The sequence below is a fragment of the Gossypium raimondii genome, chromosome 12, assembly GCF_025698545.1.
Source record: "Gossypium raimondii isolate GPD5lz chromosome 12, ASM2569854v1, whole genome shotgun sequence".
NCBI classification, from domain to species: Eukaryota; Viridiplantae; Streptophyta; class Magnoliopsida; order Malvales; family Malvaceae; genus Gossypium; species Gossypium raimondii.
In genome coordinates, this window is record NC_068576.1 from 7,467,159 (window position 1) to 7,539,247 (window position 72,089).

Consider the following 72,089-nt stretch of genomic DNA (forward strand, 5'->3'; position numbering starts at 1 on the left):
CCAGTCCATACCCAAAATCACATCAAATTCATCAAATGGCAGTAACATCAAATCAGCCGAAAAATAGAAACCCTATATCATTAACGAAAATTCTTACAAATTTTATCCATCATCACATATTGGTCTTGGGGGTTCAATACCTTAACCACGAATTCAGTGGACTCGACAGAGAAATTTTTATTTAGCACGAAATTCGTACAAATTTATGAATGTGTTGAACCAGTATCAATTAAAGCAGTTATATTAGTATCAATGAGAGAAAAAGTACCAATAATAACATCAGGTGTAAAGGCATCCTCATGTGTATGAATAGCATATATTCTAGCCAGTGCTCGTGCTTCAGATCTAACAGTTGAATCTTTTGTCATACCTCGGCTACCACTCACATTGTCAGGGTTAAAAGGCGGTCTACCTCTTGTAGTTGTATTGCTCGACTTTGAAGTTTGAACAGTATCTCTTTCAACTTTCTCCGGACAATCTTTGAGATAGTGGTCATAGGAACCACATCTAAAATAGGCTCCGCTCCTCATGCCGCACTTACCAAAATGCAGTTTATTACAATACTTGCATCTAGGTTTGGTATTTCTAACACTGCCCTAACTTGCTATAGATGTAGTCTAGGATCTTGGACTGGAGTGTTAAATACCTCTATCTCTCCTGGAGTACCCTGCGGAGGTAGTAGAACGATCAAAATTTTTCTTTGATTTCTTTGGGGCCAATTGTTGTAACTTTCCCGTAAATCTTTTACTTGAACTTCGAGCTTCAATCTCAGCTTGTCTTTTCTCTTTGTTAAGCTCTTCGGCTTTATGAGCTCGATCAACCAGTACAACAAGTTCTTTCAACTTGAGAATCCCAACTAACAGCTTTACGTTTTCGTTTAAACCATCTTCAAACCATTTACACAAGGCAATTTCAGTCGGGATATATTCTCTGGCATACTTGTCGTTCATACTTAGATACAACACATTTCAAACATTCGACCGACGTGCAAGATAATTCATCTAAAACCCTGGTAGTGTTTTCTAGCCAAAATTCAGCCCTTTCAGGATCATCTTAGGCTGTTGCTCTAAATTTTTCTACCCCATATTTACGGATTTTATCAACAGGTGGCTTATCGATTCTAAAAAGTTTTGTACTTTGTGGCATTTCGAGAATCGATTGAGAAACAAGAGGGGGTGGAGGTTGTTGTATTACCGGATTTGTTCTTACAAATTTTATAAACCATTCATTCATCATTTGGAAGAATGTTTCTTTAGCCTCTCCTCATCGACCCTCAGATACGGGTCTTTTACTACTCGAGGCTGCTCTTTGTACTGAAGTTTGAGCACTGCTCTCAGCTTTTTTAGATTCAGCTCGGTTAGATAACATTACTATATAAAAAACATATTTAAAATGGTCAAGAAATATCACACTATCATAGGTTATATAATAGCATTTATAGCTAGACTCGTACATGCTACATTAGTCTGAAAATCAATTAAACTGTAGCTCTGATACCGATAAATGTAATATCCCTAACCCATATTCGTCACCAAAATAGGGTTACAGAGCATTACTGAAATAAACAAATCAAATACAAACATTTCATATTATTTAACATTCATGTCAGATATTATTCATAAAGTCCCACAAATGAGCCCTCGAGGCCCAAAACATACATTAGAAATAAGTTAGGACTACACTGGGTACTCAAGAGATTTTTTGCAAAATCTCAAATTTTTTCCAAGCTACAGGGGACACACGCCTGTGTGGTCAGGCTGTGTGAGCAAGACACGCCCGTGTCTCAGGCCATGTGGATATTCGAAATAGGGCACACGGCCATATCCCATCCCTTGTGCATACCCGTGTAACTCTCTGACTTGAGTCACATGGCCAAGCCACACGCCCGTGTGCTAGGCCATGTGAACATAAAAATTTGTATTAAATAGGTGCAGGGGTCACACGGCCAAGCCGCACGCCCATGTGCTAGGCCGTGTGGTCAATTTCAAGTATTCTGTTTTGAAATTTTTAAGATGCAGGGAACACACGGCCAAAACACACGCCCATGTGCTAGGCCATGTGTCACACACGGCTGAGACACACGTTCGTGTCTCTGCTCGTGTGGGCAAAATAAGGTTATTTCCTAGCCATATTTCTCACCTAAACTTGTTTTCTACCTACAATAACACTTAAATACATTCCCAAATCAATATAAAACATTTGAATTAAGCCAATATCAAGTATTAAACTTAACATTTTATCGCACAACCAAGTATATAAACTTACCTTGTTGACTGATTTATTATATGCATATTCAATTTTACATTTCATTTTTATTCATTCAGTTACATATATATATCGGTTGATGAGGCCACATACACATACATATATATAATTGTACTAACACAAGCCATTCTAATGGCTAATCACAACAAAACATTTACATGCCAACATTGACCAAGGTAACCTATACATGTCATTATAACCAAAGTTGATTTACTAAATATACCAAGATGAGTCGATGGATAGTGAGATGATATCTCAGCCAAGCTTCCAACCCAACAAGCTTCTGAATTATAATAGAACAGAGGAAAATAAAACAGAGTAAACATTTAATGCTTAGTAAGTTGTGTTTTATAATGATTTATTAGGTCAAGTGGTTTTAAAAAGTGAGGTATTGAGACCTCGTTTCTATAAACTGAGCCGTAAATATTTTTATAAATATTTACGGAGTGTCATTAAGGTAGTATTAAAGTTTCGTTGAAAAAATTTAACGTTTTAATAGTTAATTAATTAAAAAGGACTAAATTGAAAAAGGTGCAAAACTTGCTAATAATAGTATTTAAGCGATTAAATGGCTTGATAAATAAATGAGGGAGGACTTAGGTAGCAATTAAACCTACATTAAAAAGATGAGGCGGCATAAGAGAAAAAAAAAGCCTTTAATGGCAAAATTGTGATTTTTATGGAATTAAATAAATCAAATTGAAATTGAATAGCTTTCTATGCATTTCTTCTACAATATTCATCCAAAAATTGTCATAGGAGAATAGCTTAAGTTTGTTATTTTATATTTTTGCTTCATGTAAGTTCAATTCTTACCCGTTTCTTGTAATTTTATGTTTTTGAGATTGTTACAATTAGGTCCAACTAAATCTTACCTTATTTTTTATTTTATTAAAAGTTTTGGAAGTTACCATTGATGAATATTAGATGTTTTTGATGAATAACATGGATTTAGAGCTTTGATTGTGTTGTATGATGATTTTATAAAGTGATTTTGTTAAATATTGATTTTGGATTAAATTGTAAAAATCTTAAAATATGAGGGTTTGATAGTGAATTTTCTGGTTATTAGGGCTGTATAATGGCTTAGAATATTTGAATAAATTATTGTTTGAGGAATATGAGTTAATTTTATAGATTAACTAATTAAAGGATTAAATTGCAAAATTATAAAAGTTTGGGGTAATTGTATAAATTCAAAAAATAAAAGGGTATTAATTTTGAATTGAATTAGAAGTGAAATATATGCTAATGAATGAGTAATTTTATATTTTAGATCAAGATCCCGTAGAAACTCGTGAAAAAGGAAAAATTATATAGTAGTTCCTAAACTTCTGCAATTGCTACAATTCATTTAAGTAAGTTAAATACGATTAAAAATTTAATATTTTGTATAAATTTATGAATGGCATTATTTATTTTTTCTATTTTTGGAATTGAATTATTGTTGGAATTATAATATTGAATTGGATTTCGTTTTGAATGGAACGCGGGATTTGAATACATTCGTATTTTGGTGTATAATGGTATTGGAAGGAGGCAATGACATTTTTCCCAAGTAAATCGAGGTTCAACATTTGTTGCGAACTCTCGTGTTTTACTTTCTGTTAAGCTCTTACGAGCTTCTGTTCAGCTTTCAAGCTTCTGTTGCGTATTCGGGAGGACCAGCTCTTATGAGCTTCTGTTGACAATGAACTCTTATTCGTAAGTCGTTCTTCGAATGGAAAATTTTGGTATAGTGATTTATTTAATAAATTTGAAAGGCATCTTATGTATTTTTATATTGATTTGAATACAAAGGTATTTTTCAATTGAAGTTGTGAATGACAGGGAGTTGACATGAATGATATTATTTATTTGACTTGTTATAGTTAGTTCGGTAAGATTTTTATTTATCTCGTCGAATTACCAAGCTTCATTAAGCTTATTTGTGTTGTTTAGTGTCCTTGTAGATTTTCTGAAGGTTAAACGATTGGATCAACACTCACGACACACTATCTAACTTATTCCGGTAGTTTTTGAAATGTTCAATATGGTTTATATGGCATGTATAGGTTTTTGTACGGTTTAGTCAAGGCTTGGCTTGTGAAAATATTATGATAGATATTTTGTTTAAATAACCAACTTACATATTGGTATGAGAATGAGGTATATTGTGATATGAGTATGAGTGTTATATGTATGTATGTAATTGAATTATAGTGAACTTTGGTAACTTGGTTGGCTAAATAATTAGATAAGTTTGGTCATTTTTTTAAAGTTACCATTTAAGGTATTTAATGGTATATTAGTTGTATGTGGTGATGATACATGTTTAAGACATAATTTTAGCTTGTGTTGAATGCCTTGTTATGACTTGTTGATGTGTAATTTGTTGAGGTTAGGTTGGTGTCAATTTGGGTGAGAAATATGGCTTAGAAAATGAGTTATTTTTGTTTACACGGGGAGAGACACGGGCGTGTGTCTTAGTCGTGTGTGACACACAGCCAAGTGACACGGCCGTGTGTGACAAACGGCCAAGTGACACAGCCGTGTGTCCCCTGTATCTTTTAAGAATACAAGTCAGTATGCTCACATGACCTGGCACACAGGCGTGTGACTTAGCCATGTGACCCATGTCAGAAAGTTACACGGGTATGGACACGGGCTAGACACGGCCATGTGTCCCTATTTCGAATGCCCACACGGCTTGAGACACGGGCGTGTCTCCTGACCGTGTGAGTCACACGGCCGTGTGACCACTACAATGTTGAAATTTTAAATATTTCTAAAAAATTCTCTGAGTTTTCGATTTAGTTCTGATTTTTTTTCTAATATGTATTTTGGGTCTTGAGGACTCGTTTAAGGGACAATATATATAATTTTTGATTATTTTTATTATGAATATTGATATGTAATGAAACGTTTGAAATTTTTGTCTGATTGATCCGTAAACCCTGGTAATGCTTAATAACCCTGTTTCGGCGACGGATACGGGTTAGGGGTATTACAAATTACCCCCATAACCATCAAGGTGTGCTGATGGTAGGCTTGAAGCTTCAAATAAAGAAAATCCCTAGTTTGGAATACCTTATCACTTCTTTTACAACCAACCAATTGCTTCATTCGATCTTGTGCCCTCTTCAAGTGAAACTTAAGAAGTTGACTTGCTGCTTCCCTCTATTGAAGGCCATGGTCCACTGTATCCATAGGAGAGTTGCCAGCCAAATATGGTAGATGGTGGGGTAGTTTCTACCCATAGAAGGCCTCATAAGGTGTGCTCATAATAGTTGAATGGTAGGATGTGTTGTACCACCATTCAGCAAGGGGTAACTAGAGGGACCAATCATGTGGTCACTCTCCTATCATACACCTCAACTAGCTTTCCAAGCAACAGGTAAGAACTTTTGTTTAGCCACTTGTCTCAGGATGGTATGTTATGGACATGTGAAGGCTGGTCCCAAGTCTCTTAAAATTTTTTTTTCGAAATTTGCTAACAAGTACCTTGTCTCGACCAAACACCAAAATACTAGGTAGACCATGCAACTTGTAAACGTGGTCCAAGTACGCTTAAGCTACTGTCAATGCTGAAAATGGGTGAGTTTAAGAGACAAACTGACAATACTTGGTCAACCTGTCCACCACTACTAAGATGGTATCCCTCCCCTTAGAATTTGGTAAGCCCACAACGAAATCTAAATTGATTGTTGCCTAAGCTTGACCTGGTACTAGTAAGGTTTGTAAAAGCCCTAGATGAGTTGCACTATCAGACTTACAGCTCTAGCAAGTGCTACACTCCTTGACCCATTGCCTGATATCCTTAGAAAGACCCTTCCAATAAAGGAGCCCTACCATTCTATGCTTGGTGGCATAGATTCCAGAATGGCCACCAACTACTCCCCTATGAAAGTGTTGAAAAAGGTCATTTCTAATGCTGCCACAATTCCCAACCACAACCTTGCCCTTCCTCCTTAATGTTTTTCCATCCTAAGAACATTTAGGATGTAAGCGTAGTTGTTATTGGACCCCCAAACAAAGTTGTTGGAGCTTGGAGTTGGTTAGACAGGAGCCCATTACCTTGATCCACATATCTGACTAAACAATACATGTCAATATATTATAGCAATTGTGTCTGCACCTCTTGTGTTCTTTTGGATAATGCATCAACTACCATGTTTTGAGTACCCCTTTTGCAACACTCCTTACCCGACCCGATCACCGGGGTCCGAGCAATAAAGTGCCACATTCATTGCCAGAGCAACTATTGAGAAATACACAGTAAAAACATCATTTCACTTCATCAATTATGCAATCAGTCAATAATACAATAGACAATATCATGAAGATTTTTGTTTTGGGTCTTATATGAGCATACAAATGCTTTAAAGTCATCCTGAGATCAAATAAGGACCTTTTTGCAACACTCTTAAATTTTAGATCAAATATTTTATAAATAAATAATTCAAATATTCAATCATATAATAAACATCTAGATATTATGATACACAATTAAATACGAGTCTTAATCGAGCTTACGAAAACTCTTTTGTAGACCCGAGCATGAATTATGATCAAATTGCAAGGTTTTAAAATTTTGGGTTCCATGTCGTGACATGAGCTCCTCCATGTTGTGACGTTGCCGAAACAGTGATTCACGTCACAACGTTGGAACATTTGATGTCGAGACGTTACAAACTGTCTATCAACATTGGGTATTTCACGTCGAGATGAGGATCCAATTTTTATGAAAATTTTCCATTTGGTACCTATTTCATGTCAAGCTGAACCTTAATCTCATTTGGTGCATATATGCACATCTAAACCTGTACAAAACCAAACCAAATGCAGGCCAAAACAACCTATTTAACCACTTCAACCATTCAATGCAACAATTCCACAATTTGGCATCCAACATATCAATCCAACTTATACCAATTCAACCTACTCCACTTTGTCCATTATCTATTCAATAACATCATTTAACCAAACCATTTCATCCTCAATCATACCATTTAAGAGTCATTCAACATGTCACCACATGTTACCAAGCAAACATATATATGCACATAAGTATTACTTTTCCAAAATCAAGCACTTAGCAAAGTTTCAACCAAAACTATCATTCAAAGTAAACACATTAATTAACTCCTATGTACTTGCCACATAATTGAATCAAGCAAATAAAAGACTATTGAATTAATAGGTGGGATACTGTGAGCTTCGTACGATCCACTTAACGTTTTCTGCAAGTTAACAATCTACAAGAAAAGAGAAAACACACTGTAATAGCCCGATTTTTAAAAATGTCAAAAACAGTGGTTCGAGACCACCAAATTCGGCAAATAAGCTCGTCAATTTTATTATTTAATAATTACGAGCCAAATATGATTTTTTTAGAGATTTTTGAATTAGTAATTTGTGTTTTATAAAGATTTATTAAGTCAAGAAATTGAGGAAAAGAGGTACCGAGACCTCGATGTTATAAACCTAGCCATAAATATTTTTATAAATATTTACGAAGTGTCAATATTGTATTGTTAAAGTTTCGTCAGAAAATTTTAACATTTCGACGGTCAATTAATTAAAAAGGACTAAATTGAAAAGATGCAAATAGCTTAACAATTAAATAAGGAAGGACTAAAAGAGTAAATGGACCAATTTAAGTGGCTGAGGCGGCATACGGTTAAAAAAATCAAAGATTTTTATGTATTTAAGGACAAAATTGAAATTACAATAAAGTTTGTGGCCAAAATTTATTTTAAGGATTTCAAGACCATTTCTTCTTGAACTTTCAGTGAAAAACAGCCATGGAAGAGGGTTGAGAGCTGGTCTTTCATATTTTAGCTTCAAGTAAGTTCAATTCTTGCTTTTCCCTTGAAATTTTTATATTTTTGGACTTTTACAATTAAGTCCAACTTAGTATTCTATTAGTTTTTTATTTTGTTGAAAGTTTTGGAAGATACCATTGATGATTTCATATGATTTTTGTTATTTGATGATAAAGTTGAGATGTTAATGGATGTTTAACGGTGTTTTATTAAAGAATGTTGGATGAAGACATGTTTTAGGGATTTAATTGAAAAGCATTGAATTTATGGAAAAAAACTAAAATTTTATGGAATTCATGAGCTGTTATTGATATGTATGAGGATTATTAGAGCTGGAACAAGGATTAAATTGCAAGAATTTCATTTTCCGAGCTTAGGGACGAAATCATCATGTATTAAAAGTTTAGGGTCAAAATGGTAATCAACATTTTGCACTAACGGTTTTGGGCAGCAACAGTGGTCTAACTTTGAAAAATCACCAAAAATTGTGGGAATCGAATTGGAAGATGAATAAAATATGAAATTAAATCTTTTTGAGTCTAGTTTCTCATAGAAGAAACGGTGTAAGCAATGAAATTGTAAATCACAAGATATAATAAATTTTGTGAGACAAGGTTAGAATGATTTCGGGTTACCCTATTCTAAATTTGGAAAATCATAAAAAGTTAGAGAAAAATAATTATGGGCTTAAATTTATATGTTTAAATTCTTAGTGAGTCTATTTTTAATAGAAACAAACGGGAACATCATCCGAATCCCGTACGAGGAGATAATTAATTTTTAGTGAAAAATGGTTGAAACTGTTAGACAGCAGAATAGGGATGACTTTAAAGAATAAACTGTACTTATCGGCTAAACCATAAATTCTGAACATTTTATGGTAAGAAGATATGTGAGACTAGTTTTAGAGGAATTTGGCGGATCTTAATTTGGAGTTCTGTAGCTCAAGATAAAAATAATTTAGTGACTATGACACAGATGGACAACTTTGAATATACATATAAGTAAATAGTGAAATTATAGATAATGTTACTTATAAGCGTGTTATATACAATACGGATGTAGAATGAAAAGGAGGAGGAGGAAAATATATGAATGACTTGTGTATAAAATGGTCATATGCCCGATTATAATCGATAAACGTTGAATTAGAAATGATATAATGTTTTATTTCAAATAGTTATTATGAAATTATGATTATCGTTATGTTATAAAAATCGAATTGTAAGTTCACATGACTGAAATTTAATGATTAAATGTTAATTTCATGAATTATATAATGTATGATGAGATATATTTGTTGATGAATTGAGAATAAAATGACAATGCAAAAATCGAATAAATGATCAAATTGAGCGGAACGTCAGATTTGAGAATTTCTGATCAGTAACAAGTGATTAGTGGTAGCTTTAGCTACACTTATCTGATCAGTGACAAGTGACAAGTAATAAGTGGTACCTTTAGTTACACTTATCTGATCAGTGACAAGTGACAAGTGATAAGTGGTAGCTTTAGTTACACTTATCTGATCAGTGACAAGTGACAAGTGATGTGATATGTGATTTTTGTGTAAGACCATATCTGGGATATAACATTAGTGTGATATGTGTTCTCGTGTAAGACAATAGCTGGGATATGGCTTCAGTGTGTGATATGAGACGATGTGCAAGACCATAGTTATACTATGGCAATGTGAAAACGAAGTACTCAATTTCGTAATACGTTCTCTAATTTGTCAAATTGTGGTAAGTGTTAAGCAAATTTTATGTGATAAAACATATTGAACAGTGAAATTGAGCTCAATTATGTGATCATATCATTCAGAAATTGTGATTGACAGGAAGAAATAGTGAATTGACTATGAAAATGTGAATAGAAAGCATGAGCTAAATGTTCATGAGATAAATAATGGCTCAATGTGATAGTATATGATGTTATTTAATGAAAGCCAAATTGAATTGTAGATGACTCGGATTATCCAAAAATTTTCTGTAATCTCTGGTAATGCCTCGAAACCCTATTCCGGCGATGGATACAGGTTAGGGGTGTTAAACATACAGAGCATTACAAATGCTTAGTAAGTTCACATGTATTAAACCAAGTAACTTACCTTAGTTTATAATTAAACACTACATGTTACTTAGCTTGGTAAAGTTTGCCTAACATGGCAAATCAAATATAAAAAAAGGTGAGTTAACATTTAACCTCATCATATAACATTTCAAATATGAAATAAGCTAAATCACCTAGAATCACATTTCAATACAATTCTCAAAACCAATTCAATATTTAATCATATGAACATCATTCTCATAATATCATATGATTCCATCTATTTATCAATTATACATCCAATTTTAGTTTAATGTCAATTACTATTTCATTTCATTATTTGAATTTCAAATCAATTCATTAATTCATCACATTTCTACATAGGCCCTCTGGGATCGTATAATCAGTTCGTATGATTTTTCAAATACCATCGGTATCCGTAAATCGTAATATGTATACAAATAATCAAATCATAATGTCAACCCAATTCAAATATCATTTATCAAATTTTCATTTTATAACCCTATAAATCTGACTTGGAATCAATCCAAAATAATAGAGAATCAATTCATTCCAAAAAGAATAGAAACTTAATCAATTTCCAATGATTTGACATGACGAGGCTCGGATGCCACTTGTTAGAATCGTAAAATTCTTATATATAACTTAATAAATTAGGATTTGTCATGTTCAAACATCAAGAACAAAACTAAATGCGAAAGCATACTTGAATTCATCGACTTTTTAAAATCTCCAAATCTTATGGTTTTGATATTCCAAATTAGCACACAAGTAATCTAGAGAAGATGTCTCTCTTTTCTAAAAATGAGAGATTAGAAAAGTTATGTAGGTGTAATTTGGGGACCATAACCCTAATATATAACTTTTGTACAATAACACAAATTTCTAATAAGCCCATCATCAATTAAAAATTAGTTACTAGATTCATCTACGCATATTTGGCCCATACTTTATTTAATAACTAAAGTCCAATAAACCTTAACCAAATTAGATCACTTTTAATTTAGGTTAATCTTTTATGATAGAAAATAATACTATGTAATTATTATATATGTGATATCCATATTTTCCAACAATTTCTAGTTGTTAAGAGCATTGATTTGTTCTACATGTGTATGTTTCAAGACATATATGGGATGTCTCAAGACAACACTTGAAAATGTAATTGTCAAAACACGAGATGTCTCGAGATCTTGAAGGTATGTCTCTACACTTCAAAAATATGTCACAGGAGCAAAGTTTTACTTTCGATCTTTCATGTCTTAAGACATATTGTCTTGTGTCTCGAGACATTGCTGAAAAATTCACTATTTTAGCTTAGAAACATTTTTAAAGGAATTAGGGATACTAAAAAACTTTTGTAAATACTCTAAGGTATTTGAATACTTGTTTTTAAGTTTTTCAACACTTGAAAATAATTTGTGTCATTAATTTTATTTTGCAAATTTGATTAATGAGAGTTTAGAATCATTCATTATATTAAAATATTTGAAAATCAACACCAATGAAATTAAATAAAAATAATGTTTCTATTACTTGAATTCCTTACCAATTTTGAAAATTTTCATTATTATAATCAAAACAAATAAATTGAATGCTTTTACTTTTTCAATTAAAAATTGTTTTTCGCTTGAAAGAGAGAGAGAGAAAAGAAAGGAGAAGAACATAATAAATTACTTACAAAGAAAAGGATAGGACTGGCTATGCAATTTTACTTGTTTGAAATGTATAATTTGTCACATCAATTTATTATTACACCATTAATGGCTTAACACCAAAATATAACAAATCGATAATATTAATCATCACATTATAACTTTTAAAGTTTGGTGACCAAAACGTAATTTAACTCATACATAAGTGGTTAAATCTGTAATTTACCCTTAATTCAAAAACTAACTCAACTCAAACTAATTCACCGGTCAAACTCACACGTCATGAAATTTAAACCTAAAATCTCAAATTTTCCGATATCTCCTCCTTACCAAGACTTCATTGGTTTGTTATAAATTGAAATCTCATTGGCTGTTGTCATATTTTTCCATCTGATCCACGCCCAGACATAGTCTTTATGTTATTAACTTTGATTTTGTTATATTAAATTATTGATATCTTGATTTAACACTGATATGAAGGATATTAATTTATAATTAAATTTAATTAATTAAAAATAAATAATATTTATGTATATTACCTTTAAAATGATTCATCAACAATGGATCAGAAGTCGCAATAAGTGCTTATGAAATTCAAATCTTTAAATAATTACTTTTGAAAAGATTTTATCTAAATACTAGATAACATTTCATCAATCTGTAGAATTTTAAATAAGAATTTTGACTTGGACAAAATTCTTAGCAATATATTTGGGTAATTTAAATAGGAATTTATATAGTTTATTGGTTTTTAAAAAATAATAAAATTTAAAAAGAGTTTATTTTTGTTAAGAGCTATTTAAATTTAATTTTAAAAGTAGACAAACTTGGCATGCAAATAGACAAAAAAAATTTTATGCATTTAATTGGTGCCGCGGAGGATCGCATCACCTTTTTTCATCCAATCTAAAAAAAGTATTTGCTTCATCAGGGCTAATGACAATGGCGGCACGCAAATTTTCTTTTGAAAACCAAAGGTGATGACGCCAATGACAATGACGTCACTGATATTTACTGTTAAAAACGGATCATTTACATACATAATTTTTAAAGTAGATCTTTTATATAAATAATTAAAAATTTTGGATATTTTTATAAAAAAGCCAAAAGAAATTACACCCAAGAGGTAAAGATGGGCATGATCCAAAAGCCTAGCTATTTGATTGTGATGTGGGTGAGGGAAGGTAGAAGGTATGGACATGTCGGTTCCTCCTCTTTTTGGAGATGTGTCGCTTCTTAGAGTTGCAACAAGTCAACCTTTTTTCTTCCTATTATTCTTTTTTGGTGGGTTGAAGCGTCAAAGGTTTTACCTCCTACGTTCACCCTACTCATGAGAATTATGAAGTGGAGACAAGTGTTACGTTCACCCAGCTCATGACAATTATGAAGTGGAGACAAGTGTACGTACCAAAAGAATGAGGGTATATCGCGTCCAAAGTAATCCCTTTGACGAGACTGTATGCTTACTGCAAGGAGATTAAAGTGAAGTGATAGCCAGAGGCTTTCTTCTCCGACCAAGTAATATTTGGTTGGTTGAAACAAATGGAGCTGTGGAAGAAATACATATATCTGTACTTACCAGAAATGAATTGAATTGGTTAAATCTTGAACTGACTAGTACTTATGCAAGAACAGACGGCTATGATAATGGCACGTGGTGTAATTAGATTAGTGAGTCACTGAGTTTGCCCCAATTTTTAAATGAATTCGCCCAGTGTTCAAGAATTGGTACTAATAGTGGTAAGAGCGAGAGGGAGCAAAGGACGGTTGTGTAGTCGGAGACAAGAAAGTAGGTAGCCAACAGAAAAAGCTTACCACTCCCTTTGGCTTTTAAAATATTTCGTTTTATCCATTTATCTCATTTTTTTTATTTTTATTTAAAAAGAAAACTTTTTAACAGTATTTCTATAGTAATTTTCCATTATTTTTTAGTTTGTATTTGATATATTGTGAAATACAAAGATTCATACTGTTTAATATGTTGAAAAATTGAGTAGAATTTTAATTTAATAAAAAAAGGAATACAAATTTTAATGCCTAAAAAGAAGGAAGTGAGTCATTGAAATGTATATCCAGTTAATCATCGTGCTTTTCAGGATCTTTCTTTTTGTGCTGCATGCTTTAGGCGTATCGCAAATGAATTTTCATGAAAAGGGTAAAACGATAAATGAGAGCGCAGGGAACAACGTGGGGTACCAAACCTCACATGGCCTTGCCTAGAGAGGCATAAAATCTCCAACTGTAAGATAGGGTTAGGTACGGTAGTTGGGAAGTTGTGTTACACGCTCCAGCACAGCACAAAGCCTACTCCTACTCTCAGTCGTTGCAATTGCGTCTGTTTCACTCTCTCCCCAAGGCGGGTCCATTTCGCCGTGCGTGTAAGCTAAACGTTAGGTCGGTGAGGAAGGAAAAAGATAATTCCCACATTTGAATGGTCTTTTTTACAAAAGAAAAAAAATTCTTAGTCAAAGAAAACACAGATTCGAGGAATAACGTGCTAAGAAATTGTGTTACGACAATCAACATGTCAAGCACGGCTCTCCTTGTCTCCAAACCACGCCGCTTAGCTGCGTTGTTGCTGACAAGGCACAATCATCGTCAAGCATGTCATGTCATCTCAATCTCAATCTCTTATCTACATGCATTTCACTCCCCATGTTTGGTGATGGCTATGAATGAGGGTATCAATTTTGGACCATTTTTGAAGTAAGATTTATTTAGTAATCAATACAACTCACCTAATAACTTAATGATCCCATCCCTTTTATGCAACTCAAGAAAATCCTTTTTCTCAAATTTTAAAATTTCATCTTGTACGTATATGAGACAAAACTTGATAGTTAGTCAAACTTATTTTATTGACTAATGTTGAGAAGAATTTTTCGAAAAGGTATCTGAAACAGAAAAAAGCGTTGGAAATTTAGAGCAGGCATTGGATTCTAGTCTGCTGGTATTTTATAAAAAGATCCTCAAATTTAGGGGAGTGATGGTAGTCAAGAGTAGAGTGATGAGAGTGGTGCCCTGCCCAAAGCGGTGGGCCAGGCATCATGAGTCATTAATAGAGAGGCATGATACCACATATACGTGTAAATGGATATATGTTATATGAAAATATAAAATCAGCATCGCAGCTGCAGAGCAGGCTTGCTGCAGTAGGCAGTAGACACATTGACAAATTTAATATAAGAAAGGGAAAGGCGCGTCGAGAAATCAACAAAGTCGGTCATGTGATGAAGTTGACTAATCAGTAATCCCACATCAATTTTCTCAAACTAACCACATAATATATCCAATCTTTTTTATTAACCTTTAAAAATTTAATTTATAATTTAGCTCAAATTTTATGCAAAAAAAGATAAAAATATCTTGTTACTTTCTAAAAATTAGTCTTTTTCAGGGGGAGGCAGTTGCATAAATACTTTTTATTACTCAAATGCTTTTTGTTTTAAATAAATAAACTTCATTTAGTTTTTGAAAAAAATAATTTTATCTTTAAAAATTAAAAAAAACATATTTGGTAAAAGATTGAGAAATGAAATAAAATGATTTCTATATATAGATTCAAACCAAGTAAGAGATTTAATTTTGAAATTTTGTTAAAAAACATTTGTACAGGTTTGAATTAGAGGTGATATGACAGGGCAAAAGAAAAAAACTAGGGTGATATCAGTTTGATTCAGTTAAGTCTTTTAAATTTTTGAACTGCCCACCATAATTTAGTTTGGTTTTCAATTTTTATATTAATTTTTGTTTTAAATTTTAGAATTATTATGACAAAATATGCTTTATTTTATGAATTTTGAATATTATTTTGATTAAATTTTCAAGTCCTTTCATAAATATTATTAAATAATAATAATATTTAAATTGTTTTTATTGTTTTAGATATAAAATATTTATTTTAAATCATAAAAAATTAATTCATTTTTATTTAGTGTATTTTATTTTCTTTCCCCTAAAAGTGTTAAGCAAAATGTAAATAAAAAAGAAAAGCATCAAACAATAACATGGATACTATAAGGAAAAAGTAAAGTTGTCGGCAGGAAATGGGATAGGTGGGGTCAAATAGCCGTACAAAACGAAGGGTCAACCGTCAAGCATGAGATGGGACCCAACTCAACTAACACAAACTAACAACAGGATGAGAGTAGCACGTGTCTCTAACGTGGCAAAACTGACATAAACCGACAATAACCGTGACTCCCAATTTGTTAGAACAGGACAAGAAGCGAATGAGTAAATTAACCATGCAACTGGTTGCCTTGCCATTGCCGCGATCCATGGACACGGATTGATTATACAAGCAGATTGACGCAGTCAATCCATTGGATTTTACAAAACCGGTCCTTTTCCAATCTTTAAGATTATACTATTTCATAATTGCCACCCACTTCTTCATTTCATTTTCAACACATCCAACTTTAGCTTTCTCTCTTTCATTTATTTATTTATATTATAATGTTTTTCACTTAAACTAATGAAACACTAATCTCATAAACATGAGCAAAAATATTTATTTATTTAATTGTATTAAAAGACAAAAAAATAACTATAATATTTATTATTATTCTTTTTAAATTTCTCTCCAATGAGTTAGCGTCTAATTAACTCATAACACAACTCAATTAAAATTATTATAATAACTAGTTTCCATGTCACATGTGTTGTGTGTGATTTTATGTGTTTAAAATTTAAATTTATTAAATAATATATATTTTATAATTTTTAAAATTATATACTTGTTAATTATATGATAATAGATCTAAGTTTATTAATTTTGACAAAATATTTCACAATATGGTAAATAATATTTGTAATTATGTAAATATTATTAAAATTAAATAATAGTAAAATTACCGAATATCAAACGATAATAACTAAACATCTCAAATAATAATGAAAAGTTTTTTTTTTTGTGATGGAAATAAAACATAATAAATAATGCTAAAATATTGTTTTTTCGATAATTCTTTAGATATTATTTTGAACGAAAATGTATTGCTAATGCATATATTTATAAATTTATAATGCTAAATATAAATTTTAATTGGTATATAAATTAAGTGATAACTAATATGAAAGGAAAAATACTAAAACTATACATTAACTATGATTTAATGTGTAAATGTATACATGAATTTTGATTTTGTGCAATTTTATACATAAAATTTTGATTTGATCCAATTCTTATAAATTATTAACACAATTATTGATCTAACATTATTTTATGTTTATATATTGCATACATAAATAATTATATTTATCCAAAGATAAAAATAAATTGATGTATTTATTGCTTTAAATGTGTATGATTAAATCAAAATTAAAGTTTCAAGTATACATTTGAACCACAAATAGAGTTTCACGTGTATAATTATATCAAATTAAAGTTCATGTATACAATTGCACATTAAAACAAAGTTCATGTATAATTTTAAGATTTATCCCAATATAAAATAATAAGTATATTTTAATACGGACCCAAAGTCTAATTACATTGATAATGAAAATTATTAATAAAATAATTCTAATTCTAATTATATTATTGATTTTATAGGTTTAAAAATATATGAGAAACATAGATAATACAAAGTAATAATTCTTAATCGATCAATTTTATTTATCTTAATTTCTCAAATCGATATGAGTTATACTATTTTCCGAGTATGAATTTGTGTTCAATCAAACCAATTTGATTAGATGCAATTAATATTAATAAAAAATTATTCCATCGTGATTGTGCCATAATCTAGTATACATTGTCCTCTTGTTCACTAACCCTATAGATCTTTTGGTTAATCGAAAACGAATTTAATTAAAAATAAAAAATATTTTTACAAAATTTTAGTAATTTTAATTATAAAATTATAAATGCACGTTAAAAAAACAGTTGTTTCACATGATCAAGTTTCTTTTATCCTTTTTGAATGAGCAATTGTTTTTTCTTTTTTTTTTTTATTTGAAAGTATTTATGAAAGATGAAAAATAGTTTGAACGTAATCTACCTATGCCTGTTTTCCCGGAAAAGGAAACAAAAACACCACTCAGCTACCTCTTCCTTTTTTCAATTTCGCCAAGCAGCCGGGCCCACATTTTACTTTGCCCACAGTTTTTTTCAAAAAATTTGAGGTAAATTATAAAAATAATCCCTCAGTTTTTATTTTTCTATCGTGAAAAGTTAAATTTTAATTACTAACATTATTGAATTATAATATTTTAGTTATTTATTTATTAACCATCATTACAAATTTAATGGAAAAATAACATGGTATGTCAATTCAAAAGTTAATATCTAATTTAATCTTACAACTGTTAATTTTGTATTTTCTAACTTTTTAACGAAAATTAAAAAAATAGAAAAATAAAGAGATTTCATTATTTATTTTTGATATTATAAAATATATTTTTAAAATTATAATTATGTAAACACATTAAAATTTGCATAAAATTCTATATAAAATTTTAAAAATATTTAGACTTATAAAAAATACTACTTTTTATAACCAAAAATATTAGCATTTTTACACCAATTTTGATTCATCTAAATAAACTATTAGCATATTATAATAATTCCTCCATTGATCTCCTCTCTTTAAAGCAATTTTATGATAAAAAAATTGTTTCTGCCATCATAGTCATGGTTTTTTCCTAAAATTCACGATCTTGGCTTGTATGTTCTTCTTTACCGAAAAAGAGGACCATACTAGGTTCGGCTTAGGTTTAGTGCACGCACCCTAGGCATCAGCCCATGAATCCAAATGGTGAGGAGGTGGTTGTCGACAAGGAGAAACTCATACTCTAAAACGGTGGATAGCGACAAACCAAGGTCATTGGCTTTGAAATTTTTCTCAAGTTTTCATGGAATTTGGCCACTTTCTAGAAAATCTAAACCGATGGCGGAGACATCGGTAGTGGTGTATGAAGGCGATTGAGTTTTGGGATTTTTTTATTTTTAGAATTGTAGACCGGTAGATTGGGCAAGCTTTGTTTAAGTGGTGTACCTAACCGGAGATTATTGACGATGACTCAAGGCAAAGAGGCTAGCGGCGACTTGACGTGGTAGTTAATATTGAAAATGGATAATGTGGCCGATAGACGATGTGCATGTTATTGATTTTTATTTTTATTTATTCCACGTCTAAAATTAAATGTAGATGCAATTTTGTTTAGGTTGTTTTAGGAGGTGTAATTTTATATTTTTATAATTTTAAAAATAACCTAATGTTTTTAACAAATTTCCATGTATTTAAAAAGTTAAAGTTTTTTTGGGCTTTAATGAAAAACATAATTTTGAGGTTTTAATTGTGAAACTATTTACATTTAATGAATTTTAACCAACTGTGAGCATGTGATTCATAAGTTTGTCAAATATAAACATTTATATACATATATAGTAGGTTAATATATCATTTGGTACAGGAATTTGGCTTTAAGGTTCAATTTGATATCTTTTTTTTTGTCCCAATTTAGTACATGAGTGTAGCTTCAATGTAATGTGACAAATAGAAAATTATTGTGAAATGGAAAAATCTCTATCAATTAAAGAAAATGATGCATTGAAAAAATCAAACAGGAAGATGAACACGATCGGCAAAGAAGAGTCTTTAGGCAATGGAGGAGTTGAAAGAACGATAAGGTCATATAGGGATTCTCTACTTGGCTCCCAACTACGATGATACTAGGGAAAGGCTCCTTGATGTAGGAATTGATTGATGGACAATGATTTCGCTAGGGAGGATTGGGCCAAGAAGAGTGACCATGACAATAATATGGTTAACATCTCCATTTCAAAAAAGGAAAAAGAACTCATAAGGGGGAGATGGAGGCATACATGGATAGTGTTGGAAAGACGACCAAATTTAAATATCTATCCTATAAACTAGAACAACTTTGGCACCTTAAAGGTGAAATGGAAATCATAGGTTTTGATCACGATCATTTTTTGTGAAACTGGGAAACAAAGAAGATCAGGAATTTGTGATAGATGGAGGACCATTGTTTGTTGGGGGCAAGTTTTTAACCCTAAGAAAAGGGTCCCTAACTTTTGTCCATCAGAGGCTTCCTTTAAAACAATAGCGATCTAGGTAAGGTTATTGGGATTTTTTTATTGAATACTATGATCCTATTATCCAGTCAAATTTTGGTAAAAGGCTAGGAGGTCTCCTAAAGATCGATAATCTCACTATGAGGAGTGAAAGAGTCAAATTTGGTCACTAGTGGTACGTAAACTACATTTTCCCCCCAAGTTGGTCTTTTCGTTAATCAAACTGTTAGTTAAATTGCTAAGTCTATTTTAAAATAGACTTAATCCACAAGTTGGTACCAAAACTATGTTTTTTCCCCCTGTTTTGGTACTTTATGTAACACCCCTAACCCACATCCGTTATCGGAATAGGGTTTCAGAGCATTACCGATCAAACAGACATAATTTCAAATATTTCATATTATATAATATTTAAGCCAAAACCAATCAAACTCATACATCCTAGGTGCCTAACCAATGTACCCTCATTGGTACCACAATTATATCATCAAATCATATCATCAAAGTATCATTCAAGTCTAATTTGTAAACATGCCAAATTCAATCTATTTTGCCTATTTCATGTTCATTTAAACATTACTTAAACATGCCATAATATGACCTCAAACATAAACACATATTTATATGTATATAACTAACCAATATTAACTTATAATCTTATTACAATTAATCCACAAAATAACTATTAATTAGACACCCTAGGTACATGCTGACACATTTCAAAAGGATAAATATCACCACGTTTGAGTTCAGGACCGTTGTTGGATGCTGAATCGGCGATCAAAATTAAGTACCTAACCTGCGCACGGAAAATAAAATCGTACGCTGAGTAAAAACTCAGTAGTATTTCTATAATCTGAATATTTAAAGATAAAAAAATTACAAATATACGATGGAAATATAAACACATATTAATATTTAAATATTACAACAACCATATGCCAACTCTTTGAATTCATACATAATAGCATATCATATTAAATTTGTTTCACAAATATCTCAATTCTCATACTTGCTATATAAATAACTTTTCATAATTTAATTCACATTTAATTTATTCCATTGTTTTATCCATTCCATATTCAATTCATGAGTATATAACTCATATATTCCATATCTTTGCAACATATTTCACATTCTATTTTCAATTCACTATTTCACTTCCATTTCTCATACCATGCCATTTCAATATCAATTATAGAACTTTATTATTCATTTACCCCTATTAACACGATTCGAACTCGGACGGATACACGGATCCAACCAAACACACCAGTTTGGCACCCAATGACCCATTGGATAATTCGAAGTAATAATTTGACACCCAGTGTCTCATCGGCTAAACCAAAGTAAATTGGCACCTAGTGCCTCATCGAATTAATCCGAAGTAGTAAATTGACACCCAGTGTCTCATCAACTCGAAGTCGAAGAAATCCCTGAACTCTTCCAATCCTATGGCATGCCATCTATATCCGGCTCAGCTCGGTACAGTTAATAGGGTTCCAATTCACTTTTCAAATACAATCAATATTCATTTCAGTTCAAATAATCAATATATTCAATATATACATACCAATTCAATCAATATAAATTTAATAAATTCATCACATACTAAATCAATCTATTTCAATTGCAAAACACAATAATTCTCACATCAACACTTAACATATACATTAAATTGAATTATAACAATTAACAACTAAATTCGGATTATAGAAATACAAACCAAAAATTCCGAGCTATTCCTCGTCGACTTTATATTTCCCCTTTTTAGTCGAAGGTTCCGGTATGACGTTAGCTACGGAATTAAAACAATTAAAAATCATCAATACAACACAATTCAATTTCATATTGAATATTTCAATTTTTACTCAAATATTGCCTAATTTCCAATTTAGTCCCTAAACCGAGACTAACTTTTATTCTTCACATTTAATTCTTTATTTTCATGCAAAATTCTACTTTAGACTAAATTCAACTCCCTATTTTCACATAAATTTCTAAATTTTGAATTTTTCACAATTTAGTCACTATTACACAAAATTTACTATTTGTTCTACAATTTAATCCTTTTTCATTTCTAGCTTAAAATCTATCAATTTAATCCCTAATACTAAAATTATTCAACATAGGCAACACTTAAAACTCAATAATTTCTAAAATTTTGACATAGGTCGGGTAGTATTTAACACCGAGATTCCAAAAATATAAAAATTACAAGAAAAAGAGACTAAATTGACTAACCAATTGAGCTTGAAACTTTGAAACCCTTGATTTGTGTCTTTCTCCTTCTTTCCTTTTTCTTTCTTTTTCCTTTCTGTTTCGTTGACTTTGTTCTTTTTCTTTTTCTTTTATTTAAAGGAAAAGGCATAATTGCTTCTTTAGTCCCTTTAATTTTTCTTTAATCTATAATTCAACTTTTATCTTTTATGCAATTTAGTCCGTATACCTAATTACTCTTAATTCATGCAATTCACCTAACCAAAACCTAATTAACTACATAACTAACTTTGTAAATATTTCTGATAAATATTTACAAGTCCAATTTACGAAAACGAAGTCTCGAAAATATATTTTTCTGACACCCGTGACTATCGGGTTGTTACACCTTAACATTTTTTTGGTTATAAGTGTTACCTAAATTATTATTTTTTCCAAGTTGACACATCTGTTAGTTTCAATAGTTAACTAAACTATTAAGTCTATTTTAAAAAAAAGTTAAATACCGATTTTACCCATTGAACTATTCCTAATTCCTTAATGTGGCACCTGTCATTTTTTTCGTTCTCAATTTGGTACTTGTGGTTTTATTCCATCAAACACATTACCCCATGCCGTTACGAAAAGTGGTATGGTAGTGGTGGACCAATCACCAAATGAGACGTGTCAATTATTTCCCCCCTAATTTTATATTTAATTCTTATAAAATTCTAACCCAATGACTTGTTAAAAATTAAAATAAAAAAATATTACCTTTATATTACCATGTGTCAACATGACATTAGCTAGAGTTTTATAAAATAAAAATAAAAATTAGAGGAAATAATTAACATGTGTCAACTGGTGATTGGTCAACCATTGCCACATCACTTTCGGTAAGGACATAGGGTAAGTTGTTTGATGGAATAAAATCACAAGTTGAGAATGGAAAAACCTCATATACCATAATGAGGAATGAGGTATAGATTAGGGGGAAATCAATATTTAACATTTGACATGTTATAAAAGAATATAAAAAGTATTATTTTATTATATATATAATTTTATTTATTTATTTCATTTCTTCATAACGAGATAATGGTTAAACCAATTAAGCAACTAGTTCCAAATTTGATCAATTTGTCTAGTTCGATCAAATAAATTATTACAAAATTTATAAAAATAAAAATACTTAAAAATAGAGAAAATTGATTCAATTAATTTTTTTTAACTTGATTCAATTGGTCTAATATCGGTTCGCAGGTCAACCGATTCAACCTTTATCTCCGAACCAATACCTCGATCCGTTCTTGGTTGGGTTTTGAAAATATTGATTTTGATCTATGAAATAACCTTTTCAATCTTGTTAGGTAGAGCAAGCAGGTGGTGCAGTTTTAAATTGGAATTACTTGCTAGCATCTCAACCTCGAGAGGGTAAATTTCGAGCATTGCTAGTATTGCCAGACATAAATAACGTAAAAGAAAAAAAAGAAAATTAAAAATTAAAAATATTTTTTAAGTTTTTTATGATGTGGCAGTTTATTGTTGGCTAGAATTATTTTAACGAATATAGCATTTTGGTGTAAAATGGGTAACGTAAGAATAGTTTAGGTACCACTTGTGACAAAAAGGTTTAGGCACCAACTTGAAAAAAAAATATAGCTTAAGTACTAATTTATGGGTTAAACACTTTTTGAAATAGATTTAACGATTTGACTAACAACTTGAGAAAAAAAAAGTAGTTGAAGTAGCACTTGTAACAAAAAAGACGATAAAGTATCAAGATGAGAAAAAAGAAAGAAAGAAAGAATAGTTTAAATATCAATTTGTAGATTAAGCCGCACTTATTTTATAAAGTGACATAATTATATTATAAAAATAGTATACATACATGTTTAACTACATATAATATATCAATTATTATATATAAGTAAATTATGAATGTATAACACTTATTATATAATTATGGTATTAAAATGTATATTTTGATATTAATGATACATTACCTTAAACTCTAAACATATTACTAACTTTACATTAGATTTGATATATGTTAGACATTGTATTATTAGGGTTAATCAATTAAGTTATTTGTGACTATTACATAATTTTTAACTTGTTTGGAATTCTTATGTTTATGTTGTTAGGCATATTTAATTTGTTGTGAAATTATTATACTTAATTAACTTTTTTGTTAATTTGTATTTATTTATTATTAATTATGAATAAATTTTATTTAAAATTATTATTTTTAATTTTATATTATTTCATGATTCAAATTGGACTTACGCAAATTCGATATCCAACATATGATTAAAAATATTAAATTTGTATTATTTATGGATTTGAATATCTGACGAATAATGATATTTAATTCGAATTGAAATAGTAACATTCGAATTCAAAATTTTAAGTAGATTTGAGGTTTAAGATAGGAATAATTTAAAAATTATAGATATTCCTACGTCAATTGAAATCTTTGTACAAAAACACGGGAAGGGGGAACAAAACTTAAAAGAAAATGAGAGAGGTGTAAAGACCTAATTCTGTCTGGCTCCCTTAATCTGTGTCTCATGGTAACTAGTCGAGGATGGATTGTGGACTTATTTTAATTTATAGTTTAATTTCGAGGTTAAATTAAATTTTGGTTTGGTTTTAAGGATTAAACTGAATTTTTAATATTTAAGGGGGAGTAATATTAGAGTTATCCTTTTTTTTATAATTTTGGAAGTTAGTTAAAAAAGGGGGAAAAAAAAAGAAAGGAAAAATATTTTCCTGGATCTCTTGATTCGAATTTAGAGGCACGGTCTTTTAACTCATCGAAAAGAGTTATAATTTAATGTGATTTGGTTTCAGGGATTAAATTAAAATTTTAACATTTAATGGGAGACTAATTTTGTAATTAACTTTTAAGAATTTAGGAAGTTAGTTAAGTTAGTTAAAATTAAAAGTATATATATATATATATGAAAAGGAAATGGAAAAATCATAGAAGAAAAAGTACCCAAAGGAATAGTTAGCATTAGCATTAGGATATATATTTTTTAATTTTTAATTTAGGATATTTATAAAGATTAGGATAATTAGTTTTTTATTCATTAGATAGATTAATTAAAGAGAGATAAATAGGTCATTTCTTTAGACTAATTAAAATTAGACTTTAGGACCAGGTTAACATCTCCAACTATAACGAATTTTGGCTATAAAAAGGAGCCTACTCTACACAAATCAAATGAAACAACCAACACAACTTCCCCAAAATCTCTAACTCATTAGCCAACGGTTTTCCTTCTTTCTTTTTCCTACCTTTACCGTCCCACTGCCCGGACCTCTTGTGCAGAACCTGCCCATCTCCCTCCAACGCCCCATCAGCCACTGCCTAGCACCAAGCTCCCACTTCTCCCTACCACCACCATTCCTCGCCTCCTGTTCAGTCTCTTTCAGCCCGCACCTAAGCCTCTATCATCCAAATATTTCGCTGCCTTCAACAATTCTTGTTGTTGCCATCTACACCGAAACTTAAGGGAGGTTTTGTTGTCATCTACTTCGGTCCCCAAACTGTTGGTTTTTTTTTTTTTTTACCGACTGCCGCAATTACTCCAATATCCTGCTACTTGCTTGTCCAAGGTGCTGTCTACTTCGTTTATTGTTGCCTTCACCACCTGCTATTGTCACCTAGTTGCTCTCCAATTGCAGCCCTATTTTGGTCTTGTTGTGGCACCATATGCCACCAACTGCTCCTTCCATTCGCTATATCTTGATGTTACCATTTGTTTCAAATAATTGCTGTTGTCGCCGTTAATGAAAGCTGCTTGTCTGGCCGCCTATTACTTACTTTGAGGTTAGTGTTTAAATTGATGTTTTTTACGATGGGATTTTGACATTGTTAGTAGTGATTCTATTTTGATTAGATGTATTTTAAGGATTGAATTGAAGTTGTAAAATAAGGTTAATTATGTGTTTAAGTCTCAATTAATTTGAGTATAAATGAATTAAAACTTGTTCAAGTTAAAATAATTTTGGAGTAATATAAGATGGATAATCATGGGTGGGGAATGGGGTTAGTGAGAATTGTTGTTAGATGAATTCTGTTTCTAGATTATTAGGAAATTTTCTAACACGAGAGAGCCATTTAAGGCTCTACCAGAGGGAAGAGTAGGCCGTTCACCAAAAGGAGCACGACGGTAGGCTGCGCGACAGCTGGAAAAGGCTTTACTTTCTACACTTTGGAGCGAAATCATTTTTAAATAAAAAAAAGTTAAATCACAGAATGCTATTTAAGCTATATTTTTTTCCTTAAATTAGATCTTTATTATTTTCTTAAGTTTCGGTCGAACAACTCATCAAAATTACAAAATCTAGATTCCATTGAGTTTTTTTTTTTCGTTTCTAAACTTTGATTTTGATTATTTTATTATTATCTTAAAAATAAATTTTTGGATTAATTTGACTCAAACTCATGTGGCACTTGGGGATTCTTCTTTTCATATACATTGCATACAATAATTAATGAAAGAATCTGAAGGAGAAGACTTTTGAGTTAAAACTTTTATAATTTAATTAGATTTATTTTAAAATTGAAAGTATGACGCCTCACAGAATATTTACCGTGGTTTGGTTATATTAAATATAAAATATATAATTTAGTTATATTTGGTTTTAAATAAATGAAATAAAAGATGGATGATATTTTTATTATTTAAAAGAAAAGAAAATGATTATTTGGTTAGATGTAGAGATAACGAACTTATGATGTACCATGAACTTCACCAACAAGAATAACAAACGTATCACTCAAGAATGACAACAGTACTTGCTCATCTTATTTTAATATTTAATAAGAACTTTAAATTATCTTCCTTCAAACAAAAATAAAATAAAAATTGATTGGTAAAAAAATACTTTAATTATGGAGTAAGTGGTGACAAGTTTTTATTTACCTTATTTTTGAATTTATATTCAAATATTAGAAATTATATTACTTGTATATTTGCATGGAAATATATGCGGGTAAAACTTTTATTTAATAATATATAAAAATAAAAAGTTGATTGTAGTGATGAAATTGAACTTTTGCTAGTATGAGAGAAAATCTTAATTGATTTTATAAAATATAAAAGTTAACAATACTCTTATAAAAATATATATTGATAGTTTAATTGAATTTATAGATATATTATTTCTACATATTTTATATTATCTATTCACTGTTTGTTAAAAGATTTTAGACAAGTCAAAATGTTAGAGGCGGACCAAGTTGACGTAACAGCTAAATGACCTCGTAATCTAGAATAAATAAAGAGTAGAGAAAGTTAGGATCATCATCTTCTTCATTTACATCAGAGGTTACGTTGCATCATTATTTTGGTAAAGCAAACACTTTTATTATACTGTTACAAAAATATCGGGTGGGATTAAAAAATGAAATTTATCTTAATTTATAAAAATACTTGTCTTAAATTAAAAAAAAAAAAAAAGTAATTTAATTTTGTGATGCAGGTGAAGTGTTTTATAATAATAGATAGATATAGAAAAATGTGGGTGAAAGAAGAAATCGTTTTCCTGTAAAAAAATGTTTATTTATAAAGATAATAAATGGATAGAAATAGATAATGTTAAAAAAAGCTGGTTTGGTGTGTTGTTATGGATACTGAATAGTGACAAAGGGTGAAGGATGATGGGGGTGACGTTGTGCCGATCCTCATTCCTATTCATTTATTTGACTTGTTTCTTCCATTTAAGACTGTCTATGTTCCCAATATGCATATGTTACAAAACAAGGTCACTCATAAACCTAAGTATAAAGAATACAATGTTGAACATTAATATCCACCTCCTTTTAAGCAACCATTCTTCTGCCCGCTTTTTGTTTTGGGAGGTAAATGAAGGTGGAGTTGGTATACTATTTCGCTTTGTTGAGCTTTTTGTACTTAAAAATTTGTGTATTAGGAGAAGGGCAAAGGAATGAAGAAAATGAAGTACGTGTTGGTGACTGGTGGAGTAGTCAGTGGACTGGGGAAAGGAGTGACAGCCAGCAGCATCGGGTTACTTCTCAAGGAATGTGGACTTCGCGTTACTTCTATCAAGATTGGTCTCTGCTCTTCCCCTCTCCTTTATTCTTTTTAATGTTCTCTTATTTTAAGATACTTGAGCACACCCTTCAACCTTGACTACTCTATTCATTTTCTTCCAAATTGTGTACATAGGCATAAACTGATGCTAATTGTCAGATTTTGCGAAAGCTTACATCAAGTTTCTACTTATTGTTCTTTCATCTTCTTCCTAGGCCCAGCTTCTCTATTCCGCTTTGCTTTATTTATCTTCCTTCTCGTCAAACATACACTTAATTGTTTTCCTTTTCCAAGGTAGATCCTTACTTAAATAAGGATGCTGGAACGATGTCACCTTTTGAGCACGGAGAAGTTTTTGTCTTAGATGATGGTGGTGAGGTAAATATCTTCTTTCGTTGCTGTTTTGTTTTGTCCTATCCTGACAGAAAAAAAGAGTGTTTAGTAGAGAGGGGATCTTAAGAAAGGTTTTACAAACTTGATTTGAGTTGGGATTTTGCTTGTGAATTGGTTGCTTCTCTTGAAGGAGATAGAGAAGAGAACAGCTTAATCTGTCTAGCGAAAAAGATCATAAAATGAAATATATATTATTATTAATTGATTTGTTTTCCCGTTTGTAAGGTGGACCTAGACCTCGGAAATTATGAGCGCTTTCTAGATGTTCAACTGACCAGTGATAATAACATCACCACTGGAAAGATTTACCAAGTAAGTTGCCTAAAATGCACGTCTTCTTTGTGTTTCATGTATCTAAACGATACTAAGGTCAATTTTTGCATTTTCGCGTGCTAGTTTGTTCTTGACAAGGAGAGAAAGGGAGATTATCTAGGGAAAACTGTTCAGGTTTGTCTTTAATTACTACTCAAGCTATGTTAAAAATAAATACAGCATGTTGCTGTTTACCAATATAGACTTACACTCGTCCCTCTTTGTCTACATTTTCCTTCAATCTATAGGTTGTTCCTCACATTACAGATGCCATTCAAGAATGGATTGAGCGCGTGGCGATGATTCCAGTTGATGGAAAGGAAGGTCCAGCTGATGTTTGTGTCATAGAATTAGGTGGAACAATAGGTACACACATACAACTACAATCTTTGATCATCCATGCAATGTGATGTGAGATTATATCCCATTATGTTGAAAGCAACTTTCTTTGCATGCAGGAGACATTGAATCCATGCCATTCATCGAGGCATTAGGCCAGTTCTCATGCCGTGTAGGTAAGGCAATATTGTATACAAATCAAGAAGCAAAAATAACAATGCCCCTTTTCTTTTAAATTTTATTCTAATTCATTTATTTTTCTCGATACTTCTTCTTCAGGTGTTGGCAACTTCTGTCTGATTCATGTCAGCTTGGTACCCGTTCTGAATGTTGTTGGTGAACAAGTAAGTCCTTGAACACTTGGAATGATATGTTCCGATGTCTCAAAAATGAAAAGAAAAGAAAAGAAACTTCTTATAAATTCTAGGAGCAACCTTTTCGAAAGATGATTGATTCTCTTTATGCATCTTGAATACAATGTAAAACAAATTAATCCATTCGCTATTGCACTTCACCATCTTGCTTACCTTGTTCAGAAAACAAAGCCCACACAACACAGTGTTCGTGGATTGAGAGGCTTGGGATTGACACCAAATATCTTAGCTTGTCGCAGTACAATGGTTTGACGTGCTTTTGTCACTCTCATCCTCTTACACAGAAAAAGCATGGATGCTCTGTTCTGAATATAGGTTCCTTTTTACAGGCACTTGATGACAATGTGAAGGAGAAACTCTCTCAATTTTGCCATGTCTCGGTATGGAAATTAGTGGATGAAGGTTTTATTTAGGTATCATGCTGGATGTTCATTTATGTGGTTGAAAAGATTTAACTAACTGAAAATACTCTTGTAGGCAGAACATATTATCACTCTTTATGACGTTCCCAACATCTGGCACATCCCTTTGCTACTAAGAGTAAGCGGTTTGATATCGTTTTGAAGTATAAATCCTATGTGTTGCTTAATTTTGAAAATTAATGATAGATATATGTTTTAATTCTTGGCTAGGATCAAAAGGCTCATGAGGCAATTTTCAAAGTGCTTAATCTTCCAAGGTGTGTATGATGTGATCAATTCTGATTCTTTTCTTTATTTTTGTCCAGATATTGAGTTTAAACACTGAATATCGACGACCTTACATCAATTGGGGTCTTATTTTATATTTTATTTCTTTTGTGCAGTATCACCGAGGAGCCTTCGTTAATGGAGTGGACAACTAGGGCTGCAATTTGCGATAAGTTACATGAGCCGGTGTGTTGCAACTCATTGTCTGATTCAATCTTGATTTCTTACTGATTGCTTTCAGAGTCTTATCTATGTATGACTAACATACAGGTCAGAATTGCTATAGTGGGGAAGTACACAGGCCTTTCTGATACCTATCTCTCTATACTGAAGGTGGGCCATTAACTACTGTTAGCTTTCTTGATTGAACACTAGTTTTTCATTGACACTTTTTGTTTCCCCAACTTGTATTCCATGTACGACTGATCATTTTCTTTTTTACTAAGGTGAAGAAACAAAGATACAAGTTTGTGCAACATGAAATTTTCATATAAAGTTGTGGTTCTGTTTGTGATGCATAAAATTTTCATATAAAATATATATGTGAATTTATCATCACGAAATTGTCTGCAGTTTGAAGAAATACATGAATTTATCAAATAATATATATGAAGCTGTGAAACATGGTTTTTCATGTTTGTGCAATAAGCATGCTTATGTCATAAATATATGGTATGCACACAAGAAATTTTCATATAAAATTGTATTGCTTTTTGTGTAGGCTTTGTTGCATGCATCTGTTGCTTGTGGTAAGAAACTTATTGTGGATTGGGTTCCTGCTAGTGACCTTGAAGATATGACTGAAATAGAGGTGAAACTAATTTTACATCCTTCAGCGTGTTATGCCTTGGTTTTTACTTGTTTAACTTCTTGACAAAAATATTCCCTTTACAGAATCTTGATGCTTACAAGGCTGCGTGGAAGTTGCTCAAGGTTTGTAACATTTTAGTTCGTTATTGCATCATATGACTTGGTTATAATAATTTGCTGCTTGATAGTCCTTTGACTGGCTTCTATCCTCAGAGTGCAGATGGTGTTCTGGTTCCCGGAGGGTTTGGTGATAGAGGGGTGCAAGGAAAAATTCTTGCAGCAAAGCATGCACGGGAAAACAGAATTCCCTTTCTTGGAATATGTCTAGGAATGCAGGTTGCTGTCATTGAGTTTGCACGATCTGTTCTAGGATTGAAAGATGCAAATAGCACTGAGTTCGATCCTAGCACTCGAAATCCTTGTGTTATATTTATGCCCGAGGTTTGGTGTTTTCTTGTTTGCACCTAACTTCATGGGATCGACTTACTTTTATCATTTCTAAAACATATTCGTGTCCTTATCCATTTAATCAGGGCTCAAAAACGCATAAGGGTGGTACAATGCGTCTTGGATCAAGGAGGACACATTTCCAAGTATCGGACTGCAAATCTGTGAAATTGTTAGCACCTTGGACTCGTTTTGCACATTATTATTTTTGTTGTTGCAGATATTAATTATATTGCAAGGGTTTATGTTTGATGATATACCTATATATTATTAATAAATTATTTCATTAAAATTTTTTATAAAAATAATTTTAGTTTTAACTAGGTGACATCCATAGTAATACACTGAGTATAAATCTTTACGATGGTAATGGGTGAATGGGGTAAATATAAAATGGTTTATCAAGTTAGTCCAGTTTGTCCAAATTAGCTAACCCTTTTATTTTGCATTCCTGTAGATATGGAAATAGAAGATTCATAGATGAGAGACATAGGCACAGATATGAGGTAAGTGACATTAAGATGTTATGTTTGCAGTGCAAACAAGTATGCAACCTTGTGAAACTAAGGTGTAAGTCTGTACTTGTAGGTAAATCCTGATATGGTAGCACGCCTTGAAAATGCCGGCTTATCTTTCACTGGCAAGGACCAAACTGGTCAACGCATGGAGGTGTTGATTCTTTGCTCTTGAAGACCGTCTCTGTCTTGTCTCCATATTATTATTGAAATTATTTGTGTATGGTCAATGGGTTTGAATTAGTAGCATTTGGTATGTTTATGATGCAGATTATTGAACTACCCGATCATCCATACTACATTGGTGTTCAATTCCACCCCGAATTTAAATCAAGACCAGGAAAACCTTCCGCCTTGTTCTTAGGTACTTTAATTAGTATTCATTTTTTTTTTTTTTTGGTTTAAAAAACATGGTAAGAAAGAGGTTTGTTTTGGAAGCCATAACTTTTTTCTAAGCATGTTCAGGCAGGCATGTATTGTGTGTTGTTTGAAACTATTTTACTAGCTTTGTTGAAACATATGCAGGTTTAATAGGGGCAGCTTGTGGACAATTAAATGCTGTCCTACAATCAGGGTTGGAGAGCCAAGAGAAGGTGAACTGTGAAACTGTTAATTGTCCCTCTAATAAGAAAGCTTACCAAAATGGATATGCTACAAAGCCTACAAATATCATAACAGATGCTGTATACAGTTATTGTAACGGTGTGCATTCTTAAGTGTCCTTTGATTTGGTCATAATATAATGTAATTTGTGTTTTTATGTAAGATAGTTATTCTGACGTAGGCTTTTGCCGGCTATATATACTCAGCCGCTAAGGTTGCCTTTTCTTCTATGCTGCAAAACCACAGTTAGCCTAGTTAGCTAGTTGGATCCTTATGTTTTAACAAGGGTCCGGAGTGCTTGTTCTATGTTTTCAGTTGTAATAATTTTATTCTTCGCCTTTTAGGAATGGCTCTTTAGTTGCAGCTCATCATTCTTCCACTTGCCTATTACTATAACCACCACATGTTGGTATGTAGAGATAAAAATGAATTTATGAAAAATTAACGAAAGATTTCGAGGCGTGTATTAATTTCGTTATATTTGCCTTCCCTTATTATGGTCTGCAAAAGATTTACTGACAAATGAACTCTGAGGATACAATAAAGCTCACTGGTTGACTATGTTTTGTATTGTCAGAAACAATTCACTGAGCATTGATTGGAGCATAGTAAGAATACTAATTTAAGAATTTATGCAGTAATTCTTTATGGAACAATTTAAGAATATTAGAAGATGAAGGATGATAGAAAGAAATTTTTGTTTCTCAACTTTTGATGTGTTTTTTTGTTGTACCAAACAAATGAAATTTGACTCCTATTTATAGGAGTTCTCATGTCTCTTCATAAAAACATAATTATCCAAATGAATAGTCACATCTTTTAGTAATAAACATAATTATCTCATAGATGTCTACTTGAATAATTTTGACTTTGTTATTAATTAAGTGACATAACTTTTGGTAACAAGAGACATACTCCTCACCATGAATAGTGACAACTCTTGGTTAATAACCAAGTGACATAACTTTTGGACACTTGTAACTTTTCAATTATAACTATTGAAACATTATAAATATTTTGAAATGTTTCAACAATCTCCCCCTATTCAAAATATTCTAAAATTTTATAATATTGGAAATCAGTTGCATAAATGAAGGTGTCTTACGATTGAACCTTCACTTAGTGAAAACGTGTTAAAGTTAATCGAAATTGCATGGTAAACTATCTTTGAACCAACTATTTCATTTAATTAATCTGTAACTCCCCTTACCTGGCCCGGTCGTCGAACTTGAGCTAAGGAATGTTATAGTCATAACCGAAACAATACACTTTCAATTCACATTTCAAATAAACATGGAATACTTCATAAATACTCAATTAATGCTCAAATTAAACATCATTCATACAATCATAGTTAATTAAATTCATAACCACCAAATACAACATTTCTCAGGCCTTATACGAACTTACATATGCTCCAATATTACCCATAATTTAATTAGGACTAATTTACAACATTTCTAAAATTACAGATCAATTATATAAATAAATCCTTCAAATAATCAATCATGTCATAAACACTAAAATATTATTATATACAACTAGATTCGAGTCTTAATCGACCTTACGGAAACTCTTAAGTTAACCCGAGCACAAATAACGATCAAATTGAAACATTTTCAAAAGATAAGGGCATTCATGAAAAAAAGGGGACACGGTCGTGTGTCTAGGCTGTATAACTCTCTGAAGTCGTGTGGGTCAAAACACCAAAATTTTCATCCAGCAGTCACACGGCCGTGTGACCGGACTGTGTAACCTATTGAGGCCGTGTGAAAAATAATTGATCAAATCTACAATACTCACACGATCGTGTGGCCAGCCTATGTGGTGCAAGAATATTGCATTCGGTATTTGTTCAAAGTAGACCTGTGGCCTGGCCCGAAAAGTGGTAATGTTTGTGTAAAAATATAGGCTTAAAAATGGGCTTGGACAAAAAAATAAGGCCCGTTTAGAAAACGACCTGGGCCTTGGGTAACGCTTTTTTGGCTCGAGTCCGGCCCGACCTAGCATGAATATGGAATAAAAAATGATGTTTTTTAAACTATTTTCTTGTTGTTTTTTACTACTTTGTTGCTATTTTCTTCTTGTTTTTTTTTTACTATTTTGCTACCATTTCACAATTATGTTGTTATTGTTTGGATATTGTATAACTCTTGTTTTATTACTGTTTATTTTGTTACTATTTTAAAAGCATTTGCTTGTTAAGTTGCATATACCTTAGTGTTATTTAAGTATACATATATATATATATATATTAATTTATTTTCAATATGTTGGGAAACATTTATTTTAATGTTTTTAGTATTTTTGATGTATTATATATATTTTAAAAAAATTATATAAAAAATTAATATCTATGGGTTGGGCTTGAGTTTTAACTTTTTTATCTGGGCCGGTATTGGGTAAAATTTTAGGCTCATTTTCGAGCTGAGCTAGGCTCGGGCCTAGCAAACGGGCCTAAAATTTTGGTTGGGCTCGACCCGAACGCAATCTATGAGCACCTCTAGTTCAAAGTAACCACTCAAGTCCTCAAATAGGTGTACTTATCCAATATGTAAACCTGTTCAAAACACTTAAAATTCTTGCCAAACACATATCATACATAATTTCCTTTAAACATCTAACGAATATGCCACATTTGGCACCAAAACACAAGTTTAAATGGTCTACTTCAAGTCATTCAAGCTACTTATACAATTACGAGCCATTTATCCTTTTCACGCAATCAACTAGGATAAAATACTTAATTCACTTTGATCATTCTAACCTTATGTAACATGACACCAATTTACTAGCATAACAAATTAGCATTTCCATAAGAATTCATGCTCAAAATGCCTCAAAAACGTACATAACATTATAAAGGTCTAGACACTTCTAAGCACATGCCACATATAACTGGAATCAAATGATAACAAATCTACCGAATCAGGAGATGGATAGTGTGAGCTCTTTGAGGATCCGACCGACATGTTCCAAACATCCAAAGTCTATAGGGAAAAACAAGTATGATAGAGTAAGTATTATAAATACTTAGTAAGATCATACAATATAAACAATTAACTTACCTTAACCATTCAATAGATATACTAAACATTATGTAAAATCAAGTCCACCTAACATGGCATAACACAACAACATCAAGGTAAGTTTGGTTCATACTTGATCACATAACATTTCGATTACAAGCATATGTTTTATATCATCTATATTCAATTTAACCACCATTCAATCAAATGGAAATATACTCAATCCTTGCCCTTAATTTTTCCATTTCACTACTTAGGATTAATAAACATAATTCAAATTGTTCAACTTATACATTTTTATATCATTAATATTACCCAATGAAACATCGTAAAAGAACTCAAATACAATGGTTCTAATCACATCTGGTGCTTGTCCGAGCTAAATGTATCCACTTGTGTTAGGTTACTCGTTTGGGTTAAACCTTTTATCGACACATCAAATAGCTTAGCCAAAGTTGTAAATATGCATGCCAAGTTACTCATTAGGGCTAAACCTTTAAAACGACATTAGGTTACTCGTCCAAGCTAAACCTGTGTCACACTATCTTCAAGTCTACAACAAATGTTGGATCTCGGTAATCATCGATAGTTAACCACCTTTGTTGCTCGTCTGAGTTGAACATATATTCGTGTAGGTTACCCTTTCGAGCTAAACCTTTATATCGACATATCAAATAGCTTAGCCAGAGCTGAATATACAGTAAGGTTACTCATTCAGGCTAAACATTTAAAATGACATCAAGTTACTCATCCGAACTAAACCTGTGTCTCATGTATCTTCGAGTCCGCAACAAATTCTGCATCTCGAAATCATCAAAAATCAACCTTTAACCATGTGTACGGTATATTTAGGAAGTTTCATCGGGTTAATTCCATAATGTAAGTTCATGTTATTCTATTTCAATTTAATCATTTCTTACCCTTTGGTACTAAATTGTAAACAATCCAAAGTTCACTAAAACATATATTATATATATAACATAACAATATAATATACATGAGGAATCAAAATATAAATACATCATATGAACTTACCTAAAAAATGACAACTACAAAGTGTTAGGGACTAATCTGCAAATTCTCATATTTCTCAATTAACTTCCGATTGATTTAAATATCGATTTATAATAATTCATTGCCAATTATCAGCACCAATTTCTTTATAATGTCCTATCCAAGGCATATGGCAACTTAATTTCAATTTACACAATTTCCCAAAATTTTTACATTTTATTCAATTTAGTCCCTAAAATTGAAACTATCATAATTCACATTTAAGCCCCATTTTCATTAAAATTTCAATTTCATCCATTTATAGCCCTCTAAATACAATAATTACATAATTTTTATGTCAAATTTGAAATATTTTCATTTTATTCCTTAAACTCAAAACTAACAAAGTTCACTTTACAAATTAGTCCTATTACATTTTCAAGCTTCAAATTCTACCATTAAAAATAAAAAACCTCAAAAATCATCAATGAAAACTTTCAAAACCTTTGACAGTTTTATGTTTAGTACGATATCAAAAATATAAAAATTACGAAAAATTGACTTATTTAGAACTTACATGCAATGGTCGAAAGTATGAGCATAACAAATGACTTTCCTAGTTTCACTTGATGAAGTAATACTGATGAGAAGAAGAAAATGATGAAGAAAACACTTTTTACCTTATTTTAGCATATGTTTAATATTTTATTAAACATTATTTAACATAATTTTCAATTAATTAGTGTCCCTACCGTCCAATACCTTTTAAACCTAGTTAATTTCCATTTAAACCCCCAAACATTTATTATTTAAGTATTTTAACTAGTAAAAATCAAGAGCGATTAACTTTTATAGTTTTACGATCTAGTCCTTATACCTTAATTAATCATTAAATCGACAAAAAAATACTAATTCAAAATTCAATTCACCTATAAAAAAACTCAATAAAAATTTAATGAAAATGTCTACGGGCTCGGTTTATAGAATCGAGGTCCCGATGCTTTAGTTAGTACACTTATACTTCAACTATCCAATTGACAAATTTCACCAGAGAAAAATTTAATATAAAATTATAATTAACTCATAAATATTATTAAATATTTACGATCTCAATAATTGGAGAACGGGGATCTGAAATCACCTTTTTGGTACCACTAAAAATCGGGCTATTACATAATCGAACTCATCCCACACAGTGACTTCAATATCAGTTAATGCATAGTATCTAGGGACACTATTATGGCTATGTATATGTAACCTCTTTTCATGAGTGCTCTTAAAGCCAAACCCTTGAGCTCTTAGAAATAGCCACATTTCCACTCATATAGGTAGATCCCATTGAGAGTGTTCTTGTAATTATAAAACTCTAACACATTTATGTCGTGGGTCTTTTGAACATGCTTAAATATTGGTTAAATGTATATTCATGACCTAGATAAAGTTTTGGTTTGGTAGCTTGCATATTAAGGTACCTTTAGGCACACACAGGCTAACACATGACCGTGTGTCACACAGAGACATGTGACACGACTGTGTGCTCTTGATGAATTGAGAGGTTTTGGTTAAACACAATTTTCGTTTATTACGTGGGCTGGCCACACGCCCGTGTGGTACTATAGATATGCCCCAACCACACGACCGTGTGATTGTTTGTAAGATTTTGCATTTAGGTCCACACGACCTCAACGAGTTACATGGTTTAGATACACGACTGTGTGACTCCAACTTACACGGTTGCAGTTTGTAACACGACCTAGGCACACAACCGTGTGACACTGTTTTGTGATTTTTCCCTAGTTATTTAAAAGTATGCAATTTATTCCTTATCTTCCCTCGGGTCAATGTAAGAGCTTTCAGGAGCTTGATTAAGACATGAAATTGTTTGTAAATCATGCTAAACATGGATTATGAATTACTCTGTTGAACTATTTAATGTTAAAGTCATAAATGTATATGATTTGTTCTGTTAACTGTTGTAGCATCTTGTAGCTCGGGTCCGACAATCAGACCGAGTAAGTGGTGTTACACAAAAGGCTCTGCGAGTTGATCTTCTTGGTTTCTTTGATGAAGAATAGTTGGGCAATTCTGTTGACATAAAACGGGAGTGATAATGCAAATGGGAGATGCTATTGAGGGGGAGCGAAGAGGATGTTGTAGAGTGGAGACGATGCTATTGAGGGCTAGTTATTGTTCTAATTGTTTTTGGAACATTTATTTTAGATTACTGTAATCATTAATTTTCCACTTAATGATGCTATTAATGAATTTTTTTTCTTTGGTGAATGGATTAATGTTACTATTGTTGCATTATTTCCTTGGTTCATTAACTTATGGTTGGTTAATTATTGATGCAAAATTCATACTTCGTATTGAAGGGTAATTTACTTAATTATTTTCTATGTTTAAATTTTTTGGAATTAATGAGAATATGCTAAGGGGGAGCTAAGGTTACTTGTTCTGTTCAACAAATTGCCAAAAGGGGAGACCATCGAAAAATATGGAATGAATGAGATGTGCTTGAGGAAGTGCCCACTTCCTAAAGCACTGCGACAGAGTGGCTTGTTTCAATATTTAGTTGATCGATAATTTATTTAATCAGATTTTTGGGTTGTGCTGATTTTGTGGATTTTATCTAGCCCATCAATAAATATCATATCATTTGGGAAACATGTTTGGATGATTGGGTCGGATCATGTCTATCTAATCCCTAAGATCGAGGAAGTTGGATTGGATTGGATTGGAATATTGAAAACTTAGCTACCAGCAATCCTTGGTTACCTTGTTTGAGATTATTATATTGTATTTAGCTAGTTTAGTTGTTTTTTATAGGGATTGATATAAATCTTCATTATGTTAACAAGTCTCAAAAACTCTATATAATTCAGGGACTTGTATAGGTTGATGTACTGACTATTGATATAGCATTGAATCTGTTAAAGTGAGGAACATTATTTGTGATAATGCTTTCTTATTGAAAAAACTTTATGTTTTGATTTTACAAACTAAGTTTACAAAGGTGAATTTAGTGATGAGAGTACCATTTTCAAAGGTTCAAAAGTGAGGAAATTATCACCATGGTGTGATAGATTTTTATGTTCACTTGTTGTAAGTGTTGGAGATAGTGAATATTTCTCACTGAGTTAGGGTCAGTAGACGTAGGGAAACCAAACTACGTAAACAATCTTTGTGTTCCCTATTTTTATTTATTGTCTTGTAGTGCTTGGAGAAATGCCAACTTTCTTAGTCATTTTTACCAGCACTTAGCTTGTTACTTAGCAATTGCTTTGAGGTCAACATAAATATTGAAACTAAGCCTTTAATTATGATTACATTATAAAGTGGAAAAAATATTATTGTGTTTATATGTGATTAATCTTACACTTGGTAAAGGTAAGTTGAGTGAGTTCGTTATGTACTTACTAAGCATTATATGCTTAATGTGTCATTGTTTCTTGTGCGTAGATCATTAGTGGATTATGAGAAGCTCAATTTCAAGATTTGGTATCACAACACGTGTAACATTCGCGTTATGCCTCGTAGCTGGGTACAGAAAGGTATTGAGTGAGAATTTAGTTGGAAATTCTTGAAATAGAATAAATAGAAGTTTTAAGTGTTAAATTGGAAAGTATTTAGACCTAATAGAAAATTAGAAAATACTCATTAGATAGGAAATTTTTTTAAATAAAAGTATTGACTTAAGTGAAAGAGAATAGAAATTGTTGTGGCCAAAGTAATAAAAAATAAAAAGTTAGGAAATACATAATAGTGGTAGAAAGGAAGGGAGGATTAAGAAGAAATTTTATCCAAAAAATAATTAAGAGTCATCTAAGGAATTATAAAAGATGAAAAGGGTAAAATGGTAATTAGCCAAGTAGATATTTTTAGACATAATGGTTAGGGCTAAAGTGTAAAGATGGATGGCTAGAAGACTTATTAGCAATTTGACATTTTTTTTAAAAAAAACAAGGAGATATTTTTGTGGAATAGTGTAAAAAATGGGAGAAAAGATGAAAAGTTATCATCTTTCACTAAGCCAACCACCACTTTCATTTTTACCTTTGCCCATCATTTTTTATGTCATTTGTGTCCTTCTTCCATTGTTGATCAAACCAAGCTCAAAACCTTCCTTTTTCTTTGGTATTTCATTAGTAAAAAAAATAGAGAAGGCTAATGAACACCTTAGTTTCATGAAAGAATCTCCATAGATGTGTTAAAGGAGAGAAAAAACAAGAACTAGGGTTTTGGTCTCAGGGGGTTAAGGTAAAAGATGATGAAATTGTCATGCCATACATGTTTATTTATATTAAATAGCATAGGAAAGTCACTTGATTATGGGTTTTAACATATTAATGTTATATATTTGTTATGATATTGAAGAAAAATAAAAGAAGGAAGATGATCTAATTGAAGGAAATGGAAAAACAGAAGACCAAGGAGTGAGAAGAGGAGGAAATATATCATCTCAATTTTTTGTAAGTACTACAAAGAATTTCAATCAGTTTTCTTTAAATATTCCAATTGTAGTATGTTAAATAAAAGGACTATATTGTGAAATTATGAAATATGTTAAGAAAAGTAAAGGTGAAGAAAATAAAATGATATACTTGGTTGAATGTTAAATATTTATGTTGAGAAAAATAAAATGTAAGGAAATAACATTATACTTGTGATTTATGAAATGGGGACTAAATTGTGGAAGATAAAAATGTGAAATCTTTTCTAAAATACTTATTTAAAGTATATAAATGTATGAAATCAAGCTTTTATGCCCGAGTAGACAGAATTGGAACTATTAAGATATTGTGGCATGCCATTAAGGTTTCTCAGCGCGCTCTCTGTTTTCTAGCACTTGTGCTCTTTGTTTAGCACACTTGTGCTCTTCGTTTACTTGTGCATATAGTTGCACCCCTGTACTTGATCTATATATCCTAAATTGTTCTAAATAGTCTATTGTGGGCAAATGCGTGAAATGCTAGTAATACAAGTATTTAGGGGATTAAGGTAAGTATAGAAATCATTTAAGGTAAATAAATTTGTTGAAATGAATGTTTAGTTATATTGATATTCGTGTGTGAGTATATGATGTACTTTAGTAAAATTTTAAATATATGTTATGTTTATTTATTCTTTTAGTGCTTACTAAGCCTTCACCTGCTTAATGCGTGTATTTTCAATGCGTAGGTACAATTAGACTTGTCGAGCTTAAGTTGAGGTCGTGAGTTCTCATCTAATCACATCAACGAGGACCATAAGTGTAAGTATTATATTTTGGGCCAAAATGACATGTACATAGGTAGACCAAATATGTTCCAAGTGTTAGGGACTAAAATACAAACTTTTAAAACTTCACCTATTTTGGTATTTAGATTTAATTATTTTGGTTCTATACGAAATGAATTATTGAAAGTTATATGTATGCATGCAATTGTGGTTTAATAATGTGACAATTGTGATTGAGTTGAAGTTGTTTTAAGTAGTTTTAATGCATTTTGGATTGGTTCCAAGTGTTAGGGGTAAAGTACCCGCTTTTGAGGCATTAATCCAGACTCTAAACCAAATGTTGCAACAAGTTGTAAGAGAAAACACTGCTCCTCCAACTTCACATTCCCTTACTGTTGTTTCACCAATTCGACTAGCTACTTCTAGTCATTGACCCATTTTGGAAAATATTAGAGAGGATGGGTTAAAGAATTCAAAGGAAAGAAAGAGGATAATCCGGTAGAAGCTGAAGATTTTTTAGAAAATATTCAAAGGGTATTCGAGGAATTATAGTGCATTAAAGAAGAAAGGTTAAAATGTGCAGTATCATTGTTGTATTAAGAGAAGAAACAGTGGAAATTTTTGGATTTGAAGAAAAATAATTTGACTGTAGCCGAATACAAAAGGGAATTTGTTCGGTTGAGTAAATATGTTAGGGAGTTGATATCTTTAGAGGCTGTTATGTGCAAAATGTTTGAATGAAGACATATTTATCCCTATTAATGCTCTAAATCTGCAAGTTTTTAGTATTGGTGGAGAGAGCACAGAGAATTGAAGAGGGATTGAGTAGACAGAAAGAATAGAGTTTTGGGAAGAGAGTAGCAATTAGTTCAACATTACCACCGTATTCAAAGAGAGTTAAAGATTCTAGACATTCTAGATATACCTCTCCTACTATTGGCCAGAGATTTAGAGGTCAGACAAGATAAATACAACAAATGACCTCTATGGCTAGTACTGGGGGTTCTAAAAGAAAACCAACACCGTCATCACATGAGCATTGTAGACGATTTCATTGGGGAGAATGTCGACTAAATTCTCGAGCCTATTTCCATTATAGATTGAAAGATCATTTGATTAGAGATTACCCAATTGCGTCGAAAAATGTTATAGAACAACAGACAACCTAGAATTTTTAGTGGTATTGGTAGTGGTATGAGATTGAAGAAAGAAACGGTTGATAGATCTGAAGCTCGGACAGCTCATACTTATGCTATCAGAACATGGGAAGAGGGAGATGCTCTTGATATGATTATTGGTAAATTCTTTTTAGTTGATTCTTTTGTAATTGCATTAATTAATCCTGGATTTACGCATTCATACATATGCATTACAGTAGTGAAAGAGAGATTATTATCATTAGAATTTACAGAATATGAAGTGGTAGTTACTAACCTTTCTGGGAAGAGTGAGAAAGTTAGTAAAGTGTGTAGAAGATGCCTTTTAAAAATTTAGGGTTGTGAGTTTCTAGCAGACCTTATGGCACTTACATTTCATGAGTTTGACGTGATATTAGGTACAAACTGGTTGTCAGAACACGAGGTTATGGTTGATTTCAGAAGAAAGAGAATTTTCTTGAGAACTTCAAATGAAAAGGAAGTGATTGTAATTGGCTAAAAGTATAATGCACTGTCGAATGTGGTGTCTTCGATGAAGGCTTCTAAGATGGTAAGAAAATGATACACTGCATTTCTTGCCTACATTTTAGATACCTACGCAGTGAGTTTCGAAATTGAGAAGATACTAGTAGTTTGAGATTTTTTCGATGTGTTTCTAGGGGGGTTATCAGGTTTGTACCAGAAAGAGAAGTAGATTTTGGGATTGAGTTAATTCCGGACACCGCGCCAATATCTATAGCACCTTATCAGATGGCACCCACTGAGTTGAAAAAAATTGAAAACATAGCTATAGGAGTTACTTGATAAATGATTTGTAAGATCTAGTGTATTCCTATAGGGAGCACCAGTGTTATTTGTAAAAAAGAAAGATGGTTCATTAAGGCTTTGTATAGACTACCGTCAGTTGAATAAAGTGACAATAACGAAAAAATGCCTGTTGCCCAGGATTGATGATTTGTTTGATCAATTAAAGGGAGCCAGTGTATTTTCTAAGATTAATCTCAGATTAGGTTATTATCAGTTAAGGGTAAAAGAATCTGATGTTGGATCGCTGACACCCCTATGGCGCAGCGGAAAAATAATAATTCGGCGATCCCAACCAGGAATCTATGTGTCCTTAAGTCACAAGAGATCATGATTTGACATAACCTTTTTATGATTAACCTTTTATGCAATAATCCTAAAGTCCTTTATCTCTGGATTGGACACAAGTCATGGAATAGTCACACTTGCATAGTCCATTCCATGTTCCTTGATATCATAAGCAGACTACGATATACAAATAAGTATGACATCTCATATCAACTTATTTAAGCATGGCCATGCATTTCTAGTCTCACTTAACCAAGTGGCCTAAGATATTACTCCCATTATGTAGGAGGGACTTATTCTATATCGACTAACCATATCCCTCTACATCGATTGTGGTATATCTAACATCAGCCTTTATAGAACAACCAGTTACGGTGTATGTTTGACTGTATCAAGATATACTACTCACGATGTTGGGATTATGATGATCTCAGGTCTGAGGATCATATACATATTAATCACTATGAGTAATGTCGTGACAATTACATAATAATCCAAGAAACATACTGTAACACCCCTTACCCGTATTCCTTAATGGAACAGAGTATGAGGTATTACTAGATTTTTTTTAAAAAAAATTCGGCAGCATTTCTGCTTATTTTTACATAAAACCTCCTGCAATATCTCAAACACAATTTCAATATTCCCAAGCAAATTCAGTTGTATAATCATACACAATTTAACCATTAATAAACACCACAATTTAAACTGAATCATAACATATATATATACATAGTTACGCCACATTACATAAAGTCGTCTATACATGCCATATTTCCGGAATACTAGTTGCAAAATACCCAAACGTTGATGATAGTGTGGATGATTGTCTGACTCCGTCCAAGTTCCGGGTTGATGGATATCACTATAATCAAGGGAAAAATGAAAACGAGTAAGCATATAGCTTAGTAAGTAAACATATGGCAAATAAATAAATTTCTCACATGATTCCACCATAAGACAATTTTAATCACAAATTAAATCTATTGTTTGTTCAATTTCCAGCAAACTGTTTTTCTGCGTCATGGTCACTAATTTATTTTTATCTAGAGATACAGGGCTCAAAATTGAATTCCGTAAATTTTCTCCGAAACTATATTTATATACCTTTTCACCATAAAATTTTCAGAATTTTTGGTCAGGCCAATTAGTACAGTTTATTCATTGAATCTTCCCCTGTTCCACTGCCCGATAGTCCTGATCTCCCCTTACTAAAATTCACATAACTCTCTGTAAAAATTTCAAACAATGTTCTCGTTTGTTTATATTAAAAATATACTCAATAAGGAATCCAGGAATATAAATTTCAAGCCATAACTATTTTTGTACAATTTTTGGTGATTTTCCAAAGTTGGAACAGGGGATTTCGAAATCAATCCAGCCCTGTTTCAATAAAATTCAAATATCCCCAAATATACAACTCTTTTGATTGCTCTGTTTCTTTCATATAAAATTAGACACATTCAGCTTCAATTTCATATATCATTCAGCCTCTAATTCATTTTCCACCATTTATGGTGATTTTTCAAAGTTGCCCAACTGCTGTTGTTCAAAACAGTTTTGTGTTTACATTGTTTCTTTTGTACTTTTGATATTTCCTCCCATCACATACATGGGTTGATTAAATATCAAACCCAACATTCCTCCCATAAACTCGTCCACCATATACATATGTTCACCTTCCCAATTTACTCGTTGAACACTGAATGTTAATCGTTATCGGTGGATTCAAAGACTTAGCAACCACCAATGAATCGGGAATCAAGACACAAGAACCCCTTGGGGAATCAAGACTTAGCAACCCCCTTCACATTTCAGATGCGGTGGAATCAGCACTTAGCAACCACCAATGAATAGGGGAATCAACACTTAGCAACCCCTCGGGGGAATCAGCACTTAGCAACCCCCTCTCACATTTAAAATACGTAGAATCAGCACTTAGCAACCACCAATAATTAGGGGAATCAGCACTTAGCAACCCCTCGGGGGAATCAGCACTTAGCAACCCCCTTTCACATTTAAAATACGGTGGGATCAGCACTTAGAAACCACCAATGAATCGGGGAATCAGCACACAACAACCCCTTTATATGCAATATGCTCCGGCCTATTCCGAGTGTTTAACCAAAACCCGTGTTTTACCACACCTTACCACCTTTCCCAATTTAACAACATTTTTAGAATTTTGCCAAACATTTATTCTATGTTCAATTAAATCTCAACTTATATTGAACGATATCCAAATAATGCATTAAATCACATGTTTACTTACCTCGGTGCAAAATATCGTAATTTTGCACTTTACTCCACTATCTTTTCTTTTCCTCGTTTGAGGTAATCTTCTCGTCTTTCTTGATCTATAATAGCAAAAATTAACTCATTTAATGTTCACATTTATTAAAATAATCCTCCACCCAACTTTTTGAAAAATTACAATTTTGCCCCCAAACTTTTGCATATTTACATTTTTGCCCCAAGGCTCGGAAATTAAACTTCATCTCATATTCTTATGTTTTATGACATGATGAACACTTTTCCCTTCTATGGCAACATCAAATTCTCACTCTAACATGTACTTATGAACATTAGGTATTTTTACCGATTATGTCAATTTACCCGTTTTCGTTTAAAATCGCTTAGCTAAAGTTGTTTAACATAATTTCTAGCTTAATATTCCACCATAAAACAGCAAAATAAACACTTTTTGACCTATGGGTATTTTTCCAAATATAAACTCTAACACGAATTATTGCTAGAATAAGCTAAATTAAGCTACCGGGATCTCAAAAATGTAAAGAACATTAAAAACGGGGCTTGGAATCACTTAATATCGAGCTTGGAAGCTTGAAAACCCTAACTATGGCTTCCCCCCTTGCTGATTTCGTCCTAATGAAGAAGATGATGATTTTTGTCATCTTTTTCCCATTTTATTCTTTTTATTACCAAAGGACTAAAATGCCCCCACTTAAACAAAATCTATTTCACCCATTTCTTATGTCTATTTTTGTCCATCAACCACTAATGGTCTAATTACCACATAAGGACCCCCAAATTATAATTTCATAACAATTAGACACTTCTAACATGTAGAACTCAACTTTTGCACTTTTTACAATTTAGTCCTTTTGACTAAATTGAGTGCCCAAACGTCGAAATTTTCGAACGAAATTTTTACGAAATTTTTCCGTGAAATTGTAGACCATAAAAATATAAGAATAACCATATTTTCCCTCGTCGGATTTGTGGTCCCGAAACCACTATTCCGACTAGGCCCAATCCAGTCATATAACTCTCCTCCTTAGGGATTTTCGTCCCTCAAAATCTTACCTAAAAGAGGCTTGGGTACTGCTTTCTCATAACTTCCTCCGTTCCCACGTAGCTTCTTCCATTCCATGTTTTTGCCACAACACTTTCACTAAGGCTACACTTTTATTCCAGAATCGTTTGACCTCTCGAGCCAAAATCTTTATTGGTTCCTCCTCATAAGTCATATCCGGTCAATTTCAATCGCAGGAGAGACTATATGTGAAGGATCCGAACGATAACGTCCGCAACATCGATACATGAAATACATTATGTATCCTTTCCAACTCGCCAGAAGCTAATCGATAAGCTATGGTCCAATTCTCTCAATAACTTCATACGGTCCAATAAAACGTGGACTCAATTTGCCTTTACGACCAAATCTCAGAATTTTCTTCCATGGGGATACTTTCAAGAACTATTTATCACCCACTTGAAACTCAATTTCTTTCCTCTTTAAATCCGATATGATTTTTGCCGATCCGGCGCTTTTAAACAATACGGATTATTTTCATTTTTTCTTCGCTTTTCACCAAATCAACTCCATGAATCTGATTTTCACCGAGTTCGGTCCAATATAAAGGAGTTCTACACTTACGCCCATATAATGCTTCATACGGTGCCATTCGTATACTCGACTGATAACTATTGTTATAACCAAATTCAACCAATGGTAGATATTTCTCCCAACTGCCTTCAAATTCTAGAACACAACACCGGAGCATGTCTTCAAGAACTTGAATCACTCTTTCGATTGCCCGTCGGCTTATGGATGGAACGCAAGACTAAAGTTCGTTTTGCACCGTGGCTTCCTGTAACTTTATCCAAAACCTCGATGTAAACCTCGGATCTCTATCCGATATAATAGATTTAGGCACCCCGTGTAATCTCACTATTTCAGCAACATAGAACTCCGCCAACCTGTCAAGTGAGTAATCAATGTGTACCGGAATAAAATGGGCTAACTTTGTCAATCTATCAACAATTACCCAAATAGCATCTTTCTTCTTTGGAGTTAAAGGCAATCCTGTCACAAAATCCATTGTGATACTATCCCATTTCCATTCTGGAATCATTATCGGCTGAAGTAAACCCGATGGTACTTGGTGCTCAGCTTTCACTTGTTGACAAATTAAACACTTTAATACAAATTCCGAGATGTCTTTCTTCATGCCCGGCCACCAATACAATTTCTTCAAATCATTATACATTTTCACACTACCGGATGAACCGACAAATCACCACTATGTGCCTCGCATAAATGGTCCGGATTAACTCATCATTTCTGACACATATTCTATCCCGAACATCGTGCAATCATCTCGAACCAATTTGAAAATCGAGTCAACACCGCTTCACATCGAGCTCTCCGGCTTGCAATTTCATCGTCATTCTTTTGAGCTTCCGAATTTGTCAAGAAATAACGGTCTAACTCTCAATTCACCAAAATTGAACCATCATCGATAAAGTTAATCTCAGACTCATAGTTCTCAAAGCAAATAAAGATTTTCTGCTCAAGGCATCAACAACCACATTAGCTTTCTCGGGGTGATAATCAATCACTAACTCATAGTCTTTAATTAGCTCGAGCCATCTTCGTTGCCGCAAATTCAAATCTTTTTGGCTCATTAAATACTTCAAGCTCTTATGGTCAGTGAAGATTCGACACTTTTCACTATACAAATAATGACGTCAAATTTTTAAAGCAAAAACAATGGCAGCCAATTCTAAATCATGCGTCGGATAATTCTTCTCATGCGGTTTCAGTTGTCTCGAAGCATAAGCTATTACTTTGCCCTCTTGCATCAACACACACCCAAGACCATTCAACGATGCATCACTGTAAATTACAAACTCCTTCCCTAACTCAGGTTGTACCAACACTGGTGCCTCGGTCAATAAAGCCTTCAATTTCTCGAAGCTTTGCTGACATTTATCAGTCCATTCAAACTTGACATTCTTCTGTAGTAACTTAGTCATAGGAGAAGCAATCATCGAGAATCCCTTGACAAAGCGTCTGTAATACCCGGCTAAGCCCAGAAAGCTTCTAACTTCAGATACATTCTTTGGTGGTTCCCAATCAACAATTGCTGAAATTTTGCTTGGGTCAAGCCGAATACCTTCACTTGAAACTATATGTCCCAATAATCCGACCTCCCAAAGTCAAAACTCACTTTTACTGAATTTAGCATACAATTTCTTTTCTCTCAGAATCTGCAACACAGTTCTCAAATGCTCTGCATGCTCGGATTCATCCCGAGAATAAATTAAAATATCATCTATGAACACCACCACAAATTTATCCAGATATGGCCGAAAAATTCGGTTCATTAAATCCATAAAAATAGCCGGAGCATTAGTCAACCCAAAAGGCATTACCGTAAATTCATAGTCTCCATACCTCGCTCTAAAAGCGCTTTTAAGACATCGGACTCTTTAACTCTCGAATCGATAGTAACCGCACCTCAAATCAATCTTTGAAAACACTTGTTGCCCTTTTAGTTGATCAAACAAATCATCAATTCTCGGCAAAGGATACTTGTTCTTTATAGTCACTTTGTTGAGCTGACGATAGTCAATACAAAGTCTCATAGAACCGTCTTTCTTTTTCACGAATAGCACAGGAGCACCCCAAGGAGAAAAAATCGGTCTCACAAATCCTTTATCTGTCAACTCTTGTAACTGAGCCTTTAATTCTTTCAATTCAGTCGGAGCCATCCGGTACGGTGCAATAGAAATCGGTGTAGTACTAGGTAACAAGTCAATAGAAAACTCACCTTCTCTAATCGGAGGTAACCCAGGCAATTCCTCTGGAAATACGTCTGGAAATTCATTGACTATCGGCACTGATTCAAGCTTCGACCCAGTTATATCAGTATTCAATACATAAGCAAGATAAGCTTCACATCCCTTTCTCAAGTATTTCTGAGCAGACATGTGTGAAATCACCATAGGCAATTTATTCGGCTCCTTTGTTTCAACCCGGAGAATTTCACCGTTTTCACACTTTAATTCAAGAATTTTCTGTCTACAATTTACCTTGGCATCATGCAATATCAACCAATCCATCCCCAAAATAACATCAAACTCATCAAATGGTAACAACATCGATTAGCGGAAACAAGAACCTTGAATCATCGAGGACAATTCTTGCAAACCTTATCGACTAAGACACATTTGCCTAAAGGATTTGATACTTTAACTATAAATTCAAGATTTTCAACAGCAACTTCTTACTAGACACCAAATTCACACATACATATGAATGAGTAGAACCGTGGTCAATCAAAGCAACCACATCAATATCATGAAGAGAAAATGTACCAAGAATCACGCCGAGATGAGGCATCTTCTCGAAAGCGTATGGCATAAGTCCCGGCAGCGCCTAGTGTCCGATCTCCCAGTGCATCTTTCACCACACTTTTACCACGGCTTTACTCCCAACATTCCTCGGTGGTCCGCCTCTACTAACAATATCACCCGATCCAGCTCTTTGCAATTTTTCTTCCTCTATTCTCTCAGGGCAATCTCTTATATAGTGTTCTTGAGAACCACACTTGAAACAAGCTCGTTTAAATCCCCAACACTCACCAAGATGTCTTCGCCATATCTGCTGGCACTCGTGTCTAGTATTTCCCACATTGCCCACACTTGCTATCGAGGTAGCTTGAGTTCTGGCTCCAGAATACGACCTCCCTCGGTCTCTACGTGAGTACCCAGCTGAACCAGTTGGTCGTGGATCTATCCCTTTAAGCTTTTTCGATTGGGATTGAAAGGTCCTGCTCATTGACCTTTTTCTTACATCTCGAGCTTCCATCTCCGCTCTTCTCTTTTCCTTACTCAGTTCTTCAGCCTTGCAGGCTCGATCAACCAATACCACAAAATCTTTTAACTCTAAAACCCCAACATGCAATCTGATATCTTCGTTTAGCCCCTCTTCATATCTTTTACACATCATAGCCTCTGTGGGCACACATTCCTGGGCATATTTACTAAGCCGGACAAACTCCCGTTCATATTCTGCTACTGACATTCGGCCCTGTTTCAATCCGAGAAACTCCTTGCGTTTCTGATCAATAAACCGCTGGCTTACATATTTCTTTCTGAATTCCTCCTGAAAGAAGTCCCAGGTAGCTCTTTCTTTTGGAACCACCGATATTAACGTTTTCCACCAACGGTATGCCGAATCCTTCAGTAAAGACACAGCACATTTCAAACATTCCTCAGGAGTACAAGATAATTATCAAATACCCGTATAGTATTTTCAAGCCAAAACTCGACTTTTTCCGAATCATCATCAACATTAGCCTCAAATCTTCAAACCCCATGCTTTCAATTCTATCCACGGGTGGTTTACTCGATCTCACCAATTCAAAGACTTCGTGGAGCTACGGAACCGGTTGAGGAATAGGAGGGTGGAGGAGCTGGAACATCTGGATTTACACGGACATATTCTCAGATACCAATCACTCATCATCCGAAGGAAGGCTTCCCGAGCCTCGTCCTGACAATGTGTCTCATGTCTACTCTCTTCACGCGCGGTCCCTTGTGCGGGAGTAGGCGCATTACTTTCAACATCACCTACCACACTTCGGTCAGCGTCCATTTACTATATAAAACAAAATTTTAAATTGTCAGAAATCATCACACTATCACAATATATTCATGGCATGTATAGACTGGCTTTCACACATATTTTATTGGTCCGAGAACCGACTAAACCGTAACTCTGATACCACTAAAATGTAACACCCCTTACCCGTATTCCTTAACGGAACAGAGTATGAGGTATTACTAGATTTTTTTAAAAAAAAATTCGGCAGCATTTCTGCTTATTTTTACATAAAACCTCCTGCAATATCTCAAACACAATTTCAATATTCCCAAGCAAATTCAGTTGTATAATCATACACAATTTAACCATTAATAAACACCACAATTTAAACCGAATCATAACATATATAAATATACATAGTTACGCCACATTACATAAAGTCGTCTATACATGCCATATTTCCGGAATACTAGTTGCAAAATACCCAAACGTTGATGATAGTGTGGATGATTGTCCGACTCGCCCAAGTTCGGGTTGATGGATATCACTATAATCAAGGGAAAAATGAAAACGAGTAAGCATATAGCTTAGTAAGTAAACATGTGATTTAATGCATTATTTGGATATCGTTCAATATAAGTTGAGATTTAATTGAACATAGAATAAATGTTTGGCAAAATTCTAAAATGTTGTTAAATTGGGAAAGGTGGTAAGGTGTGGTAAAACACGGTTTTGGTTAAACACTGAATAGGCCGAGCATATTGCATATAAAGGGGTTCTTGTGTCGATTCCCGATTCATTGGTGGTTGCTAAGTCCGATCCCACCGTATTTTAAATGTGAAAGGGGTTGCTAAGTCTGATTCCCGAGGGTTGCTAAGTGCTGATTCCCTATTCATCGGTGGTTGCTAAGTGCTGATTCCACCGCATCCGAAATGTGAAGGGGTTGCTATGCTGATTCCCCAAGGGGTTGCTTGTGTCGATTCCCGATTCATTGGTGGTTGCTAAGTCAATCCACCGATAACTGTTAACATTCCGAGTGTTCAACGAGTAAATTGGGAAGGTGAACATATGTATATGGTGGACGAGTTTATGGGAGGAATGTTGGGTTTGATATTTAATCAACCCATGTATGTGATGGGAGGAAACATCAAAAGTACAAAAGAAACAATGTAAACACAAAACTGTTTTGAACAACAGCAGTTGGGCAACTTTGAAAAATCACCATAAATGGTGGAAAATGAATTAGAGGCTGAATGATATATGAAATTGAATCTGAATGTGTCTAATTTTATATGAAAGAAACAGAGCAATCAAAAGAGTTGTATATTTGGGGATATTTGAATTTTATTGAAACAGGGCTGGATTGATTTCGAAATCCCCTGTTCCAACTTTGGAAAATCACCAAAAATTGTACAAAAATAGTTATGGCTTGAAATTTATATTCTTGGATTCCTTATTGAGTATATTTTTAATATAAACAAACGAGAACATTGTTTGAAATTTTTACAGAGAGTTATGTGAATTTTAGTAAGGGGAGATCAGGACTGTCGGGCAGTGGAACAGGGGAAGATTCAATGAATAAACTGTACTAATTGGCCTGACCAAAAATTCTGAAAATTTTATGGTGAAAATGTATATAAATATAGTTTCGGGGAAAATTTACGAAATTCAATTTTGAGCCCTGTAGCTCTAGATAAAAATAAATGAGTGACCATGACACAGAAAAACAGTTTGCTGGAAATTGAACAAACAATAGATTTAATTTGTGATTAAAATTGTCTTATGGTGGAATCATGTGAGAAATTTATTTATTTGCCATATGTTTACTTACTAAGCTATATGCTTACTCGTTTTCATTTTTCCCTTGATTATAGTGATATCCATCAACCCGGAACTTGGACGGAGTCAGACAATCATCCACACTATCATCAACGTTTGGGTATTTTGCAACTAGTATTCCTAAATATGGCATGTATAGACGATTTTATGTAATGTATGAACTATGTATATATATATGTTATGATTCGGTTTAAATTGTGGTGTTTATTAATGGTTAAATTGTGTATGATTATACAACTGAATTTGCTTGGGAATATTGAAATTGTGTTTGAGATATTGCAGGAGGTTTTATGTAAAAATAAGGTAAATATCGCCAATTTTTTTAAAAAATCTAGTAATACCTCATACTCTGTTCCGTTAAGGAATACGGGTAAGGGGTGTTACACATACTCATAATGGGCCAGTCCAATATGTTGTTCTCTAACACACATATTCATGCATCGATTCTGACATTCCATATCAATGACAACTCTTTATCATCAATCAACTGCATGTTAGTCTTAATGCATTATCGTTGTCCTATCCAACAATAATACTTAACTAAGGATCTTTTAAGAATAATCATATTATTCTCAGGATATTATTATAAAACAATTTATTTATACATACAGAAAAGAAAGTGAAATAATAATGGTAACGCCTTATATTAATAAACATGATAAATCAAGTATGTTATTACAACAATCTCATGATTGATCTTTGGGCATACTCTAACAATCTCCCACTAGCACTAAGATCAATCACTTATATATCTAATACCAAGTGACTTAGTGTGACGATCATACTTCTGCTGTGTCAGAGGCTTGGTCAAGGGATCAGCAATGTTATCATCTAGAGGTACTCAGATATCTCTACATCCCTCGATCGATAATCTCTAATAAGATGGTAGCGCCTAAGTATATGTTTGGATCATTGGTGAGATCTAGGTTCTTTAGCTTGTGCAATGGCTCCATTGTTATCACATCGAGTTCTATAGCATCCGATATGCTAGGCACAACCTCTAGTTCAAGAATGAACTTTTGATCCAAACCGCTTTTTTGTTGCCTCACCGTTGCAATATACTCTACCTGTTGTAGAATCTGCATCAGATTTTGCTTTGAACTCTTCCACCACAAAGACCACCATTAAGGCAAAACACAAAACCCGATTGTGATCGAGAATCGCCCTTATCGGTTTGGAAGCTGGCATCAGTGTAACCTTTTGCACTTAACTTTTCCTCACCTCCATATATTAGAAAGGCATCCTTAGTCCTTCTCAAGTACTTAAGGATATTCTTGACTGTCGTCCAGTGACCTTCACCAGGATCTACTTGGTATCTGCTCGTCATGCTTAAGGCATATAAGACATCTGAACGGGTACATAACATGGCATACATGATAGATTCAATAGCAGAAGCATATGGAATTTTGCTCATGCATTCTCTCTCTTGTGGAGTTGAAGGACACATTTCCTTCGAGAGTGAAATACCATGTCTCATAGGTAGGAATCCTCTATTAGATTCTTCCATACTGAACCGTTTCAGTACTTTATCTATGTATGTACTTTGGCTTAGACCTAATAGTCGTATTGATCTATCTTTATAGATCTTTACTCCTAAGATGTAAGTGGCTTCGCCCAAGTCCTTCATGAAAAAACAACTTCCTAGCCAAGTCTTAATAGACTGCAGGGTAGGTATGTCATTTCCTATGATAAGTATGTCATCCACATACAGTACCAAGAATGTTATAGTGCTCCCACTAACTTTCTTGTAAACACATGGCTCATCTTCATTTTTGATAAAACCAAACTCTTTGATTGCATCATTAAAACGAAGATTCCAACTTCGAGAAGCTTGCTTTAATCCATAAATGGATTTTTGTAGCTTACATACCTTTCCAGCATCCTTTGGATTGACAAAACCTTCAGGTTGTGTCATGTACACATCCTCTTCAAGTTTCCTGTTAAGGAAAGCTGTTTTGACGTCCATCTGCCAGATTTCATAGTCATGAAATGCAGTTATAGCGAGCAAGATCCTGATAGATTTAAACATAGCTACAGGAGAAAAGGTTTCATCATAGTCAACACCATGAACTTGGCGAAACCCTTTAGCGACTAATTGCCCCTTGTATGTTTGTACATTACCATCCATGTTAGTTTTTTTTTGAAAGCTCACTTGCACCCTATGGGTTAACCCCTTCGGGTAGGTCAACCAAAGTCCATACTTGGTTTTCATACATGGAATCCATTTTAGATCTAATGGCTTCAAGCCATTTCTCAGAGTCTGGGCTCGTCACCACTTCTTGATAAGTCCTAGGCTCATCTTGATCTATAAGTAGAACGTCACCATGCGTTGTAATGAGAAATCCATATCTCTCAGGTGCTTGGCGTTCTCTTAAAGATCTACACGGTGGTTGTGTTTCTATAGTTATTACTTGTTCCTCAATCCCTTGTGGAACTTGCTGTTGTTCTATCTCTGGTTCAGTGGTATTTTGCGATTCTCGAACTTCATCAAGTTCAATCTTTTTCCCACTTCCTTTTCTAGAAACAAATTCTCTCTCTAGGAAGACACCAATCCGAGCAACAAGTATTTTGTTCTTAGTGGGATTAAAGAAATAATATCCTTTGGTTTCTTTTGGATACCCCACAAAAACACATTTTTTAGATTTGGGTTCAAGCTTAGTAGACGTCTGACGTTTAACATAAGCTTCGCAACCCCAAATTTTCATAAAAGACATACTAGGACGTTTCCCAGTCCACATCTCATATGGTGTCTTTTGAACCGATTTAGATGGAACATGATTTAGTGTGAAAGCAGCTGTCTCAAGTGTATGTCCCCAAAAGGAAGTCGGCAAATCAGCATGACTCATCATGGATCGAACCATGTCTAACAAAGTTCGATTTCTTCTCTCAGAAACTTCATTCCATTGAGGATTACCAGGAGGAGTAAGTTGTGAGACAATCCCACATTGCTTCAAAAGATCATCAAACTCTAAGCTCATATACTCCCCACCTCGATCAGATCGAAGTGTATTGATTGTTTTTCCTAGTTGATTTTGTACTTCATTTTTGAATTCCTTAAACTTTTCAAGGGATCCAGACTTGTGGCGCATGAGATAGACATACCCATATCTACTAAAATCATCAGTGAAAGTGATGAAGTAATGAAATCCTCCTCTAGCCTGTATATTTATTGGCCCACATACATCAGAATGTATTAGGCCCAATAAATCATTAGCTCGTTCACTTTTACCAGTAAAAGGAGATTTAGTCATTTTTCCCAATAAGCAAGATTCACATACTTTAAATTATTCAAAAACAAATGAATCCAAGAGACCATCTTTATGGAGCTTGGATATGCGTTCCTCACTTATGTGGCCCAAACGACAATGGCATAGATAAGTTTGATTTGAGTCATTTATTTTTGATCTTTTAGTATTTATGTTGTAGATGGGAATTGTTTGATCTAAAATATAGAGACCATTAATCAATTGTGCCGAACCATAGAAAACATTATTGAGATAAAAGGAACAACAATTATTCTTAATAATTATCTCAAAACCAATTTTGTCTAAACAAGAAATTGAAATAATGTTTTTAGTCAAACTGGGCACATAATAACAATCCCTTAAACATAAACCAAGTCCACTAGGCAAAGATAAATTATATTTTCCTACAGCTAATGCAGCAAGTTTTGCTCTATTTCCAACTCGTAGGTCCACATCTCCTCTAGACAAAGTCCTACTCCTTTGCGCCCCTCAGACAAGTACAAATGTGAGAACCACAACCAGTATCTAATACCCATGAAGTAGTAGTTGATAAATTAATATCAATAACATAAATACCTGAAGCAGACGTTCCGCTTATTTTGGCCTTCTTCACTTCCTCAAGATAGATAGGGCAGTTCCGCTTCCAATGTCCAGTCACACCACAATGAAAATAGTTTCCTTCCTTAGCCACCCCTCCTTTAGGTTTCAATGCAGCCTTTACTTTTCCAGGCTTGGGCCTACCTTTGCCCTTGGGCTTTGCCTGAATTTTGGCCTTTCCCTTGCCCTTGTTATTACGGACCATCAGTATAGGCTTGGGTCCAACCTTTTTCATGTTGCCTTCAGCAGTTCGTAACATACTGAGCAACTGTGGTAGAGTCTTATCAATTTCATTCATATTGAAATTGAGGACAAACTGGCTGTAGCTATCTGACAACGATTGCAGAATAACATCAGTGGCTAACTCTTGGCTCAATGGAAACCCAAGCTTAGACAGGCTTTCAATGTAGCCAATCATCTTAAGGACATGAGGTCCTATTGGGCTTCCTTCAGCCAGCTTACATTGGAATATAGCCTTAGAGATATCGAACCTCTCTTGCCGTGCTTGCCCTTGATAAAGTTCTTTCATGTGCTCAATCATTTCATAAGCAACCATGTCATCGTGTTGCTTCTAAAGCTCAGGATTCATAGTGGCAAGCATAAGACATCCAACGTCTACCATGTCATCGAGATGCTTCTTGGTAGCATCTCTATCAGCCCTCGAGGCATTAGCGGGTGGTTCGTTAGGAACTGGTTGTTCAATGACATATAATTTCCGTTCTTGTTTGAGGACAATCCTCAAGTTACAGAACCAGTCAAGAAAATTTAAACCATTCAACTTGTCCTTCTTAAGGACCGATCGCAATGATAGTGTATTTGTGTTTGCAGCTATAATATATATACAACAATGAAATTATACGTGTGAAAATTTATCAAATTTATATCAATCATTAAAAGGACTTAATTAAATGATGTTCCCACTATTTTATTACAAAACTAATACCCTCATAGATTAGTTTCAGAAAGACTTTCTCAAAAATTATTTCAAGTGGGTTAAGAATCCATATTTCACCTCCTCTTAAGTCAGCTTTGGCTTTACTCTCAAGATTATGGTTATCTAGGTAAGCAACACTTTGCTAATTACATCATATGTAACTCCTAAAGTTTGGTGAACAAATCTTGTTCTAATCATCTTATGATTTATCCAAATTACTCGCCTCTAGGTTTCTAATTCGATTAGAATAACCTAGTTAAGTCATTAACCAATTTTAACCAGCAAATATCACTTGTTTATTCTTTGCATTTAACCAAGATAAATACTAGCACTTCTCTTTAGCAAAACCTACACAGTATTGATCAAGGCCTTAACGAGGGCAAAATTGGAATGCTATGTTGACTTAATATTTTAATGGAGGGATTTTATTAAGATCATTCCATCTCACCAATTATGGTTTACTTTAGTCCATTTAGCCATTTAATTGATCTCATCAATTAATGTGGTTCATTATTATCAAATTTTAACATGTTTAAAATTTGGCATGCTTTAGACATCCATAGCATCTCATACATGAATAAAGCAATAAATAAATGCAATAGTTATAGCCCATAAACTAAGGTGGCGCAAACCAAGCCAATGGGAGAACCAAAAGGAAACCTAAAGGTTTAAGCCGGTTTTCAAGCTATCAGTCCACACTGGTTGGCCCATCTTCCTTCTCGGCTAGCCCACAACAACTCTTGCAAATTACAATATGTAGAAACTCGTTTTACATACGAGGGAGTAAGATGAGAAGAGAAATACAAGAGAATAGTAGCAAGGCACGACACGCAGGCCGTATCTATAAAATTACAACCTTTTATCAAATGGGCTGTCGGGCTATAACTATGCATTTCAAACACCGTGCATGTCAAAAATAGCATACATAAATAAACACTTTTGTTAAGGTGTATTAAAACATATCTTTTCAACTTTTATGGCCTACCAAGTTTTATTTATTATAAAACATACTTTAAGAAGATGGGGGCTGAGGTGGTGGAGGGAGTGGGCCTATTCAAATGAAACCTTACGATTTGATAACTTTTATCAATATAATTGTGTTTTCAAGATTTTAATCCCTGAGGTTTCATGCCGAAACAACCCTTGTTCCACTAACCAGTTAACTCTTACTGGAAACTGTCAACACCACCGTCGCACCATCATAGACCTATTAACACTTAATAGTAATAACATAAAACCAATTAGGCCATAACACCATGATTAACATTTAATCCATTGTCAAAAGGAGCGGTTATCAGGTTACTCTTAAACGATTCAAACAGTCAGAAATTTAATAAAAATTAAAGCATGTATCTCATACAATTGCGTCAACCAAGTATTTAAACCCGAGTCTGTATCACACAAGTGGCTCTGATACCACTGTTGGATCGTCGATACCCCTATAGCGCAGCGGAAAAATAATAATTCGGCGATCCCAACCAGGAATCCATGTGTGAGGAACGAATCAGAGTGAAAAGGTTGTGAAATTGCCTAATGTTTATTCAAAGTAGACAGCAACGCCTCAACAACGAGTAGTCTGATATGCTGTCGAACCAAACCGCAATCTATCATGATCCCGGCCTCTACATAATCCACCCAATTGACTTCGAATGGAAGAAATCCCCAAAACAGTTTTGAAAGTGATTTTTATTTGACGGCTGCTAGACCCAAGCAAAGGAAAAACGGGATCCTTATAAATCTATTATTTTTAGGGTTTTTAGGAATTAAATAAATATAATAATATTTTAAATCGAAAATTATATTTACATTAATTATAATATAATTTCGGTAAACCATATATTATATGATAAATCAAGTATGTTATTACAACCATCTCATGATTGATCTTTGGGCATACTCTAACATCTGATGTGTCGAATATTACTTTTAAGACTCGGTATGGTCATTACGAGTTATTTATTATGCCATTCAGATTGACTAATGCTTTGATCGCTTTTATGGATCTTATGAACATAATTTTTCAATCTTATTTAGATCAGTTTGTGGCGATATTTATAGATGATATTTTAGTGTACTCATGTAACACTCTAGGCAAACCCACATCGACAAAGCACAAGAGAGACTTGGGTTATATAAAGGGGTAGCGACATTTAAGTGGTAAAAAGCTTTTTGGGGGTGTATGGACGCTTCTAAGAACAAAGCCGTGAGGGCCATGTACGCCTAAAACGGATAACATATTATCGATTTGGGTGTTGGTTGACATTTATTGGTATCAAAGCCACTCGCTGTGCCTCTTGAGTGATGGTAAGGCAAACTTCAGCAATTTGACTTTTGTAATTAAAAATGATGAGATATTTTTGTGGAATGGTGTAGAAAGTGGGAGAAAAGATGAAAAGTTATCATGTTTCACCAAGCCAACTGTCACCTTCGTTTCTACCTTTACCCATTTTTTGTTTTTATGCGAATTATGTCTTTCCTCTATTGTTGAACGAACCAAGCTCAAAACCTTTCTTTTTCTTTGGTATTTCATTAGTAAAAACCTTTAGAGAAGGCTAATTAACACCTTAGTTTCATGGGAGAATCTCCATAGATGTGTTAAATGAGAGAAAAAGTAAGAACTAGGGTTTTAATCTCAATGGATTAATGTAAAAGATGATGAAATTGTCATGCCATATATGTTTATTTATATTAAATAGTATAGGAAAGTCACTTGATTGTGGTTTTAACATATAAATGTTATATGTTTGTTATGAACTTGAAGAAAAGAAAAGAAATGAGAGGATTTAATTGAAGGAAAAGGAAAAAGAAGACCAATGAGTGAGAAGAGGAGGAAATATATCATCTCAATATTTGTTGTAAGTATTACTAGGAATTTCAATCTATCTTCTTTAAATATTCCTATCGTAGTATGCTAGTTACTTAAAGCGCTTAAGTAAATATTATTATGTTAAATAAAATGACTAAAATGTGAAATTATGAAATATGTTAAGAAAATTATATGTGAAGAACATAAAATGATATACTTGGTTAAATGTTAAATATTTATGTTGAGAAAAATAAAATGTAAGGAAATAACATTATACTTGTGATTTATGAAATGTGGACTAAATTGTGAAAGATAAGAAAATGTGAAATCTTTTTTGAAATACTTATGTAAAGTATATAAATGCATGAAATTGAGCTTTTATGCCCGAATAGACAGAATTGGAACTATCAAGATATTGTGGCATGCCATTAAGGTTTCTTAGCGCACTCTCTGTTTTCTAGCACGTTAGTGCTTTCTGTTTAGCACACTTGTGCTCTCTGTTTACTCGTGCATATAGTTGCACCCCTGTACTTGATCCATATATCCTAAATTGTTCTAAATAGTCTATTGTGGGCAAATGTGTGAAATGCTAGTAATACGAGTATTTAAGGTATCAAGGTAAGTATAGAAACCATTTAAGGTAAATAAATTTGTTGAAATGAATGTTTAGTTATATTGATATTCATGTGTGAGTATATGATATATTTTAGTAACATTTTAAATATATGTTATGTTGATTTATTCTTCTAGTGCTTACTAAGCCTTCACCGGCTTAATGCTTGTATTTTCAACGCGTAGGTACAATTAGACTTGTCGAGCTTAAGTTGAGGTCGTGAGTTCTCATCTCATCACATCAGTGAGGACAACAAGTATAGGTATTATATTTTGGGCCAAAATGACATGTACATAGGTAGACCAAATGTGTTCCAAGTGTTAGGGACTAAAATACAAACTTTTAAAACTTTACCTCTTTTGGTATTTAGATTTAATTATTTTGGTTCTATACGAAATGAATTATTGAAAGTTATATGTATGCATGCAGTTGTGGTTTGATAATATGACAATTGGGATTGAATTGGAGTTGTTTTAAGTAGTTTTAATGCATTTTAAATTGTTCTTAAGAATTAAGATGAAACCAATGTATTGTAGAGGGTTTTAAAAAATTTTCCAAATGATTTTTTTACCAAAATTAACCTACGGTGTTGATACCAAGGGGACAGGTATCGATACCTGAGTCTTAAAACTCAATTTTTTTCAAAACAGAATGTGATTTCGGTATCGATTTGACATTTGCTATCAATTTTAAAGGTAGGGTATTGATACCTAGGCCCAAGGTACCGATACCTTAATAAAAAACTTTAAATTTTAGTGTTCCAAAATGTTGTTTTGGTATCGATACTATTTAGGGGTATAGGTACCTTTCATAAGGTACCTTTCATAAGGTACCTATACCTTGTGTTTAAGTATCGATACTTGTCTCTTGTTTTGAGTAAAAATCATATTTAAACCATTTCTAACGTAATTGATTAACTGATAATGACCCTGGATGTTTGTAGAAATAATTATTGTGTTAAATAAATTAAAATTTTATGAGTAAATGTTCAAATTACATAGTGATTACCCAATAATGCTTTGACACCAAATGTAATAATCTTATATTAGGTTCTTACGATTGGACCGGGTATAAGGATGTTACATCGCAAAAGCATAATAAGTTGAGAACTCTTGTTTGGTATTGTTTGACAATATAGGTGACATGTATATAGATGTTGAAGTTAGTGCTAGTTTAATTATCACTACACCAAAACAGGCTTTTAGCGGCGTTTTTAACGGCGTTTGGATAAAAAACGCCGCTAAAGATCGATCATTAGTGGAGTTTTACGGAAAACGCCGCTGAAAATAAGCATTAGCGGCGTTTTTGAGAAAGCGCCGCAAAAAACCTAAGCCCAACGACGCCGTTTCCTGAGCTTTCGGGGATTTAGTGACGTTTCTGAGAAAGCGCCGCAAAAAAACATAAGCCCAACGACGCCGTTTTGTGAGCTTTCAGGGATTTAGCGGCGTTTTTAAGAAAGCGCCGCTAATGCTCAGGGCTTTAGCGGCATTTTTGAGGAAGCGCCGCAAAAAAAACCTAAGCCCAACTAGTCGTTTTGTGAGCTTTTAGGGATTTAGCGGCGCTTTCTTAAAAGTGCCGCTAATGCTCAGGGCTTTAGCGGCGTTTTTGGGAAAGCGCCGCAAAAAAACCTAAGCCCAACGACGCCGTTTTATGAGCTTTCGGGGATTTAGCGGCGTTTTTAAGAAAGTGCCGCTAATGCTCAGGGCTTTAGCGGCGTTTTTGGGAAAGCGCCGCTAAAAATATTTTATCTTAATTGGTTTATTCATATTAAATAAAATTCAATTTATTTCTAATTGAATATTTAAAATCTTCAGAAAAAAATAATGACACATAGAAATAATTTGAAATAAAACACATGGAAAAATTAAATAATATTATTTAAAATAATTGTAAAAGAGATAATAATAAATTTGTTTAGGGTTTTTGGTTTAGGGTATATGATTTATTTAAGATTTAAGGCCGGTTTAGGAGTTCATATTTTAATGTTTAGGGAGTAGGGTTTAGGGATTATGGATTAGGGGTTGAGATTTAAGGTTTAGGGGTTAGAGGGTTAGGGGTTTAAGGGTTAGACGTGCTAAGGGTTAAAAGTTAGGGATTTAGGGGTTGAGTTAGGGTTTTGGGTTTAGATTAATTATTTTTTAATTTATATTTTAAATATGTTCTTATATAATTGTAAAAGAGATAATAATAAGTTTGTTTAGGGTTTTTAGTTTAGGGTATATGATTAATTTAAGATTTAAGGCCGGTTTAGGAGTTCATATTTTAAGGTTAATTTAGGGAGTATGGATTTAGGGATTATGAATTAGGGATTATGGTTTAAGGGTTGGGATTTAAGGTTTAAGGGTTAGGGGTTTAGGGGTTAGATGTTAAGGGTTAAGAGTTAGGGATTTAAGGTTTAGGGATTCAAGGGTCGAGTTAAGGTTTTGAGTTTAGATTAATTATTTTTTAATTTATATTTTAAATATGTTCTTATATAATTGTAAAATAGATAATAATAAATCAAATATATTGAAATTATGAGTATAGTTTAAATTATTTAATAGATATATAATAGATAGACTTTATATGTATTGAATGTTTAATTTAGAGAGTTTAAGGTTAAGGTTTACTTGAGATTTGTTAAATGATAAAATTTTATACAATTAATTAATGCTTTTATATATATTTAAAAAATTAATCTAAACCATTTGATATATTTAAATATTAGTTTAAATAGAATTAATAAATAAGTTAAAAAAGTAATAGATTGATATGGATATTTATGTATAATTATTTATTTTGAGAGGACCAAATTATAAGAAAAAATACAAAATAAAAATGAAATAAAATAATATGGATATATAGGTAATTATTTAATTTAGATAATTCTAACTTAATAATTAATTACAAGCATTTTATCATTTGTTTTCTTATTAAAATATACAATATTTATTTTGAGAGTACTTGTTTTTATTTTATTTTATAAAAATCAATTTATAAAAACAAAATAAAAATTTTTAGAATAGCAAAACGGCATCATTTTGTTCAAAATGAAATAATATTTTTTTATGCTTTTATGAAAAACGCCGCAAATAATAAATCAATTAATAAAAACCAAAATAGCAAAATGGCATTATTTTGTTCAAAATGAAAAAAATTTTGTGCCGCAAAAGATAAGCAATAGCGGCGTTTTTAAAAAAGCGCCGCAAAAAATAAATCAATTTATAAAAAAATAAAATAAAAAATTTTAGCATAGCAGAACGGCGTCATTTTGTTCAAAATGAAATAGCGGCGTTTTTTATAAAAACGCCACAAAAAATAAATCAATTAATAAAAACCAAAATAGCAAAACAGCGTCATTTTGTTCAAAATGGAAACTTTTTGTGGCATTTTTAATAAAAACGCCGCAAAAGATAAGCAATAGCGGCGTTTTTATAAAAAGCGCCGCAAAAATAAATCAATTTATAAAAAAATAAAATAAAATAATTTTAGCATAGCAAAACGGCGTCATTTTGTTCAAAATGAAATAAATCAATTAATAAAAACCAAAATAGCAAAACGGCGTCATTTTGTTCAAAATGGAAACTTTTTTGTGGCGTTTTAAATAAAAACGCCGCAAAAGATAAGCAATAGCGGCGTTTTTATAAAAAGCGCCGCAAAAAATAAATCAATTTATAAAAAAATAAAATTAAAAATTTTTGCATAGCAAAACGACATCATTTTGTTCAAAATGAAATAGCGTCGTTTTTGATAAAAACGCCGCAAAAAATAAATCAATTAATAAAAACCAAAATAGCAAAACGGCGTCATTTTGTTCAAAATGGAAACTTTTTTGTGGCGTTTTTAATAAAAACGCCGCAAAAGATAAGCAATAGCGGCGTTTTTATAAAAAGCGCCGCAAAAAATAAATCAATTTATAAAAAAAATAAAATAAAAAATTTTAGCATAGCAAAACGGCGTCATTTTGTTCAAAATGAAAACTTTTTTGTGGCGTTTTTATTAAAAACGCCGCAAAAGATAAGCAATAGCGGCGTTTTTATAAAAAGCGCAGCAAAAAATAAATCAATTTATAAAAAAATAAAATAAAAAATTTTAGCATAGCAAAACGGTGTCATTTTATTCAAAATGATGGAATTTAATTTTTAGTAGCATTTTTATTGAAAACGCCGCAAAAGTTATACAATTAGTGGCGTTTTTTATAAGCACCGCAAATATTACAATACCAAAACGGTGTCGTTTTCTTCCCTAAATCAGATTTGACTTAAAACTGAACGGGGTTTTGTATTACCAAATGCCGCCAACCCCCCAAGTTCTGAAAACAAAATCCTTCACTTCAAAATTTCGCTTTCTCTCACTTCAAATACCGCCGGCGATGCCTCCCCTCAAGGTCCCCTGCCTATCGTTGTTATTTTCTAAGTCCACCATCACTGGCGCCGCTTCCACCTCTCTTTTTGCTCATAAGAAGACCAAGGGTTTTTTTTCTAAGTTCCCGAAATGATGTTCCTTTTCCTGATTGGTCCAATTTTTGGGAAGAAATCATAGTGAATTCTTTTTCTAGGACTCCAAAAACGAAAATGGGTTATATTTCGGCCATGGGTTCTTTTTGCTCACTGAGTTTTCTTGCAACTCATGTATATGTTGCGCATACTTTTTCTGCCTAACATAACAGTAAGTGCATTTGGCCTGCTTCTAAATTTCTATGATATTTCAGCTTCCATTAGATCAAGGAGGTGGTGAAGGAAAAGCAATGTTTTTTATTTGTTTATTTATAGATTTCTGAAGAAATGTTCCTTATTTTTGGGTTTTTACTTGTTTTTTTATTTATTTAGAGCAACCATTACACCAGGGACTGTGTTGATTTTGTTGGCTGGAAGGTTTATGGGGAAGAGTTGTTTTCTTGAAGCATTTAACTTTGTGTGTGCTTTTCTAATTTTTCTTAGCCCTTGCTGTTGGGATTCCCCATTTTTGTTTCAAATACAAGGTAATAAGCATATCAAATTAGCAAGCTGTGCAGTTATTTCAGAATCATCAGTTTATAAATCAGAAGCCCATCTTTCAAATTTTTGAAATGTTTATAATTTTTCCCCAGACATAAAATCCAAGCAACGACATGGAGGCAGTGCCTATACAGAGTGAAAACTTCAAGCTAGGGTTCATCGGAGCAGGGAAAATGGCAGAGAGCATTGCCAGAGGAGTGGTACAATCTAGTGCTTTGCCTCCCCAACGTATTTCTACGGCAATCCACTCAAATCCCAGTCGTGGTACTGCCTTCCAGTCACTCGGCATCTCTGTTTATAGTCACAACATCGACGTATGGTGCTTTCTTTCCCCCTTGTTCTTGTTACATTTAGTACCGTTTTTATTATGTTGAATTATTAAAGATAAGACATTTACTCCCAGGTTCAAAGAAATTTAGTTAGTTCTTTTTTACTTTGGTTTAACACCTCAAGGCGAGGTGACATCAATCAGGCTTTCGGGCGCCTTTGTTGCAAAGCCAGGCGCAAAAAAGCCCGCCTCACAAAAGAGCCGTTCCATTCTCCTGTTTATTTTTTTATTTATTTTGGCTTTTGAAAGAAAAACATCATAAAATATAATAAATGAGTTTTTTAATTAATTATTGATCTAATTTTATTATATAAAAACATAGTTAACTCTTAAAAGTTAAAACTTTTCAAGAGAAGATGAACGAAATTTAGAGCTAGTTTCTGGTGATGATATTTAGTTTCGTTCTTATGGTGTTTTATTTTACGATACATTAAGAAAATTATTACACTTAAAACTATTGAACAATGTTTTGAATTTAGAAATTGAACTATATTAAGATTTATCTTTCTTTTACTAATTAATTAATACTTACTGATTATATGTATTAGTTATATATGCTTTTATATACATTTTACATATATATTTATATTTATATGCTTGCGCCTTAGACGGGTGAGCGCTTTTTTTGTGCCTCAGGCTATATAAAGGTCCTAGCGCTTCAAGTGCGCCTGGCGCCCTTGACAACATTGATATATATATATATAAGGGGTAAAAAAACAAACAAAGAACCAAGTTGGTTTTGACTATTTGACTTACTTTTATTTTGCTTTTCACCATTTGCATATACATATTTTAGTTCTTTACAAAGTGGAAAACAAAATGCAAAAACATGTGTTCTGTTAGTTTTGTTTGTATGTGGAATTGGAAGGAAGTGAAAAGATTTCACTGAAGACTTAATTAAAGAAAAAAAAGAGAATAGAAATAATCATCCTTTAAGATTGTTATGCTGTTTAGTTTTAATAATATGGTGTTCTTATTTTTATTTTGTTTCTGATCCAAGTTATGGATATATGGAAGCAGGTTGTGGATGCTAGTGATGTGATAATTTTTTCTGTGAAACCCCAAGTAGGTAATGCTATTAGCCTGAGTGCTTCCTCTTTCATTGCCTCTACGCGCTTCCCTTTTTGTTTTTGAATTTTTAGAGCTGGCAATACCATTCTTGCAGTAGGTACCTTTTTCTAATGCTTCCTCTTTCATTGCCTCTGTGCGCTTCCCTTTTTTGTTTTTGAAGTTCTAGAGTTGGTGATACCATTCTTGCAGCACGTACTTTTTTTTTCACAATTATTATAATGAAAGGCTAGAAACTTTATTCTCAATTATTATAATTACTTGATTCTCCTGGCTTACTTTAGCTTTCAAAATTTACAGATGCATGCAGAAGCTGGAAATGGTCAGTATGAAATGGCTTTGGGGTACACTGCTTGTACATATGCTGCTGACAACTTGATTTTCATGCGCGAAGTTGTTAGGGCTATTGCAAATAAACATGGCCTGTTGGCAACGTTTGTCCCCAAGTAAGTTGTAACTTTTCATATTTTGACCAATGCTTTCTACCTCATCTTCTGGTCATGGCCTATAGTTTCTGATATTTTTCGCTTTTGCTTTGGATGAAACTCAAATGGTTCATTAAAATATTTATTTTGTCATGTAGTGGTATTGCAGATGAAGGGTTTATTGAATGTCTACTAGTATACCAATTTATGCTTTATCATTCCAACTGAGTTAGTGAATCTTTCTGATTATATAATAGATATTATGAGAGGCTCGTCTGATAATCATTTGAATTGAGTTAAACTTCATATATTAGTCAATGTTGTGAGGCTTTCATGCATGTTTTGCCCTTAACGTTAGAAACTTGGAATACCCAACATTTTAACTATGTTTCTCTGCCCAGGTATGCTTTGGATGACATAGGTTCTGGATCCCATGTGCATCTCAGTTTATGGCAGAATGGACAAAATGTTTTCCAAGCATCTGATGCATCTTCTCAGCATGGAATGTCTAAAGTTGGAGAGGAGTTCATGGCAGGGGTTTTAGATCATCTTCCCTCAATTTTGGCATTCACAGCACCACTTTCAAATATGTTTATTCTCTACTTCTTGCACACGTGTATTTGCTGCACATGATAATATTCTTGTAATGCATTTATGTATTCTACTTAGATTTTATGTTCAACTTTTTTTTGTCTTCAGTTATGATCGCATACAACCTAATACATGCAGTGGAGCATATCAATGTTGGGGCAAAGAAAACAGAGAAGCACATTGTATTTTTTTTTACCTTGCAATGTGTATAGTCATAGGCAGGTTCAACTAGTTAATATGTTTCTCATATGTATTATTTATTTTAGTTTTGATTCTAAATTTTTATTTTTACTTTAATATTTACGACAATTTGAGGTCTAACTTTTGGATTTTAATTCAGTTATCAATTTATATCATATATCTTTAATTGAATTTGAAGTATCATTTAAATTTGCTGTTTTTGATTGGATTTTATGTTACAAGAAGGATTGCATATGGATGAAAAATCGGATGATACAATTTTGCCAAAATTAGTGGCGTTTTTCCATAAATGCCGCTAAAGAATCGTACTTTTAGCGGCGTTTGTGATAAAAGCGCCGCTAAAGATCATGTTCTTTAGCGGCATTTGTGATAAAAGCGCCGCTAAAGATCATGTTCTTTAGCGGCGTTTGTGATAAAAATGCTGCAAAAGATCATGTTCTTTAGTGGCGTTTGTGATAAAAGCGCTGCTAAAGATCATGTTCTTTAGCGGCGTTTATGGGTAAAGCGCTGTTAAAGAACATGACCGTTAGCGGCGTTTATTTCTGTAAACGCTGCAAACGTTAGCGACGTTATCGTTAGCGGCATTTTTTGCGGCGCTTGTGGAAGCGCCTCAAATGTCTTTAGTGGTGCTAAAAAGCGCCGCTAAAGGCCTAAAAAAATGCCGCTAAAAACCTGTTTTGGTGTAGTGGTATATGTAAGTTACGGGACATTAATGGTCGTGTAAATATGTTTGTTAATGAGATGGAATTGGTATTTAGTTATCAATTTAAATGCGTAGTTTGTATGCATTGGGGCTTTTGCATGAAATACATTTTACAAACTTATTTTGGTATTTAACCTATCCAATAAGTTTAGTCTGGGTTGGCAACTGTAGGGCCATTTGGATGGCGTCAGAGCTGTTTTTGGAATGTGTTGGTTGCGTTTTAGGTCTGTTCTACTTATTGATCATGGATGCAAAATGTGTTTTTATTTTATTTTATTTTTATATGTTACTAAAATGTAGAAAATGTTGAATTTTATTTTACGAAAAATTTGTTATGTTAAACAAATGATGGATTTTAATCATATAAATACAAATAATGTATTAATGTATTTATAAAGTGATGTTGGAAGCTGACTTTAATAAGAATATTCCATATAACAACAGAGGTACAGCTGTGGAGGCAAAAATGGCATCTCAAGGAATAAAATGCTACTACCCAATTTGGCGGAAATGACTAAAAAAACACTATAAACACTAGTTTAATCTTTAAGTAATCTACAAAAGTAAGGCCCTAAATCCAACGGCCAAGAATACAGCAAGGGTCCACCGTGAAGCCAAGTAACGGATTTCACCACCGCTGGTCTCCCTTTCCTCAGTAGTCGAAGTTGGCGTGGTGGAACCGTTATAGTTAGGATTACTACCGTACAACCATTGAATTCCTTCTATATCATCATTTGCTAGCTCCACTTTCCTTGTTCTCGAAGTGATTGTCGGATACATAATCGCATCTTCCACCGACGAATGCCCCAGCCCTAACAAATGCCCGATCTCGTGGACAGCCACGGTCTCCAAATCTACTGCCGACGGCACAGCTGACCTCATGACGTCGCCCGAAACGATCCAGTTTTCATCCGCATCCAAATGGAACCTCCCGCTGGGAGGAGAAAACGCGTGAGCCAAAGTTCCTAAAACCCCGTCAAATGGCTCTCCGTCTCCGTGGTCTCCGCTGTAAAAACCGATTTTGATGTCGGCAGTGAGTAATGAATCCGTTTGAGAGAAGGTCAGCGGCGTAACAGCGGACCATTTCTGGAAGGCGCTTGAGAAAACGGCCTTTATCTCGTCTGTTAACTCGTTTCCAGGTAAGAAACCGTACGTTAAGTCCCTCCTGTTGGCAGGCCAACGTGGCGTACCCGGGAAGAAACTATAATGACCCGTCGTGTGGAAGTGTCCAGTGGTGTGGAAAGATGGCGATTTACCGGAGTTCATGGAAGTCGTCCCATTCACTATATCGGCGTTACCGCATCTCGGTTTTACGATCTGTTGAAGAGTCTGATCATCCAGTTGACCGGTCACGTTAAGGTTGAAATTCTGCTGGTACGTTTTCAAGGCCTTTTCTAGCTCGTCATCAAAATCGTCGCTAAAATTAGGCGCAGTGATGGGGATGTAACCGAAGTTGCTAAAGTAGTGTTTGAGCTTAGACAAACCATGTCGTGTCTCTCCTGAATGGCAACCCGCGAATTTAATGAAGGCATCCCATGGGGCTAAAAAGGTGGCGTTTGGGTGTAGCCATGGCGGATTAGCTGTTATGTTTGGAAATAAACTAGCTGCGAGTGAAGCAAAAGAGAGAGAGACCAAAATGGTAAGCTCAAAAGCTTGATATTTCATCTTCTTTAGCGTTTAGTTATAGTTTTTGTGGCTGGAAAAGAACGGAAATAAAAGGAAGTGAAACCAAAACTCTTAAAATATTTTTCCCAATATCAAATATATTAGGCCACCGATTCATAATAATTTATTTCTTAATCAAATATTTTCATTATA

General features: G+C 33.1%; 3 protein-coding genes across 5 annotated transcripts; 2 read left to right on the plus strand and 1 right to left on the minus strand.

Moving 5' to 3' along the window:
- Window positions 1-25,259: 25,259 nt before the first annotated feature.
- LOC105763103 (uncharacterized) lies at window positions 25,260-33,074 on the plus strand. Its single transcript, XM_012581190.2, has 22 exons — window positions 25,260-25,884; window positions 27,993-28,134; window positions 28,413-28,492; window positions 28,733-28,819; window positions 28,904-28,954; window positions 29,068-29,185; window positions 29,278-29,334; window positions 29,438-29,502; window positions 29,695-29,778; window positions 29,862-29,912; window positions 30,010-30,072; window positions 30,165-30,211; window positions 30,338-30,407; window positions 30,492-30,554; window positions 30,943-31,032; window positions 31,116-31,154; window positions 31,245-31,472; window positions 31,565-31,650; window positions 31,936-31,984; window positions 32,067-32,147; window positions 32,264-32,357; window positions 32,519-33,074. Exons 2-22 carry the CDS (start codon window positions 28,008-28,010, stop codon window positions 32,707-32,709), a joined length of 1,821 nt encoding a protein of 606 aa, XP_012436644.1. The 5' UTR covers window positions 25,260-25,884; window positions 27,993-28,007; the 3' UTR covers window positions 32,710-33,074.
- Window positions 33,075-66,257: 33,183 nt separating this feature from the next.
- On the plus strand, window positions 66,258-69,739 carry LOC105763105 (uncharacterized). 3 transcript variants are annotated; one of them, XM_052624968.1, is made up of 7 exons: window positions 66,258-66,626; window positions 66,788-66,939; window positions 67,048-67,269; window positions 68,304-68,348; window positions 68,652-68,797; window positions 69,178-69,366; window positions 69,476-69,739. In XM_052624968.1, exons 3-7 carry the CDS (start codon window positions 67,069-67,071, stop codon window positions 69,597-69,599), a joined length of 705 nt encoding a protein of 234 aa, XP_052480928.1. In that variant the 5' UTR covers window positions 66,258-66,626; window positions 66,788-66,939; window positions 67,048-67,068; the 3' UTR covers window positions 69,600-69,739. The 3 variants fall into 3 exon arrangements, with proteins under 3 accessions (XP_052480928.1, XP_052480929.1, XP_012436647.1); XM_052624969.1 differs by having other exon boundaries at window positions 66,899-66,939; XM_012581193.2 differs by lacking the exon at window positions 68,304-68,348.
- Window positions 69,740-70,674: 935 nt separating this feature from the next.
- Window positions 70,675-72,014, minus strand: LOC105763104 (metalloendoproteinase 2-MMP). Its single transcript, XM_012581192.2, has one exon. It carries the CDS (start codon window positions 71,934-71,936, stop codon window positions 70,827-70,829), a length of 1,110 nt encoding a protein of 369 aa, XP_012436646.1. The 5' UTR covers window positions 71,937-72,014; the 3' UTR covers window positions 70,675-70,826.
- Between the last annotated feature and the right edge of the window lie 75 nt (window positions 72,015-72,089).

Bases quoted from the DNA above. Each gene is read 5' to 3' on its own strand.
- LOC105763103 (XM_012581190.2), top strand. From the start codon at position 28,008: ATGAAGAAAATGAAGTACGTGTTGGTGACTGGTGGAGTAGTCAGTGGA. The intron at 28,493-28,732 runs GTAAATATCTTC...CCCGTTTGTAAG, and splicing joins TCTTAGATGATGGTGGTGAG to GTGGACCTAGACCTCGGAAA. The intron at 29,335-29,437 runs GTAAGGCAATAT...CTTCTTCTTCAG, and splicing joins CCAGTTCTCATGCCGTGTAG to GTGTTGGCAACTTCTGTCTG.
- LOC105763105 (XM_052624968.1), top strand. From the start codon at position 67,069: ATGGAGGCAGTGCCTATACAGAGTGAAAACTTCAAGCTAGGGTTCATC. The intron at 68,349-68,651 runs GTAGGTAATGCT...CAAAATTTACAG, and splicing joins TTTTTTCTGTGAAACCCCAA to ATGCATGCAGAAGCTGGAAA. The intron at 69,367-69,475 runs GTTTATTCTCTA...TTTTGTCTTCAG, and splicing joins ACAGCACCACTTTCAAATAT to TTATGATCGCATACAACCTA.
- LOC105763104 (XM_012581192.2), bottom strand. From the start codon at position 71,936: ATGAAATATCAAGCTTTTGAGCTTACCATTTTGGTCTCTCTCTCTTTT.